We start from the raw sequence: 72,089 nt of genomic DNA, 5'->3' as shown, positions 1-72,089 counted from the left end.
ATCGGATGACACACCTCATCATTGCCCCACAACTTTTGTCTCTTTCGAACTCTGTTCTGATGCTCCCAAATACTCCACGCAATCATGGCGAAGAGCTCCACCAACTTGGATGAGACTTCCCCACACAGAAAGCGAAAAACATATTCAAACGTGGAAAATCTCTTTGAACGCAAAAAGGAAAAATGCTGATCAGACATCCAAATGGACTTAGCCGAATCACATAGCCACATAGCATGGATACTATCTTCATTTGAGTCACGACACTGCTCGTAAATACCTTCATCCACCACTTGCCGCTTGAACAAGTTAAACTTGGTAGGCAGCACCTCTTGGACAGCTCTCCATCGAAAATGTCGAACATTTTGAGGCACCCGAAATTTCCAAAGGCCATTCCATAGCCCTTTACCCACCGCCATAGACGAAGGACTAGGCAAGTTCTATCTACTGATCTCAACAAACAATCTATATGCATTCCGAACCAAAGTATACGCCAGCAGGTGATAAGGACCATATTAGCGTATCCAAGTCCACAAATTGACTAACCGGTATGCCTTTAATTACTTCAACCTCCCAAGGATAGAAGCTCAAATCAGTAAGCTCTTCATTCCATCTCTTAGACCCGGGCAAAGACAGATCGTGGACCACCTGAAGGGACTAATCCCGTTGAGGAGATAAACTACAGCCACCCCTCACTGAAGGCAACCAACGATGCTGCTAAATCGAGATGTCTTTCCAATTGCCCACCCTCCACCTAGCTCCCTTCAAAACCCCCTCTTGGGCTTGTAAAATACTACGCCAAGCAAAGGAATACCTCAGGGACTCCTTAGCATCAAAGATATTATCGGACTGAAAATATTTAGCCCGTAAAACCTTATACACCAAGGAATTTCTGTTGGATCAAACACCAAACTTGCTTTCCCAACATAGCATCATTAAACATCCGAAGATCCCTAAACCCCATGCCTTCAACCGATTTAGAAGAACAAAGAGTCTCCCACCAAACCCAATGAATTTTCCTAGAATTTTCTGAACGACCCCACCAAAACTTCTTGATCATAGCTTCAATATCCTTGAGCAGACCAATAGGTAGACAAAATACACTTATAGAATAAGTAGGGATGGATTGAACCACCTCCTTGATTATTATTTCCTTACCGGCCTGAGAAAGTAATTTTTCCTTCCAACCTTGCATACAAGACCAAATTTGCTCCTTGATGTGATTAAAGCAAGCCTTTTTCTGACACCCAACAAATGATGGAAGCCTTAGATATTTCTCATAACTCTTGATTACCGGAACCCCTAACATAACCTTTAACTCTTCTTGCACCTCCTTAGAAGTATTCCTACTGAAGAAAGCCGTGGTTTTATTAGAGTTGACTTGTTGACCTGAGGCAGCTTTTTACCAAGCTAGAATGCTCTGAATTTTAGTACAATCTGAAGGAGTTGCTCTACAAAATAACAAGCAATCATCTACAAAGAAAATATGAGAAATTCTCGGCCCAGCTCGACAAATAGAATACCTTCTAATATCACCATCACAAGCAGCTTTAGAAAGAAGAGTGTTCAAACCTTCTGCACATAATAAGAATAAAAAGGGAGAAAGAGGATCCCCTTACCTTAAACCCCTAGAAGGATAAATAAGACCCTGAGGCTCACCATTCACTAGAATTGAGTAAGAGACTATAGTCACACATTGCATAATCAAGGCAACCCACGATTCTTTGAAACCCATCTTTAAAAGGATCTTTTCCAGAAAAATCCATTTTACTCTATCATAAGCCTTACTCATATCAAGTTTTAAGGCCATGAAACTTGTCTTGCTTGAACATTGTGTTTTCATATGATGCAAAGTCTCAAAGGCAATCAAGATATTATCAGTTATAATTCTATCAACAATAAAAGCACTCTGGGCTTCCGAAATAATAGAATTTGAAATAGGTTTCAATCTATTTACAAGAACTTTACTCAATATTTTATAAATAACATTGCAAAGACTAATAGGCTTAAATTGAGCAACAGTTTTAGGATTAGTTACCTTAGGAATCAAAGTAATGAAAGTGTGATTTTAATGGACTTAAGAAAAGTACCAGAATTAAGGCAAGAGAGTACTGCATTAGAAATCTCCAATCCAATATCTGGCCAAAAGTTCTGATAAAAAATGGAAGGCATCCCATCCGGTCCTGGGGCCTTTAGGGGGGCCATCTGTTTAATAGCATCATCCACTTCCTCACGTACATAGGGCTTAGTTAAGGTTGCATTCATGGAATCACCAACCACGGATTGAACCCTTGCTAGTACTTTCTCTAAATCTGTTGGGTTGGAAGTAGTAAAGAGCCGAGCATAAAAATCAACAAAGAGATCAGCCACTGCCTTTTCATCCGTAACCCATGCACCATCCCTATCCCGAACCCCCTTAATAAAATTTCTTCTCTTACGTTGTGTTGCCACCCCAATGAAAGAACTTTGTATTTCTATCACCCTCCGCCAACCATAAAGCTCTCGACCTTTGAAACCACATACGATTCTCTTTATCAAGCAAAACATTAAGCTCTCGTCTCAATTGAACCACCATATCATGATTTCCACCCTTGGCCGAAACCTCCTCAGCCTTCCATAGGAGTTCTTTTTTCTTCTTAATCTAATCCTTCACACTACCAAAATGGTTCTTACTCCAAGAATGTAGCATTCTATTACATTTTTTAATCTTGTTCACCACCCTATACATAGGTTGCCCCCTTGGCCAAGCCTCCCAAGCCTTTTAACAATATCACTACAACCTACCACATCTCCTCAAAGCGAAAAGGCTTATGTTTCCACCTAACAGACTCACTATTTAAGTCAAACATGAGTAGGATTGGCTGATGATCGGAAGCAATATAGTGAAGATGCCTAATAGATGCCGCAGGAAATTTTGCCATCCAATCATAATTAACAACACCCCTATCAAATCTCTCCCAAACTACAAGCCCATGTCTATTGCCTTGCCATGTAAATTCAGGACCAGTAAAACCTAGATCGACAAAACCACAAGTATCAAAAACATCCCTAAAAGCCTGCATCTACCCATGGGGGCGCACCCTACCCCCTCACTTTTCTTCAGTAAAGAGAATTTCATTAAAATCTCCCATGCATACCCAGGGTAAGTGTGGCTTTGAATTTAGCATGTGAAACATATTCCAAGCCTCATCCCTTACATTTGTGTCCAGCTCGCCATAAAAACCTGTAAATCTCTAAACATTGTTAGTACCACCATTAACCAAAGCATCAATATGAAATTTAGAAAAACTATCAACCCAAACAGAGACCCCTTATTTCCACAGAAGCGCCAAGCTACCCCCTCTATCTTGACTATGAGCACAAAATACACATGCATACTTAACCTTACACTTCAACCTAGCTAACTGCTCTTTATCAACCCAAGTTTCTGATAAAAAAACAATTAGGGGAGCTTGAGCCTAAATTAAATCTTCAAGCCCTCTTTTTGCATGCGGGTTTCCAAGCTTATGGCAATTCCAGGCTAAGCAACTCATTGCTCTCGGCGGGGTTGATCAACAACCTCCACCGTTTCAATATTTTTTGTACTGACACAACATCTCTTAGTAGGGACTAAATCCTTCTCCATCTCCATACCCTCCTGGAGTCCACGCTTAGCAGAAAATGGACCACCATCTTTCATAGTTTCAGCTAATTCTTGTGCCAATCTCTTCCATCTTCGAATTTGTCCTCCTAATGGAAAACTCCCCTCTGTAGGTGACAACAGCTGAACCTCCGTACTCTTAGTAGCACCTGAAGGAAGTATCAAACCAGTCTCTGTTCTTTGCGGAGAAAAATTCATAGCTGGACCATCATACTTAGATAACCCCATGTCGATCTCATTAACGATTTCCTGGAAGTCCTCATTATTCCTACCAAGCTCAGCATCGAGATGCTCAGAGGTGTCCATTCTATCCTCAGTTACACCCTCACTCCTACCCGAACCTATAGGAACCACATTAGACCGACTCACACCCTGATCGTCTTCCTCGTTGTTGTCCCTATCCTCATTAGTTGGAGCCACAGGAGGTCATGTTACTTCCCTCGCATCCTCCTTATCGTGCCCCCCAACTTTCACCACTGAACACTTCCTAGGTAATGTAGTAGGAGCTCGCAACCATCCACCGAATTGGTGGTCCTGCTTTGTCAGACTGCCACGACTCCGCACCCATAAATCACAACCCTTATCACTATGCGTCAAAAGCCCACACCAATAACAAAGATTGGGTAATCTTTCATACTTAAATCGAACCCAACTGAACTTACCATCCTCCAAGCATATTTTGCGTCCCCGACACAGCGGTTTTGATGTGTCAACTCGCACCCAGATGCGCATGTAACTACTACCATCCTGAGAACCCCACTCAGTCCTCCCAGATTGTACTTCTCCAATAATATTGGCAATCTCACACACTGAACGTGGGTTCATGTCACCCAAAGGAAGATCATGAAGTTGCACCCAAAATAACGTTCGGTTAAATTCTAAATCCTTCACGGGAACATTTGATACCAAGTGTTGGAGCGAAACTAGGTGTTTGTCATAGTTCCTTGGCTCCCCCATGAAAATTGTATCAGCGTCGACTTCATCACCAAAGACAAAAAGGACCGTGTGATTACCAACATCCTTAACTTCGAAACCCAACTTCGTTTGCCAGAGAGGTTTGAAAGTCCTTGCAATAGCCTCCATGTTCAGAGCCCTATGTGTGAAAATTTTTGCTGCAATTACACGTCCAGAGCCCCCCTCCAGAGCTTCAATTTTGTATGAAGACCCTTCCTCCTCAGATAGAGAAAGCCACTCCCACAACCCTGCCAAATTCTCCATGACTCCTCGATAAACCTAAGGGACCCTCTCACTCATGGAAAAGCAGTGAAAAGAACAAAATTGCTTGCCCGAAAGCAAGCACAACGTTCTACTGCACGTCTAGGGTTTGGCCGCCGCCCCCTAGGTCAAAGAAACTCCTAAAAAAATGGCTACTTCTTATCTAGTTATGGTTTTGTTTACATGAGCTTATTTTGACTCTAAAACATAATGTAGAGTTTTCTTAAAGCATCATCACATTTTTTTTTAAGGTACAATTGTAATGTACTTTAGAATAATAAATAAACATTTTTTTAAGGTACAATTGTAATGTACTTTAGAATAATAAACAAGTAAAATGATGAAAATAAATTCATCCAAACGTATAAACGCTCATTATTTATTCTATAGGTGTGATATCGGTGGCATTGGAAGGGTCGGATAAAGATCAGTTGGTAGTGATTGGTGAAGATGTTGACTCAGCCAAGTTGACTTGCTTGTTAGGGAAGAAACTTTGCTATGCATCCATATTGAGCGTGGAGGAAATGAAGCCCGAAGAGAATGAAGAAAAAGAATTGGATGATGAGAAGCCAGAGAGACCGCAATGTACCATTGCACCAAGTTATCCACCATTTCCCAGGCTCTCTGTAGTAGTAATCTATGATCCAAGTCCAAGTTCCTGCTCCATCATGTGACCGACATTTTATTGATTATTGAAACCTAGATGCAATTTTTTTTTTCTCTCTTTTTTTTTGCTAATTGTGTAGTGTATTATGTTCATTCTATTGCGTTAGAAATTGGGGTCGTGTTAGATTACAATTCTTGTTAGGTTGACCTTAATTAATTTTGTCAATTGGCTGAAAATAAATTAGTACTTCATTGGCATCATTCTATTGCGTTAGAAATTGAGGATTTTGATGAAGAATAGATAAACCCACATATTTTATATTTTATGAACTCAAAAGTCCTCACTGTTGCCATCATGATCGTAACCTAGCTCGTTGTATTAAAAAATTCAAAAGGTCTAGCTAATTAATTAATAGCCCATGTACACCATCTTTAAGCTTATTCTTATGGCCAAGGAGGTTCCAAGTCTCCCATTCGAACGAGGTAGTTGAAAGTAAATCAGCTTCCACTACAAGAACATTCTCTCATTACATCCAATATTTTAGCTATGATGCATGGATTGCAAGTCAAGATTAATTTGTTAACCTCCAGTTAACACTTTTATTCATGGCATCAAAGCCATAACCTAAGCTAAAACGTAACCTAAGCCAAACATGTCTTCTAACTCATCATCTCCTTCAACCAATACAACTTCAAATTAAACAAATTCATTGCATCAAACATTATTGCTCATTCTCTCAAACATATCCAACCTTGTATCAATATAGCTAAAGGCATACTCCTTGCTTGGCTCATCAATAACACCTTCAAAAGTCCTAAAATAAATGAGTGGCAAGAGTTGCACAATGGTATGATCAAAATCCCAACCTAAAAGATGTACGCTAAGTAGTTTAAGCACTTATAAAATCAACATCGAACTTTCTTTCCTTAATAGTATTAATATGGCATAAATCCACAAACTACCAAAAATTATACTTCTCGGTGTTTAAATAAAAACGTTTAGAATTCAAATCATCTCTATCTTATTTACCTTGTTGACGTAACTATCAAATTATATATTAAAAAAATGCCTAAAAGATTTTTAAAAGTTTTTCTTTTCATTTGTTAAATAATTTAAATAGATGAGAGGAGTCAATTAATAACTATTTAATATTTTATTTTTCAATAAACAAAATTTCTTTCTAAATTAATTTGGAGAAAAACTTTTCAAATTTTTAACATATCTCTTTTTTAAAAGTAAATTTTAAAAATTTAATTATTAATAAATTTGATTGGAGAGAAACTTTATTCTTTCCTCGACGACATTACATTAGTTATTGAAGAAAAAGTTAGATGGGATGTGCATCTACCAAACAAAATGTCAGACTACTGCCCCCACATTCACCGACTACTGCCTCCACATTCAATACGGCAGACTTCAAGTCAGAACTACTTTACATATAAAGCTTCTTAAAAAAGCATTACCTTTTGTCTTTTCTACCAAATGCTGAAACTTCATTCGATATTCCTCGGTCTTCCTAAATGTGCCAATCATTTTAGAACTTTCGTTCCATGAGATTAGGTGACTGATTAGCTTTCACATATGCAAGAGGTCCACTTTCCAATTAATCTTCCAATTCACGACTCACGAGGTTTAGACTTTAGAAAAAAAAAAAAAAAAAAATCACACCTACTAAATGATACAAAATATTGTCCTGAACCAAACTATGGTTATGCAAGTAATTAATGCTAAGATACAATATTTTTTTCATGTTGACAAGTTGTTATTATTATTTATTTAGATTTATTACAAGCATCTTTAATTATTTATTATTAAAAACTTGTCATCTTATCATTTATTAAAAAATTTTAATTTAATTTTTTAAATAAAAAAAGATTTTTTTTTGACTTTAGAGTTATTGATAGTCAAGAATTATCTTAAAACATAAAAAGATTGTGCTTATTATTTTTTTTAAAAATTACATTTTTTACATGGTTTCTACACACACACATATATATATATATATATTTTTTTTTTCTTTTAAAATTTTAGTTTTAGCCAAGAAGCATGTAGTTCAAGTTGTATCTCTTGATATTTTCCAACAAAAATGTACAAAATTCAAATCCTCCAACCTAGATATCGAATTATCAAAACAAGAAAAAGATTAGTTTTAATTTTCATTAGCTAACCTAGCTTGAAAATTGATAGTGAGTAGTGATGACAAATGTGTCAATCTTATTATTATTATTATTTTTTTTTTTGATGGGAATCTTATTATTATTTTACATAGGTTTTTGCGTACCTTAATTTTTGTGAGGTTATAGTCATCTTAGATTTATTAAAAAAATTGGGTTACGGAAGATGATGCTAGAGCAGCCCTTGTGGTTCAATAGTAAATTTGTGAAAATTACATAGCATAATACCATAAACTCTAGGAAACATCCTATAATTGATTTGACCATGTTCTTAATTTTTACTTGAAAATTATAACAAGAGAATATTAGTATAAATAGCAAATTTGAATTTTAAGCAAAGAAAATTGGATAAAAAAAAAAAACATAGATCACAACCGTATGCTAAGAGCAGTTATCCTCACACGATTATTAGTTCCTTTTTCTTTCCACATTTCTTGCTATTTAACTTATATAATAGTCCCTTAGTTCTAGAAAAGTTGAAGTATCAAATATTTTGACAAGGGCAATAATACTCTCAAATTCGTGTTTTTATTACATTCATTTTTCTTTTTTCATGTTTTAAATATGGACGTTTTTTTTTCATCATTTTTAAAGTGAACATTTCTTCATTAATTATGAATATTTGTATTAGTGGGTATAAACAAGTGTAATATTTTCCCTTTTGACAATATGCTTACTCTTCTGGACAGCAAATAAGTAAAAGAATCCATAATGACAAGTGACAACAATAGGCCTCTACCACTGTCTAAGTTTTCTTCCAATATTTTATTGATGTAATGTAATAGCTCCAAAATGAAAATAATAATAATAATAATAATAATAATAATCAGAGGGATAGAAATCATAGAACTGAACGAGTGAAAAATTAGAGTAATACAAGAGCATAGATACATAAATAATTACAAATAAGAAAAGCATAAATGAATATATAGGATGTGTTTGGATACTGCTTATTTTGTTGAAATTGAAAATTTATTGCTGAAAGTACTGTAAATAAAGGTAAAAGTTAGTTGAAACGTACAGTAAGACTCATAAATAGTAGTAAAAATAAGTTGAATAGTAAAATAATTTTAATTTTTTATCCCAATCCAAATGCACACATAATATAGTACATTTTATATAATTAAATTGCTTAGAGAGGAAATTGTTGACTTCGAAACTGCAATGTAATGCATGCATGGGATTGACTCGGTCTTTGGAAAACGCGGGGTTTGTAATTGGTTTATTGTTTCAATTATTTGATCAAACTTGTTTGAAAAGCCAATCATAAAGCACAAGTGAAGATTTCTTGACCACAGAAAAAACGTGAGGGAGAGAGAGAGAGAGAGAGATAACTATTATAGTGTAAAAAATTTAATTTGACTTCTAGTAGTATAAATATGTGGTTCCGTTTGTCTGACTAAAAGAACACAAGATAATTTCTGTCATCAAATCAACATAGAATAACAGACTCGTTTTCTTTATTCCTGGTATATTCTTCCGTATCAAGATCAGTATTTTGATACTGCTGTGTTTGAGGGTGGTACTAGGTTACATTTTTTAATTCAAATGTATAATCACAAAACAAAAAAAGTCAATTGAATAGTTTCCAGGAAGTAATATATTAAAAGAGGACTAACCCGTCAAGTGTTTCAGATCCTTAACATCAGGAACAAGACCTAGACCATTGGACTCAAACACATAAACTTCATGTTCTGTAATATTCCTTGAATAAAACCTTCTAATTACAAAAATAAACTATATATACATGCACGTCAACTTCCTCGAATGGCATCCCTATTATTTTATTAACATTACCTACCAAGATATCGCATTCATGAAACAATATTGGTGCATAATTAATTTTTGTTTTTGTTCTGTTGTTTAGGACTTTGCAAAAGTTAGAGACCCCATCTTGTTTTGAACAATGAAGCTTCCACATATGGAATAAGAGGTCCACTTCTTCTTTATGATTTTTTAATATTATTTGTCATGTGATCTTTTAGAAATTAGAACTTAGATATGTCCTGTACAGTGATATCTGTCATGATCTATTAATTAATTAGACATATACATGATCACCAAACCAAATCTTGTCTCAATCATATAGCTGAGGATACTATTCAGCAAAAATATATATAGCTAAAGATACTAATTTTTTTCTTTTCTTTGTATTCTTTTTCTTCTGTGAGATGGCCCATCTGTTAACATTTTGTCATATATTTTAAACCCTCGAGCCCAATAAAATCCTTTTGATGAGGGATTTTATTTGAAACAAGCAAACAGAAATTAACGTTAACTCATAAACTATTCTTTTTTCTCTTCAATATTTTCAGTTTACTAGCATATACAAAGACCATTGTTCAAGCCCTTGGGGAATTAGACCTCGAGTCTTTTATTATTATTATTATTATTTAAACTTTTCAGTTTCTCCTCTCCACTCTCTATCATCTTAAAAATGTTCGACCTAGGTGAAAGCAGCCGGACAATTTATGAGTTATTTACTTATTTTCTAATAAATTCCAACTTAAACCTAAATTGAGCAAACTCTAAGTTGTTTCTCAAAATAACGTTGATGTTGCCCAACTCAAATTCTGGGGTGTTTTTTCGATAACATTTGTTGGCTTACATTTATTTTTCTTGAATATATATTAAGTTTTTTTATTTACAAGTTCATCTTGAAATAGTGGTGAACGGCAGTTAGTGGCGGTTTTGACGATGCCAATGTAGATTTTTGGTGATTTGTGGGGTAGAGGGCGGATAAGTGCTAATGTTTGGACTAAAATTATCCTCATATATAGGGATGGAAATTTAAATCCACCTTGTGGGTACACGATCTGCCCCACTTTGCATCTAATTGGGGGGAGGACCAAGGCTATATCCTTTCCCAAAACTGGGTTAGGAGCGGGGACAATTATTGGGGTATCCTAACATGTGCCAAAGTTTGAACTAAAATTACCCTCATATATACTAATGGTTATTTAAGCCTGCCCTCTGGTTATCTAATCCGCCCTAATTTGCATACCAAACGGGGCAAGGAGAAATATTAAATTCTTCCCTTAAAATAGGTTTTGGGTGGTGTGGGTATTGGGAGGGACTCACCCCATTTATATTTAAAAATTAAAAATATTTTTTATCGATTTTTTTTTAATGACATATATGTTCTTTAATTTTCAAATTTTAAATTTATGATGTTTTTTGGTGTTGTATTATTGATTTTATGTTTTTTTGTTTAAGATTTAAATTGTTTATAATCTTAGTTGTTATATATGTTTGAATTGTTTTAATGGTTTTTAAGACTTAAATTGTTGTATTATTAGATAGTTTTGTAGTGTTAGAACTTGGTTCTTAAATAAATTAGATAGTTTTGTAGTGTTAGAACTTAATTCTTTAATAAATTATTAAACGAAGGAGAAGAATAATGAGTGGGGTAGGGCGGGTGTCTGTGGGTGCCAACTAGGATGGGTGGGAAAAAAAGAAAAAGAAAAAACTGCCCCAAAGTGAGGATGGGGCAGGGGCAAAAGATAAGGATGGCAAACAGAGTAGAGACAGAAAATAGGAAACCCACCATATTCCTACTCATATGATATTATATTAAAAGAAAGTTGCCAATTACCTTCTTGCTGTTGTTAAAAAGAATAAATATGTCCACTAGCAAAATCTATTAAGAATGATAGAATACATCAAATGTTAAGATTTCTCTATTAACTTCATACTAGTAAAAGTTATAAATAAAAGAAATTAATATACTGTCATAAATATATCCTCTCAAAAGATTAATCTAAATATAAGAAATTTAAACTTGTTATTTGGTAATAGTAAGAAAAATAAATAAATTCATTTGAAATTAATTAAATTATAATAATAATAACGTCTAATTATTATTTTTTAAATGTTCTATACATACGCTAATTTTTGCTTTAAAAAATTGTACAGTGTCCAACATTTTCTTCTGCTGCCGTACTTTCACTTCCAATGGTTCAAAAGGTAACTTTATCCTAAAAACCTAAAATAGAATGTCATAGCATTATTGAAAATGAATTTAAAAAATAAATAATATTTGGAAGTTGGTTAGGAGATATTTGATAGTGTAACTTCTAAAAAATAGACTTATATAGGAATTAGAAAACATTTTTATTTCTTGATAATATATACTAGAGAATATTTGTAGTGGATTGGATGATTAAACCTGGGAGGGGCTGAGACTTGAGAGGAAGTTGTGGATATATTTTTTTCTATGGAAGGGGTGGACCTTTTGGGGCGTACGTAGAGATAGTCTTTCCTTTGAGGGGAAGGAGGTTCGCCATTGACCTCACGAGTCACGACAACATAGTTCCGCGTTTTTTGACAAGTAAGCTTGTATTCATAACAACATATTGGAATCAATAAGTATGTATATTTGCTGACATAACTTTCTCACAATTTTTTTCACGATTGTCAGTGTGACAAGTTATGAATGATAAACAAAAAAGTGGTGTTATTAGTGATGGTATGGGTTTTATTGCACTTTGATATTTTGAAATATTTTGTTTAGAATCTCAAGTTTTGGGTTTAATCCCTAAACCAAATTTCAATTTGATTGGTTAACAAATATAAGAGAAATATGAAACCATATATGAAGCTAGATGGGAGAAAGATCAGGTGGGCGGGGGGGTTGGGGGGTGGGGGGTCACAGAGCTAGTTGTTTGTGCAGGAGAGAAATTAAAAAAAAAAAAAAAAAAAAAAAAAAAAAAAAAAAAAAAAAAATTCACGCAGGAAAGAGAAAAGAAAGAGTGTGTTATCTTATCAGTGGTCCCATAATCTTCAAAATATTTACAACAATGTCATTGAATAATGCTATTCAAAAGCTAAAATATGTTCTAGTGTGTTTTCAAAATACAATGTTTAAACAACCTAAATTGAGAATTGTAACTCAGACGCTCTTAATCAAACACTCTTACCAAACATATATATATATATATATATATATATTTTTTTTTTTTTGCAACAATTTTTCAGTGTCTAAACACTGAAAACTGTTGTTTAAAATTGCATACCAAATAGGCTCTTGGTGAATGTTTTTGTATTGAACCTAATGAAGAAACTATGCTTCATGGTTTCATATTGACCATCATATGGTTCCCACACAACACCCAAAACAACTATTCATATTTAGGTAGTATTTGTTATACACATCCTATATATTATATACATTCTTATACATATGCTTAAAGTGCAAAAAAATTGTGACTTGAAGTCTAAGAAATCATGAATTTCATGTCACGCTTTCTGTGGACTTTAAGCTTATGTGAAAGAATGTGTATAATAAAAATATAGAATCTGTACTAGTATTTTTCCAAATATTTTCTTTTGAGAGGGTTTGATTAATTTGTTCCCAAATGACACGTACGGTAGGTCCAGTCCCGTGGCTTTTCAGCCCAGCAGCATCTCAGCATGTAACATAATTAAGCTTAGTTTGGGTTTTAATCTGAGTACGTATTTCCTCCTAGTTAGAAATACTGGAAGATTGTATTGTATTTCATAATGAGAGAATATACATCAGAGCCTTATATAGGAGGCATAAGTGTGCGGTACAAGTAAAGTGTAGTACAAGTACAAGTGTGCTATACAAGAAAGGTAATTGGGCCTAAAGCCCATAATATAATATAATATACATTAACAGCCCCCCTCAAACTCAAGGTGGATGTGAGACCAGCTTGAGGTTGTCAACCAAATCACGAGTGCGTCCCTTAGGAAGTGACTTAGTGAAGATATCTGTAAGTTGATCTTTGGAGGAGACGGAGAAGAGCTTGAGAGCACCATGGACAAGATGATAACGGATAAAATGACAATCAATCTCAATGTGTTTAGTCCGTTCATGAAAGACATCATTGTGAGCAATATGAATGGCACTCTGGTTGTCACAATAAAGGGGAGTAGCAGAGGATGTGGACACACCTAAATCCTTAAGAAGCCATCGTAGCCAAAGGAGCTCAGATGTGGTATCAGCAAGGACACAATATTCTGCTTCAGTACTGGAGCGGGCCACAAAGGTTTGTTTCTTACTTCACCAAGAAATTAAAGAAGAACCAAGGAGAAAGCAATAACCTGTAGTGGACCTGCGATCAGTGGGATCCCCTGCCCAATCAGCATTAGAAAATGCACGAAGTACAAGAGGAGACTGAGCTGAGTAGAAAAGGCCATGGAAGAGAGTGCCCTTCAGGTATCGAAGAATGCGCAGAACAGCAGCATAGTGAGTAGATTGTGGAGCAGACAGATACTCGCTCACCTGATGAACAGCATAGGAGATGTTTGGACGAGTAACTGTGAGATAAACTAGGCTGCCAACCAATCGTCTGTAAAGAGAAGGATTAGACAATGGTTTCCCCCCCCCCTCGAGGGTGTCAAATGCGCATTAAGTTCAACTGGAGTGTCAACAGTCTTGCTGTTAGTGAGTCCAACTCGAGATAAAAGGTCAGAAGCATACTTGGCTTGAGTAATATAAAGACCATCTGTGGAATGAGTAATTTCAAGACCCAAGAAATAACTGAGATGTCCAAGATCTTTCATCTCAAATTGCTGACTGAGAAAATCCTTGAGTTCTTGAATGCCACTGAGGTCATCACCAGTTATGATCATATCATCCACATATAGAAGAAGCAAAATGGTGCCTTTATCAGTACGACGAAGAAATAAGGCAGACTCATACGGACTGGCAGTGTAACCCAAGCGAAAGATAGTGGAGCTAAACTTGGCAAACCAAGCTCGTGGAGCTTGTTTAAGACCATAAAGTGCACGTCAAAGATGACAAACCTTGTTTGAGTCAACAGAGAGACTAGGAGGAGGTTGCATATAGACTGCTTCACTCAAATCCCCATTAAGGAAAGCATTTTTAACATCCATCTAAAAAAGATCCCATTTACTAGCAGCAGCAACAGCTAAGAGGGCAAGAACAGATGAGATACGAGCAACTGGAGTAAAGGTCTCTTCATAATCAATCCCATACTCCTATGTAAAACCTTTTGCAACAAGACGAGCCTTGTAGCGCACAATGGACCCATCAGAGCGAGTCTTGATCTTATAGATCCACTTACAACCAACCATAGACTGTCCAGGAGGGAGAGTGACCAGATCCCAAGTATGGTTTTTGGTTAATGCATCAAGTTCCTCTTTCATTGCAATCTGCCATAAAGAGTCAATGGAGGCCTCACGATAGGTTTGAGGCTCGTGAAGTGTAGCAAGGGCAGTGTAACAATGATAGTCAAGTAAATGTGTAGGAATGGATCTTACCCGGGTTGAGTGGCGATGTGGAATGTCTTGTGGAGGATCTTCAGGCGGAGCAGGAGCAGGGGACCCAGGCTCTAGGTGGGGTAGCTCGTCATCAACCTGTTCATCTTCAACCTGTCTAGGAGTAGCATCAAAAATATCTGGAGAAGGGTCTAAAGGAGGATCAAAAGTATTTGTAGAAGGAACAAGAGACTCATCTGGAAAAATTTCTAAAACAGAGGAGGTAGTTAGGGAAGAACGAAAGTGAGAGAGTTCAACAAACAATCGATGTTCCCAAAAGACAACATTACGAGAAACACGAAGACGATGAGAGACAGGATCATAACACCTATACCCTTATTGAGTTTCGCCATAACCAAGGAAACAACAAAGTCTAGATCGAGGCTAAGTTTATTGTGTTCATGAGGCTGAAGAAGAACGAAACAAGCAGATCCAAAGGATCGAAGGTGATGATAATCAGGAGGTGACCCAAAGAGACGCTCATACGGAGTCTGATTATGGATGACAACACTTGGAATGCGATTAATCGCATGAACAACATTAAGAGCAGCTTCACCCCAAAATGGGGCAGGAACTTTGGCAGAAAGAAGAAGAGCACGAACAGTGTCAAGAATATGACGAAGTTTTCTTTCGGCTCGACTATTTTGCTGAGAGGTACCTGGACAAGTTAGATGATGCACAGTGCCATAGGAATGTAACAAAGCTTGAAACGCATATTGAGTATATTCAAGAGCATTATCAGAACGAAAAGTTTTGATACGTTTGGAGAATTGGGTTTCAACCATTTTGGCAAAGTTGTTGTATATTGGTAAAATTTCAGAACGAGATTTCATAGGAAATATCCAACTATAACGAGAATAATCAACAATAAAGACAACAAAATATCGAGATCCACCAATACTAGCAACAGGAGAAGGTCCCCAAACATCAGAATGAATTAACTCAAAAATACTATTAGAAATAGATTCACTGTTATTAAAAGACAAAGCTGGTTGTTTTCCTAACTGACATGAAGTACAATTAAAATTGTCTTTGGACACAGAACCCAACAGACCCCTAGAAGCTAACTGTGGTACCCGAGAAGATGATGCATGACCAAGACGAGAATGCCAAAGTGCAAGAGATGGTAAGGAAGAAGCTGTAGCAGCAACAGAAACAGAAGCAACAGGTGGAAGATGAAGATTGTTCACGGGAAACATACGCCCAACTCTAGGGCCGGTCCCAAGCTCTTGTCTCGTCTTCGGATCCTGCACAATACACCCAGAATAGTAAAAAATAAGGCGATAATCTAGTTCAGCTAATTGTCCCACAGAGCACAAATTATAGGATAGGTCAGGTACATGGAAGACTCCAGGAACAGAGAGGTTAGAGGTCGAAACAAAATCTAGACTATTCCCATGCATGGTGGAACCATCAGCTATATGAATATTTAGAGGGTGTGGTGCAGGGTCAAGTTTGGAGAATAAGGAGGAGTGAGGTGTCATGTGATTGCAACAGGCAGAGTCAAAGAGCCAAGTTTGAGACTTACCGGGCAGAACTGAGAGAGCAGTGGAAAGAGATGCATTACCAGCCATACGAACTGCCTAAGCTATGATCTCCTGTAGTTCAGTGAGAGAGAGGTTGATAGTGGATCCAGAAGACTGGGACTCAGCTGAAATGGAAGCCATCGGCGGAGTAGGCTCAGTATTAGCAACGGCGGCAGTAGATTTGTTGCAACGATAACAAGTCTCAATGGTGTGGCTAGGACGCTTGCAATAGTTGCAGAACTTTTTGTTGGTCTGCTTGCGACGATTGCTAGAGCCAGAGGAATCACCTGATTGTTGAGGTTGCTCTATGGGTGGAGCAGAAGGTGTAATAGCCAAAACATTGAGCTTATTCTGAGCTTGAAGGGTTGCAAGACGAGCTTCTTCTCTAACCAACTTATTCACAGCAGTATCAAGAGAGGGAGTAGGACTGCGATTTAGCAGCTGGCCTCGAATGGGCTCAAAGTCCTTGTGAAGGGACATCAGGAATTCATAGAGGCGAAATTCATCTCTAATGGAAGCATATTGTTGAGCATCCTTTGAGCATGCCCAAGTTGGATCAGAAAGGTCAATTTTGTCCCAAATGAAGCGAAGCCAATCATAGTAGTCATTGATGGATTGCCCTGGTGCTTGTCTGAGTTGATGCAATTCAACCACTAACTAATATTTCATGGAGCCATGAGTAGTGGAGTACCTTTTGGCCAACATATCCTACACTGACTTGGCATCATCATAGTTGCCCAACAGGTTGGAAATGGAGGGAATGAAAGTGTTCCGAATCCATGTGAGGATCATATGGTTGTGACTATCCCATTCAATCATACGATCAAGAAAGGCAGTATCTTCTTCACTTGCTCCTTTGACAGGAATGGCGACTGCACCAGTACAGTAATGCCAGAGCATACGACCCTTAAGAAAACTGCGCATAGCTTGAGACCAAGATAAGTAATTCTTGTTCCCCTCCAATACAGTATTGATGGGGCGAGGAAGAAAAACATCCTTTTTATCCACTTAGAGACACAATATGCAAAAACAGAATGCAAAAATGAAATCTACGCGAAAAACCGGGTAAGGAGAACCTGAACTGCAAAAGTCAACCCTGGAGAAAAGTCAACGGGCGGTCAAAATCAACGGTCAACAGTCAACGGTCAGTCAACGGTCAACGATCAGCAGATGACGTCACAGGATGATGTGGCACTGACGTCAACAGATGAGTGGATGCTGACGCAGCTAGAGCTGACGTGGAACTGATGACGTCACAGGTGATGTCAGTTGGAACTGATGACGGCGCGTGTGGCGCGTGGGTCTCTGACGCAGAAAAATCAAGCCGCGCATGACGGCGCGTGCAGTATCTAATTACTGCAAGGCTTTCACCGCCGGGTAGATCGGTTCAAGACGAACACAGTGATATCTCCAGAAATTTGATCGGAGCAATATTCGTGGCGGCGCTGACACGTGCAGTGTTCTGTGCAGTGTTGGACTACTCAACGACAGCGGCTGCAGGTCCGGAACCCAAGGACGACGGCTGGAAGACGTCGGAGTTTCAACGGCGAGAGGCTGCAGCGACTGTTGTGATAGCGGAAGCGATGTTGAGAGTGGAGTAACACCAACACAGAAAAGACTGCTAAGAAAAAGTCAGAGCAGTGGCTCTGATACCATGTTAGAAATACTGGAAGATTGTATTGTATTTCATAATGAGAGAATATACATCAGAGCCTTATATAGGAGGCGTAAGTGTGCGGTACAAGTAAAGTGTAGTAAGTGTGCGGTACAAGTAAGTGTGCGGTACAAGTACAAGTGTGCTATACAAGAAAGGTAATTGGGCCTAAAGCCCATAATATAATATACATTAACACTCCTAATATATATTTTATTTGCAAATATCTAATGCTATATTATTAGAAGGCATAATAGGATCTTTTATATAATGTTCTTATTGAATTTAATTTCTAATCACGATACGAAAGTATAATCTGATTTAATTTGAACCTTGTATTCACTTGATAAAGTGGTATGATTTAGTTGTAATGCAAAAAAGAGATGTTACGTCTACAATATTTTTACAATAAATCATAGGTGGTTAGTTGTTATTGGTTCAAATTTGAAACTAACACTAAGATTACTTTTTTGCCTGAACAATAACAATCAATAATAACCTGCCACTTAGGATTTGTTGTAAAAATGTTGTAGACATATCATTTCTCAATACAAAAATAGTGGCCATATTGAAAAGAACCGGAGCACCCACATACTTAAAAGAAGTTTTTTTCTTGGAGCACTTCATGTATTATTGCAGCTTACGTATTGCATGTGTATTTTCCACTAAGCTATATAAATATATAGTTCTACAATTTCTCTCTCCGTTAACACAGCTTAAGCCCATCGGAGTTCTCTCATTGAGTGCGCTACGTTGCTTTTTCCTCCTCCAAAACATGAAGGTAAACCCCCGTAAATTTCACGGACATTGCACCAAAAGCAAATTTTCTGAAGCTTTATTTAACTTTTAGCTCTGTAAAACAAGAAAAGCTTTGGTATATTTTAGAAATTAATTACTTACTCTGTCTTTTATTTTATGGTGCATGTAGCAAAAAATTATTATCCGGGTGCAAATGACCTGTGAAAAATGCAGAATCAAGGCCATGAAGATTGCTAGCAACACTACTGGTTAGCATCAAACACTCAATTTTTATTTTGGCTTTTGAGAAACCATTGCTAAGGAACTTGTATATAACGTGCATTGATTCTACAGGTGTGATCTCAGTAGCAGTAGAAGGGTCTGATAAAGATCATTTGGTGGTGATTGGCCAAGATGTGGACTCCGCTAATTTGACCGGCTCGTTGAGGAAGAAGCTTTCCTATGGTGCCGCCATTTTGAGCGTTGAAGAAGTGAAGGAGAAAGAAAAGCCGGCGGAAGAGAAAGAAAAGCCAAAGGAGGATAAGAAACCAAATAATCCTGAAGAACATGCGCTAGTGTTCCATCAATATCCACCAGTTCCCATATTCTGTGAAGTAGTCTATGATCCTGATCCAAGTTTCTGCTCCATCATGTGATCTATGAGCTGAGAATTTTGCTCTCTTTGTTTTTTGTTTTCTGTTCGAACAATCATGTATGTTGAGGAATTTGATGCTTCAGTGCAAAAGGAATAGACAATTTCCCCATCTTTTTGTTTCATGAATGTAATGCCCTGATTGTTGCAATATGGACTTTGCTAGTAATCTAAGTATTGGTTAAACCACTAATATGAAAAATCTTCTTTCATATCATAATCATAGAGTTATAATATGCATGTATTGCACACATCGATAAGGGAAGAACAGGGATAATTATATGATCAACCCTACTAAAGTTTGAGCTTAATTTTTTAAATCAAACTAAAAGTTGTATCTTATCATACATAGTCTTGTTTCTTTTTTTTTCCTTTTTTTTTTTTTTTTTTTTGTTATACAAGATTAAATTTTTACTTTAACCTAATCTTAGTGTACATGTATGTAAAACTCCTTCCTGGAGACTTGAATTTAGGTTATTGCTTCCCACACCCTACAAGCATTTATACTTGTAAAGTAACCACTGCACCAAAGATGTGTGGTAGTATATATAGTATTATTTCAAATGATTGCAATTTGTGCTTTTGTTGAATCTCTATTAAGATGAACTAACATAAAGCTATATAATAATCTACACTTGAGACTTAATTAAGAACTAATTGAGAACCCTCAAAAAAAAAAAAAAAAAGTCAACAAAGTATTGATTAGGGAAAAATAGGGATAATTATACTATAAGCCCTAGTAAAGTTTGAGTTTAATTTTAAATTAAACTAAATAAATTATACATCATCTCATTTCAAATTATTGCAATCTGTACTTCATTAAATCTCTAAGTTTTTTTTATAGGAATTAAATCTCTAAATTGAACTAACATAAAGCTATATAATAAACTATACTTCAGACTTATTCAAGTATTAATTTAAAACCCATGAAATGTTTTCCAAAAATAAACCCTCAAACTATCCTTTGAACTAACATAAAGCTATAATAAACTATCATTTTTCTCTCCTCTCCTCCCATCTCATTCCATCTAAACATGGCATTAAAATGTTAAAAAAAGAGAGTTAAATATTAATACTTTAATTAGAGTCACTCACAAAAATAAAAATATGAAAAGAATATGACTTTAGTCCAACTTTGACGAACGATTATCACGTTGGTCTTTGCTCCCACATTCACGAAAAATTGTTTTGTCCATTCCCTCAAATGAGAATGTCCCACAATCGTTTCAGAGAGACAGATAGATCCCAATCCAACTGGCTTAATAATTTTTTCCCTTTTGTCCTAAGCCCTACGTACACGGCCAAGCCAAAAAAATAGACTTGAACAATCAAAGTCCAACGTGACATTTCAACTCACAATTTTTACATACAAAATTGAACTTTACTATAAAGTTTCACAAAAACTACAAGTCATCCTTAGCTATACTCTTGAATCTCACCTACCAAATCCTACAATCTTAACCGTTCATCTGAATTCCTCAATCATCCTCTAAAAGTGTATAAACTTTTTAAACTCCAGTGCTTTCAGATTAAGGTGCTGATTGGCCATTTGAGAAAGTATCTCCAATTATCAAGTATTCACATATTCGTTGAAGAGGTTCACTTTCAGATCTTCCTGGTCAAGATCGTGTCTGCATATTGTGTATTAAAAAAAAATCATGCATGACATGGAGAATTATTAACCACTCATCACACTCAGCTTCAAGCTTAGGTCTAGACTCAAAACCATAACATTCCAGGTCTTTCAAAGCCCAAAAAGCTAGTCCAAGAATAAAGTTTCAAACTCTCTGATGTGAAAGATCTCAACCTAGCAAACAATTCCTGAATAAAGGTACTTTCATCCTTTAATAAAGAAAAAATAACGGGCTCAAGTAAAAAATTAAGATGGTCCTCTGGAGTGAAGATAATTAATATTCTCAAAGTTTTTACAGATTCTAAACAGGTCCATCAGCTTTCAAATAAAATTTTCATCATTCACAATGAGTTCCTTTAATTTGGCTGCAACTGATCAGCAATGCCACACTCACATACAGTCTTAGGTATAAGAGGAAGTCCATGATAATATATACAGCAGATCTGTTGAAATTAAAAGAGAAATAGAAAATTGTAGTGAGCAGAAGTATAAAAGAGAAAGAATACGTACATAGTTCGTCAGAACGTCGACCTCCATGGAGAGAGTCTTTGACAACCACTTCTTTGATATTATCAGTGTATTGTACAATGAACACTATTAAACTTAGTAGAGTATATATACTTCTACTGAGTTTAGATGCCATAGGATTACGTGTATATGGCTTATTACATAATTGGGCCTTCTATACCAATACATAAAATAATACGAAGTTATATTATAAACCCACTAATACTACAAACAACATGACCTGATTCGACTCTTTTTTTTTTCAAGGGTTACTAAAATTTGTCCAAATAAACACTAAAATATGACTATTACTAGATTTATTAAGGACCTTCAAAATAATAAACACAATCCTTGAAAAATAATTAACACAACCCTTGAAATAAATATATAAAAATTGGTTAATTTTGTCACTAAAATGTAAATCCTCTTAAATTCACAACCCCTAATAAACATACCCTAAAAAATTTTCAACTCTTGAAAAAAAATTCAAAAAAATATTTCAAAAAACAAAAGAATATGCTATACGATAGCCTGAAGCTAAAAAACTAAGCTCGGCAATCATGGAAATTACATAGCATTCAAGCTCAAGTTCGTGTCTCTTTGTCTCTCTCAATCTAAGCTCGGTGTTCTCTTTGTGACTTCGTCTCTCTCGGTCACGGTGTGTTTTATTCTGAAGTAATTATTTAATTTGCTTCTTCAAGCTTCATTTTCTTTGATTTTTGGAAGATTTTGTTGTGTTTGTTTATCGATTTGATTTTTCAGGAATTTACCGCGCTTTTGGATGATTACCTATAACTTCAGCTCCATTTTTTTTTAATTAAATACGAAATTGAAATAATTATTTAATTAGATCCCAAACTTTGTTTAAATCTAGGAGATTTTGCTGTATTTGTTTATATGATTTAACATTTCATAAATTTCCTACGTTTTTTAAAGCACTACCTATAAGTACTTATACCGCTGCGATCGCGATTGCAATTGCGATCGCGATCACAATTGTGGTTTTTTTTGTTAATTACAACCATAATTAACAAAAATAGAAAGAAGTTCTGTAACTTCTTGTGGTTTAGCAAAAAAGTACTTCAAGGCTTCTTGAGTTACCTATCAGCAGATAGGAATGAGTTTCAGCTAAGGCAATTGCAGGCATGTTAAAGATTGCTTGGCAATGCAGCCTTTGAGGCAAACCATTTGTGGTGCACACAAAAGGAAAACATCATAAAATCCTCTGCAATACCTGTCATCCAATTTTTTATATTTAAATTGTGAAAGACACTGATGGAGAATCCAAATATTTTAATTGTGAAATGGGCAATGAGTATACAGGGCCACGATTGTTCTGTTCTATGTTGTGAAATAGTGAGATCATACTGCATATATGCTATGAAGTTAGTTACACACGTTATAAAGACAAAAATCAAAGCAAAAATACGTAACAAGAGCAAAGTTAAAAAGGAAATTACATGATTAGTACAACGACCAAGCATATGCGCTTCAGTATTCAAACTAGGCATACAAAGACAAGCAGAGCCATTCTTTACAGTTAGAAGCCACCTGAGCATGCAATGATATCAATTTAATAAGTAGTCCAATCTGCTTTTGCAGCAATAAACAATCACCATCAGAGGTAACTTCTATGTATAATAACAATTTTATAGCTATTTGTAAGCAAGTGGGATACCTTTGTACCATGTACAATCCACTCCAGCTACTATTAGAAAAGTTACAAAATTGCATAGCATCCATTAGAAAACAATGAGATCAATTATCTTCATTTCTTTTTTTGCATAGTGTATGCATCTAGTGATGTTGGTAGTAAATTCATGAGCTTGCTTGCACACATGCATTCACAGCTGTATTTTTTTTTTTTGCTCTGTCTTCACAAGTATTTCAATTTTAAATTGATCTTTGTCAACGGCATTTTCCCCATAAAAGTAGTACCCTGCATCATTCAACCTTTTCAAGTTGTTTGTGTCATGTCCAAGGTTAATCACTTAATCCCAGCTCAAATAAACCTTAATCAATGAGATATCTATACCTTGTTAAACTACATCTTTATTCTATTTTGCGTATTTTATCTCATTATGGTTTTATTTTCTATCCATATAAGATGTAATTTACTTTGAGTGAATATATATATACTATATTGCTTTGGCATGGCCATAATAGGATAAGATTATAGGCATCTTGTGTTATTTGTGTCCTGCATATATCAAAATGCGTTTATATTGTTAACAGCATCTTCTATACCTGTACCCTTTTGAGGAAGTGCTAGTAACCTAAGACAAGTCAAACAAGCAGTAGCATTTGAGGTGATCATTGATACTCTTTGCCTTACAATATTGGGTAAACTATGAGATGGCTTAAACTCTTGACGAGAAGATTTTAATTGCCAATGTTGGTGACTCAAAGACCCTTTTATGCACAAAGAAAATCCAGCCTGGTCAGGGTACTGGTTCTCAGATATCTCCCTTTTTTTTGGTTAATTAGTGATATTGATTATTGACTCTTTAACCAGTTGCATCCAGAAGATAATTGATCCTAATTAATGGGAATAAAGGTTTAGCTGATTTGAGTTGAAATTAGTTGTGTCTCTAGATATGTGCTAAGATGATAAAGAATTCCTTTCTCTTAATGCTTTTACCTGAAATAGGACTTTCCTAAGCATTAGTTGTACATCAAGTAAAGGAGTATAAAACTTCACCTTATTTTAACCTAATAATTGAATATTTGTATGTTTACATGAAAATGACAGGTGACTTGACAGCCAGTCTTTCAGCTACTGAACTAACAGAAGATCATAGTCCAGGTAGAGATGATGAAAGAGCTCGAATTGAAGTAGCTGGTGGTGACCATGGTGGATGGATTAATGTCATGGTGCAGGTCATGGTGAATGGACTTCTCTTCCAATTATCTTTTCCACTGAATTATCTTGGCAGTGTTTATTGTGAGACCATATAGAGTCTTGTTGATATGAAGTTCATGTTTCAGTTGCTGGAGGTATTTCTCAAGGAACTTCCTACAATGCTCTTGCAGTTTAATTATCCTCGGTTTTATAGTTTGTTTATTGTTGCATAATATGTCTGGTAGTTTGGATTTTCTTTCATCTCCGTATGTGTTTTTTCCTTAAGAAAGTGACTTGTAATTTCTTCATAGGAGATCAAGATTCATTTCTTCATATGGACTTCATTGTATGACAAATTTTCAATCAAACACCTCAACCATTTAACAAGTGCATGATTAATTGGTTTGTTTATTTCCTTGCAGTTCTTAATGCAAGGGAAAGTTGGTGGCTATGCATCATTCTTTGAGAAGTACCACGAGAAGGCAAAATCCTTTATTTGAGACCCTTTAAACATTAGTACGTTAGGTTGTTTTGCATTGAAATAGAATAATATTAAGATTAGAATTTTGATCATGCATGGTTCTTGTACTGATTCATTTCTCTTCTTCTTCTTCCTTTTTTTTTTTTTTTTTTTTTAGTTAAAATACTAAATTCCTTTATGTTAATACGAAAATGTCTACATAAACTTCAAGAATGTAGTAACTTGGAAAGCTAATTGAATTTTGTTTTGATATTTGTGCTTTGGTATAATATAGATTTTTTAATATGTGGTTCTTCAAAGTCTATGTGCATGGCTGTGGGTTTTCATTTTTTTTTTTTTTTAAAAAAAAAAAAAAGAGAAAAACCTTATTTTGAGGGTTGGGAGACCCTCAAAAAAAGGTTATGGTTCTTTTATCCCTTTTAAATTTTTCAAAGGTTGTCAAACCTTGATAAAGATAAAACATTTGTTTCAAGGGTCATGTAGGATGTTGAAATTTCGGTTTCAAGGGTCACGAAGGCCGTAAAAATTTCCATTTTGAGGGAATTTGTTTCAAAGGTCATTAAGGATCAGTTAAACCCTCAAAATAATATTTTTTGAGGGCTTTTAATACGTTTTTCAAGCATTTTAACCAATAAAAAAAAAAAAAATCAACTTTGTTGTAGTGAACTATCTTTAACAATCAATGATTCAAAAATACAAATTCAATGCACATTATCTACTATGTCCCGTCATCCCATCAAGTTGAAGGTTCATGTGATGCAATGAGAGTTTCAACATGTCAGGGAAAAACACAAAACAATAGGACAAAATTGGCCTCTATCCTTTTCGGGCAAAATAAATAGCATTCTACCCCCTTTTCCAAACTAATTAGGGAAATTTCCCTCTTTTGAAACTCGACTTTCTCAAAATCGAGTTTAAAAAAAAAAATCTGGAGCCCTATAGTGGGGTTTTAAGGAGCCTATAGTGACGTTTTAATGACTTATAATGACGTTTTGTAATTGGATCTCCATGAAGTCGAGTTACATGCAATTTTTTTTACCTATAACTCGATTTCATGGAGCTTGAGTTAAAAAACGCCACTATAGGTCCTTAAAAACGTCACTATAGATCCTTAAAAACGTTACTATAAGACTTAACTCAATTTTGAAAAAGTTGAGTTTCAAAAGATGAACATTTTCCTAATTAGTTTGGGAAAGGAGGTAGAATGCTATTTATTTTGCTCGGAAAGGGCAGAAGCCAATTTTGTCCCAAAACGATAAGAGGAAAAACCTTTTGATCATGATGTTGACAAGTTGTTTGATAGAAATAAACACACTTGAAGATCCTTACCAGTAACGTTGCCACTTACAAAATGAATACCTAATGTTTCGCAATAAGATTAGTGAGTGACACTAATATTTTCACATCAAAGTGTAGGCACAATGGGAAATAAGACACCAATGGTTCTTGGAGGACCACAATATGAGATTGTAGCCAAGAAAAATAACAAACCCACCAGAGTATTGTAGATTATCAACACTTTCAGCCCAATCTACATTTGAAAACAATGAAAAGCTTGAAGATTATACAAACACCATTTCAAAATAATGGAAGAGTCCTAATTTTCTAATTTTAAATGTCCAAAGGGAAAAGTGGTAATTTTACACATCTAGAGTTAAAATAATTATTTTACGTTTCCTATATTATTATCTAAAAGCTAAATTGTAGCATTTAATATTGCTACGTTCCTGTAAAACCACATTAGCCTAGCATTTCGGTTTATTCAATCCATTTTGGTAAACTTTGGTCTATGTTGGTCCGGTTCGATTCATGTCAATCCAGTTTGGTCTACTAATTAGGTCCATTCAGTCCATTTCGATCCACTTTAGTTCATTCAGTCCATTTAGTCTACTTCGGTCTATTTTGTCTAATTTGGTCTATGCTTCTCATTTCGGTCCACTTCAATCCATTTAGTCTATTCATTCCACTTCAGTCCACTCGGTCTAATTTGGTCTATTATGATTATTTCAGTCTACTTTGGTTTATTTCGGTCCATTTTAGTCCATTTCGGTCCACTTCTATCTGCTTCAATTCATTTGGTCCACTTCATTGATGCTTGGGGAGGTTAGGTTTGTTCAGAAAGAAGAGATGTGCTTCATTAACAATTATGTCACCTTTTCAACGTAATGTTTGTAAGTTCTTGACAATGGCGACTCTAGAAATTTTATCTAGGGTGTTCCTATTTTACTTTGAAAAAATTTTGAGTCATTTCGGTCTATTTCGGGACGTTCCGATAAATATTGGCTAAAATTCAAGATCTGACCGGCATGAAGTTTGTGCTAAAAAAAAAAAAAAAAAAAGTACTTAAAACCAAAACAAATTTACATTCTGTACACCAAAAAATCTCAAAAGGAAAAAAGAAAAAGAAAAAAAAGAAATGAACAATGTGGTTTATATACCATTAATTGGGTGTCTTTTTTAAAAATGTGTTTTTTTTAAAAAAAAAAAAAAAAACAAGTGGTACTCCTATTTTTAATTGTCAGCTGATATTAGATTTTTGCCTAAAGGACACTATTTGCTAGAAAAGAAAAAACGTGTCAATATTTGCTTGGGTGCGCATTTAATATTTCACCTGCCCCCACCTAATCCCACCATGTTTACCCGGATAGAGCCCCTAGTTTTCAAATTCTCTATCTCTGTGTTTTATACTTCTATCTTACAAGGCACCACAGTCTCTTTGCCACCCATTCTCTCTGTGCTGCAAATATGTGAACATTGTGAAGGTCGAAGTTTCATGTGTAATCCACCTCAAGCTCAAAGAATTATCAAAGGTCACCTTCAGTTTTTTACCCGTCTCACTCTTTCACACTCTCTCTCTTACATTTTTTTTTTTTTTAGATTTTAGTTCAAAATTTGTTTGACATAAAAATTTTGAGGGTGTTCCTGATTCTGCTTGAGGGTGTTCCTATTTTTTTTTTTAAGGTGAACAAATAAAAAAATTTTAACTATTATATATAATTTTTTTTTTTCAGGGTAGGGTGTTCCCAAGAACACCCTGCCCTCAACGTGGCGTCGCCACTCACTTCTTGATAACATTTTTCTTATGGATGATGGAATATATTTTCTAACAGAGGGTGCAAATGGCCATGAAGATTGCAGCAATAGCAGATGGTTAGTACCAAATCAATCCTAGCTTTTTGGCATTTCGAAACAATATATTGTCAAGATGGTACGTAATTATATATTCCTAGTTACTGCTCCATCATGAGATCTACATTTTTTTCTGATTCTTGCAAATTCCGTCTATGAGATCAGAATTTTCTTTTCTTTTTCTTTTTCTTTTATTTTTTTATTTTTTTATTTTTTTAAGTTCAATGCATTATGTTGATTCGAGTGTTACCTTGAGATGGGTTAGATTATAGTTCTTGTTTGGTTATTATTTTGGCCAATGCCTGAAATATATTACCGTTTGATTTGATTTTTATATAGACTTTTCTAAAGAATTTATTCTTGAGATTGGAAAAAAAAAAGTTTTAGTTGTTTTCTAAATAATAAATATACTATTGGAAACATGTAAATATAAAAAGTGTTTTCAAAACCAAAAGAAATTGAAAACTTATTTGAAAAAAAAACAAAAACAAAAACAAAACAATTTGTCTCAATTGAAAGAGATTGCCTAAAGTCACTCAACCCATGGGTCAAACCATCAAACATGAACAAGTTAAACCAATAGCCTCAATCAATAATGCCTTCCTTTAGATAGGTTAAGCATGTTGTTTGAACGGGCTTTTGTTGAATAAGTTAGTAAGAATTGCGCTCGACCTCTGAACCTGACCCATCTACCTTCCCCAAACTGTGTACTATATCCAACCTATATTAATTGCCAACCTAATCATAATCCCGTGAAGCGCAAGCTTGGGGGTGCCTAGCAGCTCTTCATATATATATGATGATCACTAGCTATTTCATTTCTTCTTACATTTGTATTTATTACACTCACCTACTGTCACTCATATTAAATATTATTTAAATGAGTCGTATGTCTACAAGGGATAATATCTCATCCCCGTGTCATTTCAACCAATTTAGGGTACAATGAGATGTTAGACCTATTTTTTTATTTTACAAAAAGCTCCCCTCAAACCAAGGGTTTTATTTATTTATTTAAAAAATCAGTTATTTACCTTCTCCAAAATCCTTTTTATTGACTTATCATGGGAGCTGTTTTGTCCAATCGCACTAGTTGGTCTCTAAGGTGGTGAGTACATTTCATATTGGCTTAGGCATCTGTACTCTAGTTTGCTTCCCTGTCGCATGTAGGTATGGAGGATTTGGCAGTTAAGGATTCTCTGCATTAGTGACCTGCAATCATTCATACATGCATCAAAATCCTTATTATAGTTCCATAAAATCAAATTTCTATAAGGTGGTTTTGAACTAGAGTTTATTTTATATACAATTTTGCCAACATGAAAAAAATGTTCTTTTTTTTAAATATAGAAAAACAGTACTAAGGAAACTTCATTAAAAAAAAAGAAAAAAGAAAAAAAAAGTGAAAAGACTTCTTAATTAGATTAATACACCTTAAAACATCATTGTAATGCCTCCATTGTCACAATTATGAAAAGTAAGGGGCTGTTTGGTAACATTGTTCTAATAATGTTATTTATATATTTTTTTAAAAATACGTGTAGATGAAAAAGTGTGTAGAAATACGTGTAATGTCGTTTAAAAACTAAAAAGTGTTGCTTAAACTATTATACCAAACGGCCCCTAAGTTTCGTTGTGTTTAAAGATTTCAGAGTTACTTCCTCCGTCCCAATTTGTTTGTCCTATTTGAAAAATCAAACTTTTTAAGAGAACATCATTTATTATTTTGTCTACCTTATAAAAATGTATAAGTTTACAAAACTACCCTTAAATAAATTTATTAGTTTTTTTTTTTTTTTTAAAGAGTTATTCTTAATGAGACAACTAAAAAGGTGCCACAATTAGATTGATTTTTCACGATTGTCAGTGTGACAAGTTATTAATGATAGAGAATAAAGTGGTGTTATTAGTGGTGGTATGGGTTTTATTGCACTTTGATATTTTGAAATATTTTGTTTAGAATCTCAAGTTTTGGGTTTAATCCCTAAACCAAATTTCAATTTGATTGGTTAACAAATATAAGAGAAATATGAAACCATATACTCCCTCAGTCCCACTTTGTTTGTCCTTTTTAAAAAGTCAATTTTTTTAAGGGAACATCATTTATTATCTTGTCTACCTTTTAAAAATGTATAAGTTTCCAAAACTACCCTTAAATAAATTTATAAAAAAATTGAATTATTAATAGGAACATTAGTAAATAGGGGTATAATAGGAACATTAGTAAATTAATGACTCTTATTTTTAGAAACAGGACAATATTTTGGGACATCCAAAAATGGAATAGAGGACAAACAAAGTGGGACGGAAGGAGTATGAAGCTAGATGGGAGAAAGATCAGGTGGGCGGGGGGGGGGGGGGGGGGGGTGGGGGGTCACAGAGCTAGTTGTTTGTGCAGGAGAGAAATTAAAAAAAATAAAATAAAATAAAAAATATTCACGCAGGAGAGAGAAAAGAAAGAGTGTGTTGTCTTATTAGTGGTCCCATAATCTTCAAAATATTTACAACAATGTCATTGCATAATGCTATTCAAAAACTAAAATATGTTCTAGTGTTTTCAAAATATAGAGTTTAAACAACTTACATTGAGAACTGTAACTCGAACGCTCTTAATTAAACACTCTTACTAAACATGTTTTTTTTTTTGGCAATAGTTTTTTAGTGTCTAAACACTGAAAACTGTTGTTTAAAATTGCATACCAAATAGGCCCTTGGTGAATGTTTTTGTATTGAACCTAATGAAGAAACTATGCTTCATGGTTTCATATTGACCATCATATGGTTCCCACACAACACGCAAAACAACTATTCATATTTAGGTAGTATTTGTTATACACATCCTATATATTATATACATTCTTATACATATGCTTAAAGTGCACAGAAACTGTGACTTGAAGTCTAAGAAATCATGAATTTCAAGTCACGCTTTCTGTGGACTTTAAGCTTATGTGAAAGAATGTGTATAATAGGAATATAGAATCTGTACTAGTATTTTTCCAAATATTTTTCTTTTGAGAGGGTTTGATTCATTTGTTCCCAAATGACACGGACGGTAGGTCCAGTGCCGTGGCTTTTCAGCCCAGCAGCATCTCAGCATGTAACATAATTAAGCTTAGTTTGGGTTTTAATCTTCGATTATAAGAGGTAGTAGAGTTTTAATGGGATGTGATTATGTGTATTACCTTCTAATATTTTATTTGCAAAAATCTAATGCGATATTATTAAAAGGCATAATAGGATCTTTCATATAATGTTCTTATTGAATTTAATTTCTAATCACAATACCGAAGTATAATCTGATTTAATTTGAACCCTGTATTCACTTGATAAAGTGATACGATTTAGTTGTAATGCAAAATAGTGGGGGAAAATGGGCATTTGTCCCTAATTTACAAACTATACAGTAAAATGTTTCTGTTTTGAAATTATTTAGCAAAATACCCCTCTTTTTGAAACTCGATTTTAACAAAATCGAGTTACAGGTGAAACTCAACATTAGCAATCATATTTTACCACTTGATTTTTAAAAAAAAAAATTAAGTGAAACTTGATATTGCTAATATCAAGTTACACTTAAAAATATACACAGAACTCGATTTTGATAGTATCGAGTTTTACAAATTGAGTTAAAAAAATAGGGGCATTTTATTGCATAGTTTTAAAATTAGGGGCAAAAGCAGATTCCGACACCCCCCCCCCCCCTCCAAAAAAATAGTGGCCATATTGAAAGAACTATAGCACCCACATACTTGGAAGAAGTTTTTTTCTTGGAGCACTTCGTATATGTTTGGATTCAGCTGATTGCGTCTGTGCATTCACATTTGGCGTTTCTTCTTTTTTTATTTTATTTATGCATGCGTTTCAATAGACATAGAGCATTGTTTAGTAGGTTTCATGCCCTGTTCACGTGACACACAAACACTTTATTAAAAAAAACATTAAAATGGGTCCCATGTCACTATTCACACATTTAAAAATTATTTTATTATATTGTTTTCAGTTTTCAGCAAAATAAATTATATCCAAACGGATCCTTCATTTATTATTGGAGCTTATGTATTGCATGTGCATTTTCCACTAAGCTATATATTTATAGTTCTACAATTTCTCTCTCCGTTAACACAGTTTAAGCCCATCAGAGTTCTCTCATAGAGTGCGCTACGTTGCTTTTTCCTCCTCCAAAACATGAAGGTAAACCCTCGTAAATTTCACGAAGATTGCACCAAAAGCAAATTTTCTGAAGCTTTATTTGCCTTTTAGCTTTATAAAACAAGAAAAGCTTTGGTATATTTTAGAAATTAATTACTTACTGTGCCTTTTATTTTATGGTGCATGTAGCAAAAAATTATTATCCGAGTGCAAATGACCTGTGAAAAATGCAGAATCAAGGCCATGAAGATTGCTAGCAACACTAATGGTTAGCATCAAACGCTCAATTTTTATTTGAGCTTTTGAGAAACCATTGCTAAGGAACTTGTGTATAATGTGCGTTGATTCTACAGGTGTGATCTCAGTGGCAGTAGAAGGGTCTGATAAAGATCAATTGGTGGTGATTGGCGAAGGTGTGGACTCCGCTAACTTGACCAGCTCGTTGAGGAAGAAGCTTTCCAAAGGTGCCGCCATTTTGAGCGTTGAAGAAGTGAAGGAGAAAGAAAAGCCGGCGGAAGAGAAGGAAAAGCCAAAGGAGGATAAGAATCCAAATAATCCTGAAGAACATGCGCTAGTGTTCCATCAATATCCACCAGTTCCCATGTTCTGTGAAGTAGTCTATGATCCTGATCCAAGTTTCTGCTCCATCATGTGATCTATGAGCTGAGAATTTTACTCTCTCTCTCTCTTTTTTTTTTTTTTTTTTTTTTTAAACAATCATGTATGTTGAGGAATTTGATGCTTCAGTGCAAAAGGAATAGACAATTTCCCCATCTTTTTGTTTCATGAATGTAATGCCCTGATTGTTGCAATATGGACTTTGCTAGTATTCTAAGTATTTGTTAAACCACTAATGTGAAAAAACTTTTTTCATATCATAATCGTAGAGTTATAAGCTATGTAATTATAAATGCATGTACTGCATCCATTGATTAGGGAAGAACAGGGATAAGTATATGATCAACCCTACTAAAGTTTGAATTTAATTTTAAATCAAACCAAAAGTTGTATCTTATCATACATAGTCTTGTTTCAAATGATTGCAGTTTTTACTTTTATTGAATCTCTAGTAAGATGAACATAAAGCTATATAATAAACTACACTTGAGACTTAATTAAAAACTAATTGAGAACCCTAAAAAAAAAAAGCCAACAAAGTATTGATTAGGGAAAAATAGGGATAATTATACTATAAGCCTAGTAAAGTTTGAGTTTAATTTTAAATTAAACTAAATAAATTATATATCATCTCATTTCAAATTATTTCAATTTGTACTTCATTAAATCTCTAAGTTTTTTTATTTTTTATTTTTTATTATTTTTTTATTTTTATAGGAATTAAATCTCTAAATTGAACTCACATAAAGCTATATAATTAACTAATACTTCAGACATATTCAAGCACTAATTTAAAACCCATGAAATGTTTTCCAAAAAAACCCTCTTTGAACTAACATAAAGCTATAATAAACTATCATTTTTCTTTCCTCTCCTCCCATCTCATTCCATCTAAACATGGCATTAAAATGTTTTTTTAAAAAAAAAAAAAAAGGAGTTAAATATTAATACTTTAATTAGAGTCACTCACAAAAAGAAAAATATGAAAAGAATATGACTTTTGTCCAACTTTGACAAACGAGTATCACGTTGGTCTTTGCTCCCTCATTTACGAAAAATTGTTTTGTCCATTAATTCTCTCAAATGAGAATGTCCCACAATCGATCGTTTCAGAGAGACAAATATACACCGTCTAACGGGCCTAATAATTTTTTCCCTTTTGTCGCAACTCCTACGTACACGGCCAAGCCAAAAAAATAGACTTGAACAATCAAAGACCAATGTGGCATTTCAAATCACAATTTTTACATACAAAATTGAACTTTACTATAAAGTTTCACAAAAACTACTAGTCATCCTTAGCTATACTCTTGAATCTCACCTACCAAGTCCTACAATCTTAACCGTTCATCTGAATTCCTCAATCATCCTCTAAAAGTGTATAAACTTTTTGAACTACAGTGCTTTCAGATTAAGGTGCTGATTGGCCATTTGAGAAAGTATCTCCAATTATCAAGTATTCACATATTCGTTGAAGAGGTTCACTTTCAGATCTTCCTGGTCAAGATCGTGTCTGCATATTGTGTATTAAAAAAAAATCATGCATGACATGGAGAATTATTAACCACTCATCACACTCAGCTTCAAGCTTAGGTCTAGACTCAAAACCATAACATTCCAGGTCTTTCAAAGCCAAAAGAGCAAGTCCAAGAATAAAGTTTCAAACTCTCTGATGTGAAAGATCTCAACCTAGCAAACAATTCCTGAATAAAGGTACTTTCATCCTTTAACAAAGAAAAAACAACGGGCTCAAGTAAAAAATTAAGATGGTGTTAGACAGGAGGGACCTCTGGAAGACTGGAGTGAAGATAATTAATATTCTCAAAGTTTTTACAGATTCTAAACAGGTCCATCAGCGTTCAAATAAAATTTTGATCATTCACAATGAGTTCCTTTAATTTGGCTGCAACTGATCGGCAATGCCACACTCACATACAGTCTTAGGTATAAGAGAAAGTCCATGATAATTATACAGCAAATCTGTTGAAATTAAAAGAGAAATAGAAAATTATAGTGAGCAGACGTATAAAAGAGAAAGAATACATACATAGTTCGTCTGACCGTCGACCTCCATGGAGAGAGTCTTTGACAACTACTTCTTTGATATTATCAGTGTATTGTACAATGAACACTATTAAACTTAGTAGAGTATATATAACTCTACTGAGTTCAGATGCCATAGGATTACGTGTATATGGCTTATTACATAATTGGGCCTTCTATACCAATACATAAAATAATACGAAGTTATATTATAAACCCACTAATACTACAAACAACATGACCTGATTCGACTCTTTTTTTTTCAAGGGTTACTAAAATTTGTCCAAATAAACACTAAAATATGACTATTACTAGATTTATTAAGGACCTTCAAAATAATAAACACAATCCTTGAAAAATAATTAACACAACCCTTGAAATAAATATATAAAAATTGGTTAATTTTGTCACTAAAATGTAAATCCTCTTAAATTCACAACCCCTAATAAAAATACCCTAAAAAATTTTCAACTCTTGAAAAATAATTAAAAAAAATATTTAAAAAAACAAAAGAATATGCTATACGATAGCCTGAAGCTAAAAAACTAAGCTCGGCAATCATGGAAATTACATAGCATTCAAGCTCAAGTTTGTGATTTCTTCGTCTGTGTCTCTTTGTCTCTCTCAATCTAAGCTCGGTGTTCTCTTTGTGACTTCGTCTCTCTCGGTCACGGTGTGTTTTCTTCGTCTTTCAATCGCATTGATAAGAATTGGTATTGCCTAATCACAAACCCTAATTTCTTCTTTGAATTTTTGCGTTTATTTTTTTTTCTCTCACTTTCTCGTCGATTTTCACCGCATTTCTTTGATTTTCCTTTCGCACATTTCTCAAAAAACTCAAAAATCGGTGGTCTCCTCTCATCTCAACTCCAACACCGCTGATTCCAATAGTTTGATTATAGGTTCTACTCTTTCTTATGAAATGTTCATTGTTGATTGTTGATTGTTGATTGTTGATTTTGAAATTGGAAAATTCTCTGTACCTATTGATTGTTGATTTGTAAGGTTGAATTTGTGCTCTATTCTGAAGTAATTATTTAATTTGCTCCTTCAAGCTTCATTTTCTTTGATTTTTGGAAGATTTTGTTGTGTTTGTTTATCGATTTGATTTTCAGGAATTTCCCGCGCTTTTGGATGATTACCTATAACTTCTGCTCCATTTTTTTTTAATTAAGTACGAAATTGAAATAATTATTTAATTAGATCCCAAACTTTGTTTAAATCTAGGAGATTGATTGCGATTGCAATCGCAATCACAGCGGTATAAGTACTTATAGGTAGTGCTTTAAAAAACGTAGGACATTTATGAAATGTTAAATCGTATAAACAAATACAGCAAAATCTCGTGCGATCGCGATCGCGATTGTGGTTTTTTTTGTTAATTACAACCATAATTAACAAAAATAGAAAGAAGTTCTGTAACTTCTTGTGGTTTAGCAAAAAAGTACTTCAAGGCTTCTTGAGTTACCTATCAGCAGATAGGAATGAGTTTCAGCTAAGGCAATCTTTACATCACATGTTAAAGATTGCTTGGCAATGCAGCCTTTGAGGCAAACCATTTGTGGTGCACACAAAAGGAAAACATCATAAAATCCTCTGCAATACCTGTCATCCAATTTTTTATATTTAAATTGTGAAAGACACTGATGGAGAATCCAAATATTTTAATTGTGAAATGGGCAATGAGTATACAGGGCCACGATTGTTCTGTTCTATGTTGTGAAATAGTGAGATCATACTGCATATATGCTATGAAGTTAATTACACACGGTATAAAGACAAAAATCAAAGCAAAAATACGTAACAAGAGCAAAGTTATAAAGGAAATTACATGATTAGTACAACGACCAAGCATATGCGCTTCAGTATTCAAACTAGGCATACAAAGACAAGCAGAGCCATTCTTTACAGTTAGAAGCCACCTGAGCATGCAATGATATCAATTTAATAAGTAGTCCAATCTGCTTTTGCAGCAATAAACAATCACCATTAGAGGTAACTTCTATGTATAATAACAATTTTATAGCTATTTGTAAGCAAGTGGGATACCTTTGTACCATGTACAATCCACTCCAGCTACTATTAGAAAAGTTACAAATTGCATAGCATCCATTAGAAAACAATGAGATCAATTATCTTCATTTCTTTTTTTGCATAGTGTATGCATCTAGTGATGTTGGTAGTAAATTCATGAGCTTGCTTGCATACATGCATTCACAGCTGTATTTTTTTTTTTTTTTTGCTCTGTCTTCACAAGTATTTCAATTTTAAATCGATCTTTGTCAACGGCATTTTCCCCATAAAAGTAGTACCCTGCATCATTCAACCTTTTCAAGTTGTTTGTGTCATGTCCAAGGTTAATCACTTAATCCCAGCTCAAATAAACCTTAATCAATGAGATATCTATACCTTGTTAAACTACATCTTTATTCTATTTTGCGTATTTTATCTCATTATGGTTTTATTTTCTATCCATATAAGATGTAATTTACTTTGAGTGAATATATATATACTATATTGCTTTGGCATGGCCATAATAGGATAAGATTATAGGCATCCTGTGTTATTTGTGTCCTGCATATATCAAAATGCGTTTATATTGTTAACAGCATCTTCTATACCTGTACCCTTTTGAGGAAGTGCTAGTAACCTAAGACAAGTCAAACAAGCAGTAGCATTTGAGGTGATCATTGACACTCTTTGCCTTACAATATTGGGTAAACTATGAGATGGCTTAAACTCTTGACGAGAAGATTTTAATTGCCAATGTTGGTGACTCAAAGGCCCTTTTATGCACAAAGAAAATCCAGTCTGGTCAGGGTACTGGTTCTCAGATATCTCCCTTTTTTTTGGTTATTTAGTGATATTGATTATTGACTCTTTAACCAGTTGCATCCAGAAGATAATTGATCCTAATTAATGGGAATAAAGGTTTAGCTGATTTGAGTTGAAATTAGTTGTGTCTCTAGATATGTGCTAAGATGATAAAGAATTCCTTTCTCTTAATGCTTTTACCTGAAATAGGACTTTCCTAAGCATTAGTTGTACATCAAGTAAAGGAGTATAAAACTTCACCTTATTTTAACCTAATAATTGAATATTTGTATGTTTACATGAAAATGACAGGTGACTTGACAGCCAGTCTTTCAGCTACTGAACTAACAGAAGATCATAGTCCAGGTAGAGATGATGAAAGAGCTCGAATTGAAGTAGCTGGTGGTGACCATGGTGGATGGATTAATATCATGGTGCAGGTCATGGTGAATGGACTTCTCTTCCAATTATCTTTTCCACTGAATTATCTTGGCAGTGTTTATCGTGAGACCATATAGAGTCTTGTTGATATGAAGTCCATGTTTCAGTTGCTGGAGGTATTTCTCAAGGAACTTCCTACAATGCTCTTGCAGTTTAATTATCCTCGGTTTTATAGTTTGTTTATTGTTGCATAATATGTCTGTTAGTTTGGATTTTCTTTCATCTCCGTATGTGTTTTTTCCTTAAGAAAGTGACTTGTAATTTCTTCATAGGAGATCAAGATTCATTTCTTCATATGGACTTCATTGTATGACAATTTTTCAATCAAACACCTCAACCATTTAACAAGTGCATGATTAATTGGTTTGTCTATTTCCTTGCAGTTCTTAATGCAAGGGAAAGTTGGTGGCTATGCATCATTCTTTGAGAAGTACCACAAGAAGGCAAAATCCTTTATTTGAGACCCTTTAAACATTAGTACGTTAGGTTGTTTTGCATTGAAATAGAATAATATTAAAATTAGAATTTTGATCATGCATGGTTCTTGTACTGATTCATTTCTCTTCTTCTTCTTCCTTTTGTTTTTTTAGTTAAAATACTAAATTCCTTTATGTTAATATGAATATGTCTACATAAACTTCAAGAATGAAAAATGTAGTAACTTGGAAAGCTAATTGAATTTTGTTTTGATATTTGTGCTTTGGTATAATATAGATTTTTTAATATGTGGTTCTTCAAAGTCTATGTGCATGGCTGTGGGTTTTCATTTTTTTTTTTTTTAAAAAAAAGAGAAAAACCTTATTTTGAGGGTTGGGAGACCCTGAAAAAAAGGTTATGGATCTTTTATCCCTTTTAAATTTTTCAAAGGTTGTCAAACCTTGATAAAGATAAAACATTTGTTTCAAGGGTCATGTAGGATGTTGAAATTTCGGTTTCAAGGGTCACGAAGGCCGTAAAAATTTCCATTTTGAGGGAATTTGTTTCAAAGGTCATTAAGGATCAGTTAAAACCTCAAAATAATATCTTTTTAGGGCTTTTAATACTTTTTTCAAGCATTTTGACCCTCGAAAAAAATCAACTTTGTTGTAGTGAAATATCTTTAACAATCAACGATTCAAAAATACAAATTCAATGCACATTATCTAATACGTCCCGTCATCCCCTCAAGTTGAAGGTTCATGTGATGCAATGAGAGTTTCAACTTGTCACGGAAAAACACAAAACGATAGGACAAAATTGGCCTCTGCCCTTTTTGGGCAAAATAAATAGCATTCTACCCCCTTTTTTAAACTAATTAGGGAAATGCCCCTCTTTTGAAACTCGACTTTCTCAAAAACAAGCTTTAGAAAAAAAAAATTCTAGAGCCCTATAGTGGGGTTTTAAGGAGCCTATAGTGACGTTTTAATGACTTATAATGACGTTTTGTAACTGAATCTCCATGAAGTCGAGTTACATGCAATTTTTTTACCTATAACTCGATTTCATGGAGCTTGAGTTAAAAAACGCCACTATAGGTCCTTAAAAACGTCACTATAGATCCTTAAAAACGTCACTATAAGACTTAACTCAATTTTGAGAAAGTTGAGTTTCAAAAGATGAGCATTTCCCTAATTAGTTTGTGAAAGAGGGTAGAATGCTATTTATTTTGCCCGAAAAGGGCAGAAGCCAATTTTGTCCCAAAACGATAAGAGGAAAGACCTTTTGATCATGATGTTGACAAGTTGTTTGATAGAAACAAACACACTTGAAGATCCTTACGAGTAACGTTACCACTTACAAAATGAACACCTAATGCTTCGCAATAAGATTAGTGAGTGACACTAATATTTTCACATCAAAGTGTAGGCACAATGGGAAATAAGACACCAATGGTTCTTGGAGGACCACAATATGAGATTGTAGCCAAGAAAAATAACAAACCCACCAGAGTATGGTAGATTATCAACACTTTCAGCCCAATCTACATTTGAAAACAATAAAAAGCTTGAAGATTATACAAACACCATTTCAAAATAATGGAAGAGTCCTAATTTTCTAATTTTAAATGTCCAAAGGGAAAAATGGTAATTTTACACATCTAGAGTTAAAATAATTATTTTACGTTTCCTATATTATTATCTAAAAGCTAAATTGTAGCATTTAATATTGCTACATTCCTGTAAAACCACATCAGCCTGGCTTTTCGGTTTATTCAATCCATTTTGGTAAACTTTGGTCTATGTTGGTCCGGTTCGATTCATGTCAATCCAGTTTGGTCTATTAATTAGGTCCATTCAGTCCATTTCAATCCACTTTAGTTCATTCAGTCCATTTAGTCTACTTCAGTCTATTTTGTCTAATTTGGTCTATGCTTCTCATTTCGGTCCACTTCAATCCATTCAGCCTATTCAGTCCACTTCAGTCCACTCAGTCTAATTTGGTCTATTATGATTATTTCAGTCTACTTTGGTCCATTTCGGTCCATTTTAGTCCATTTCGGTCCACTTCTATCTGCTTCAGTTCATTTGGTCCACTTCATTGATGCTTGGGGAGGTTAGGTTTGTTTAGAAAGAAGAGATGTGCTTCATTAAAAATTATGTCACCTTTTCAACGTAATGTTGGTAAGTTCTTGACAATGGCAACTCTAGAAATTTTGTCGGGTGTTCCTATTTTACTTTGAAAAAATTTTGAGTCATTTCAGTCTACTTCGGGACGTTTCGATAAATACTGGCTAAAATTCAAGATCTGACCAACATGAAGTTTGTGCTAAAAAAAAAAAAAAAATAGTTCTTAAAACCAAAACAAATTTACATTTTGTAAACCAAAAAATCTCAGAAGGAAAAAAGAAAAAGAAAAAAAAAAAGAAATGAACAATGTGGTTTAAATACCATTAATTGGGTGTGTTTTTTAAAAATGTGTTTAAAAAAAAAAAAAAAAAACAAGTGGTACTCCTTTTTTTAACTGTCAGCTGATGTTAGATTTTTGCCTAAAGGACACTATTTGCCAGAAAAGAAAAAACGTGTCAATATTTGCTTGGGTGCCCATTTAATATTTCACCTACCCCCACCTAATCCCACCAGTTTCACCCGAATAGAGCCCTTAGTTTTCAAATTCTCTATCTCTGTGTTTTATACTTCTATCTTACAAGGCACCACAGTCTCTTTGCCACCCATTCTCTTTGTGCTGCAAATATGTGAACATTGTGAAGGTCGAAGTTTCATGTGTAATCCACCCCAAGCTCAAAGAATTATTAAAGGTCACCTTCAGTTTTTTCTTTCACACTCTCTTTCTTACATTTTTTTTTTTTTTTAATTTAGATTTTAGTTCAAAATTTGTTTGGCATAAAAATTTTGAGGGTGTTCCTGATTTTGCTTGAGGGTGTTCCTAATTTTTTTTTAAGGTAAACAAATAAAAAAAAAATTAACTATTATATATAATTTTTTTTTTTTTTTTCAGGGCAGGGTGTTCCTCAACATGGCGTCGCCACTCACTTCTTGATAACATTTTTCTTATGGATGATGGAATATATTTTCTAACAGAGGGTGCAAATGGCCATGCAGATTGCAGCAATAGCAGATGGTTAGTACCAAATCAATCCTAGCTTTTTGGCTTTTCGAAACAATATATTATCAAGATGGTACGTAATTATATATTCCTAGTTACTGCTCCATCATGAGATCTACATTTTTTTCTGATTCTTGCAAATTCCGTTTATGAGATCAGAATTTTCTTTTCTTTTCTTTCCTTTTTCTTTTTCTTTTTTTTTTTATTATTATTTTTTTAAGTTCAATGCATTATGTTGATTCGAGTGTTACCTTGAGATGGGTTAGATTATAGTTCTTGTTTGGTTATTATTTTGGCCAATACCTAAAATATATTACGCGTTTGATTTGTTTTTTATATATATTTTTCTAAAGAATTTATTCTTCAGATTGGAAAAAAAAAAAGTTTTAAGTTGTTTTCTAAATAATAAAATATACTATTGGAAACATGTAAATATAAAAAGTGTTTTCAAAACCAAAAGAAATTGAAAACTTATTTGAAAAAAACAAAAAAAAACAAAAACAAAACAATTTGTCTCAATTGAAAGAGATTGCCTAAAGTCACTCAACCCATGGGTCAAACCATCAAACATGAACAAGTTAAACCAATAGCCTCAATCAATAATGCCTTCCTTTAGATAGGTTAAGCATGTTGTTTGAACGGGCTTTTGTTGAATAAGTTAGTAAGAATTGCGCTCGACCTCTGAACCTGACCCATCTACCTTCCCCAAACTGTGTACTATATCCAACCTATATTAATTGCCAACCTAATCATAATCCCGTGAAGCGCCAGCTTGGGGCTGCCTAGCAGCACTTCATATATATATATATATATGATGATCATTAGCTATTTCATTTCTTCTTACATTCGTATTTATTACACTCACCTACTGTCACTCATATTAAATATTATTTAAATGAGTCGTATGTCTACAAGAGATAATATCTCATCCCCGTGTCATTTCAACCAATTTAGGGTACAATGAGATGTTAGACCTATTTTTTTATTTTGCAAAAAGCTCCCCTCAAACCAAGGGTTTTTTATTATTATTTTATTTTATTTTATTTTATATTTAAAAAATCAGTTATTTGCCTTCTCCAAAATCCTTTTTATTGGTTAGTACCAAATCAATCCTAGCTTTTTGGCTTTTCGAAACAATATATTATCAAGATGGTACGTAATTATATATTCCTAGTTACTGCTCCATCATGAGATCTACATTTTTTTCTGATTCTTGCAAATTCCGTCTATGAGATCAGAATTTTCTTTTCTTTTTCTTTTTCTTTTATTTTTTTATTTTTTTATTTTTTTAAGTTCAATGCATTATGTTGATTCGAGTGTTACCTTGAGATGGGTTAGATTATAGTTCTTGTTTGGTTATTATTTTGGCCAATGCCTGAAATATATTACCGTTTGATTTGATTTTTATATAGACTTTTCTAAAGAATTTATTCTTGAGATTGGAAAAAAAAAAGTTTTAGTTGTTTTCTAAATAATAAATATACTATTGGAAACATGTAAATATAAAAAGTGTTTTCAAAACCAAAAGAAATTGAAAACTTATTTGAAAAAAAAACAAAAACAAAAACAAAACAATTTGTCTCAATTGAAAGAGATTGCCTAAAGTCACTCAACCCATGGGTCAAACCATCAAACATGAACAAGTTAAACCAATAGCCTCAATCAATAATGCCTTCCTTTAGATAGGTTAAGCATGTTGTTTGAACGGGCTTTTGTTGAATAAGTTAGTAAGAATTGCGCTCGACCTCTGAACCTGACCCATCTACCTTCCCCAAACTGTGTACTATATCCAACCTATATTAATTGCCAACCTAATCATAATCCCGTGAAGCGCAAGCTTGGGGGTGCCTAGCAGCTCTTCATATATATATGATGATCACTAGCTATTTCATTTCTTCTTACATTTGTATTTATTACACTCACCTACTGTCACTCATATTAAATATTATTTAAATGAGTCGTATGTCTACAAGGGATAATATCTCATCCCCGTGTCATTTCAACCAATTTAGGGTACAATGAGATGTTAGACCTATTTTTTTATTTTGCAAAAAGCTCCCCTCAAACCAAGGGTTTTTTATTATTATTTTATTTTATTTTATTTTATATTTAAAAAATCAGTTATTTGCCTTCTCCAAAATCCTTTTTATTGACTTATCATGGAAGCTGTTTTGTCCAATCGCACTAGTTGGTCTCTAAGGTGGTGAGTACATTTCGTATTGGCTTAGGCATCTGTACTCTAGTTTGCTTCCCTGTCGCATGTAGGTATGGAGGATTTGGCAGTTAAGGATTCTCTGCATTAGTGACCTGCAATCATTCATATATGCATCAAAATCCTTATTATAGTTCCATAAAATCAAATTTCTATAAGGTGGTTTTGAACTAGAGTTTATTTTATATACAATTTTGCCAACATGAAAAAAATGTTCTTTTTTTAAATATAGAAAAACAGTACTAAGGAAACTTCATTAAAAAAAAAAAAAAAAAAAAGTGAAAAGACTTCTTAATTAGATTAATACACCTTAAAACGTCATTGTAATGTCCCCATTGTCACAATTATGAAAAGTAAGGGGTTGTTTGGTAACATTGTTATAATAATGTTATTTATATATATTTTTTAAATACGTGTAGATAAAAAAATGTGTGAAAATATGTGTAATGTCGTTTAAAAACTAAAAAATGTTGCTTAAACTACTATACCAAACGGCCCCTAAGTTTCGTTATGTTTAAAGATTTCAGAGTTACTTCCTCTGTCCCAATTTGTTTGTCCTGTTTGAAAAATCAAACTTTTTAAGAGAACATCATTTATTGTTTTGTCTACCTTATAAAAATGTATAAGTTTACAAAACTACCCTTAAATAAATTTATTAGTTTTATTTTAAAGAGTTATTCTTAATGAGACAACTAAAAAGGTGCCACAATTAGATTGATTTTTTAAATATTTGTTAGTTTTCTTTTCAAATAGTTTTGAAAATAAAGTAGGGATATAATAGGAACATTAGTAAATTAATAACTTTACTTTTAGAAACAGAATAATATTTTGAGACATCACAAAATAGAATACAGGACAAACAAACTGGGATAGAGGGAGTAGTATTTACTAGTTGCATAGTTAAGCCTGTCTCTTCTGACTAATTAAGGATGTTCCAGCTGTCCAAGTAACCAAGCTAGACACCTAATTAATTAATAACTACCATTTGAATCAGTTCGATGGCCTTCGCTTGTATCTGCTAAGCAACTAATATGAATAAAATCACTTTCTAATAGCACAATGTAACGCTTCAATCACTACAAGAAAATGTATTTTTAGTGACGAAAAAATTCGTCACTAAAAGTCCTGTTTTTCGTCACTAAGAACCTTTAGTGACGAAATTGGACTTTTAGTGACGAAATTCGTTTCGTCGCTGTAGCCCCGTCGCTAAAAGTCCTAGCGACGAAATTTTTCGTCACTAAAAGTCTGATTTGTTTTTAAAAAAAAAAACTTTTAGCAACGAAAACGTTTCGTCACTAAATGTTTTCCTCGCTAAAAACAGTATTTAGTGACGAAATATTTTCGTCACTAAAACTATTTCAGTTTATTAAATCATATTTAGTGACGAAATATTTCGTCACTAAAACTATTTTCGGGTACATTTAGTGACGAAAAAATTCGTCACTAAAACTATTTTTAAGAAAATTCAGACACATATAGTGACGAAAATTTTCGTCACTAAAACCATTTCTTACAAAATTCCGCTGCATTTAGTGACGAAATATTTCGTCACTAAAACAATTTTTTGTTGCCATATTTGTGACGAAAAAATTCGTCACTAAAACTTATTTTCTATTTTTATTATTTTCATAGCGTTGATATTAACCTATAACCTGTCATTATATTATTAAAACCTCACATTTGATTAACATATTTATTTTAACAACACATTTATAAAAAATCGATCCATACATTCTACAAGTTAAAATTAAAGTAAGTATCCAATTCAAACTCCTTCCATACAATAAGTGTTTGCAACACATACAATAATTGTTTGCAACACATACAATAACTTAAGATGTTTTATAACAATACAAAAAATGTGGCACAATATACTTAGAACTAACGGAAGATGTCCTCATATGTCTTCAAATAATGCCTAAAGGAAATCCCCTAAATCCACCAATAAGAAATCTGCACAAATATAAATCTTCAGTTAAATATAAATCTTTAGTCAAATATAATTCTACATAGTGCCAACAGAAAATTCACTTCTATATCTTCAGTATCATAAACTAAAGATTAAATAACCTATCACGTGACAAATATTAGTTTCAAATGATACATAAAAAATGAAGTGTTTTAATTTAAAGATAAAGTACTAACCAATAAGTGATTTAGCTTGAAGATGAACCACCTCCATAAGTAAAAGCATCATCATAACCCTTGCTCCTCAAAAAATTAAGAATATTGTTTTGGACCTCATCTTGCTTAGCTCGTGCCTCTTGCTCCTTAGCTCGCTCCTCTTCGTCCCTGGCTCTTGCCTCTTTGAGCTCAATTATCTCACTTTCTAACCGATGAATATACTCCACCGAGGAATTAGATGAGGCAGTGGTTACTAGAGAAGAGGAAGGTCTCATGCCAAGTCCTTTTACAATACCGGATTTCTTCTTAAAAACCAAATTTGAGATCTCCTCTTGTGTAAGGGGAATTGCATTAGGATCTTGACAATGATCCTCTTGCACTTTAAGAATAGTTTCCTACCATTTGAAAGAGAAAAAAACAAGCAATCGCAACATTAATAATACATATGCTATAACTTTACAAACATGATAAAGATGAAATAATAGGGATGGAATGATATACATACATATGTCGCTTCATCCTCAGGCTGTATCCACCTATTTGTATTTGGATTGAAATGAACATCTTTGTAGATTTTTGCCAATTCAGGAACTTGACCGTCATTATTATTTGTCTAATTAAGTAACATTCGAGTATTAGTTATTTATACTTAATTAATCACAACATATAATACACTTAAGGTTTAAGAAAATGAAAAAACACACCTCCTCATCAACCCTAACAGCAAGTGCCTTTGTCCCGCATCTATGTTTGCCTGAAGTTTTGCTCCTATTTTCAGAGTTAATTCTTGATTTTTCCTAATAAAGAACATTCAAGATATTTATTAGATCATGACTAAAACAATATACATTTACTTCATCTAAGTATTAATCTAATCATTTGACAACATAATATAGTAAATATTAGATAATAATAATATACGCAGAAATAATTTACCAGCCAATCCTTATTGGTCCATCTCCCTTCAATGAGTCCAGTCCACTGCGCAAGTGTGGCATTATTTGGCGGATGGGTTTTTGCATAGTCAGCACCATGATATTGTACGAGCTTTTTATAAGTCTGATACAACTTGTTAGAGCCGCTACTCAATAATCTTCCACATTTTGTATTTATTGCTTTCGTTACTAAGTTGGAATCACCTTCTAGCTCAAACTGATCCTGTAAATTAAAGTATATATGTATTATAAAATTATTATTATATTAATTTAATATGCTTAGTGACAACAAAGACGAGTTAGACGTTATCAATATAAATTTACCTCGATACTTTGAAGCACCACATCTTTAGTAGCAGCATCAACACTTTTCCAATTTTTTACGTTATAACTTGACAAATTACTTCGTACTTGTACACCAATTTGATTGACAAGCTTGCACGCATTCTTCCCAACAGGAGCATCATACTCTGCAGCTATACGTACTGGCAGTTTACCACTTTTTTCAACAAGTGCCCGTACTGCTACACCACGTGTTGTTCCACGGGTATTTCTGCTAGTAGATCCTATTTAAAAATTATCAATGTTATAAAATAATAAATTCTATGTACATTAAGTATAATTTCAATAGTAAAGACAAAGTGCAGTTGTAATTAAGTATGTTTTATGTAATTACCAGTCGTGCTAGTTAATGCGTCGGTAGCCTCTCCACTAGAAGAACTTTGGACGGGAGGATTTGCTTCAAGAGGTGTTTCCGTAGATTGAACCGTAGATTGGACCACCGGGATAGATGCCTCACCTCGTGAGCGTGTAAGTCGTCCTGGTGCCATCTGTAACTAACAAACATACATATAATGGAACAACAAAGTCATTATAAATAATAGAACGACAAAGTTATTATCTATTGTATCCTATGGAACATCTATTGTACCTTATGGATTAAAGAGTTAGATGACTCAACATCATTCTCATCGTCACCAATAGGTGGTACATAATCATCATCTACCACAACACTAGCTCTACTTCTTTTCCTTTTTGCACAATTGGACTGAGCGGAATCCTTTAGAGAAGTTGAGATGTGCTTCAATCCCAAAGCATCAATTATCTCTTGATTTTGCCTCATTCTATCCAATCTTGCCATCTCATACCTCGGTATATTATGAGTGTATTTGGCCTTTTTGGGCATTTTTTGAAACTATGTATTGACATGAAAGATAAGTATAATTGCTACTAACTTAACATTATAGTTCACATCATTATCCATATCAACCAATTCACAAGTGCAAAATTTGACCACAATTGCTACTAACTCAACACAACAAATGACCACATTAATATCCATATCAAGTTTAAGATAAGCACAAAATATCTCAATAACAATTGCAACGTAGACAAGCATAAAACTTTAAAACAAGTATAAAACTTTAAGACAAGCACATAACATTTAAGATAATTGTTATAACTCTACATATCATAATCCATATCAAGATCAACATCAGGTATGTCATGCTCTTCATTTTCATTAGCATCTCTTGAAGTTCCACCTTCAGGAACAACCTCAGTTTCAACATCACCCATACAATACTCAATAATATTGTCTTCAACATTGATAGGGACAACATCAACAATTGCTTCTTGTTGGAATGCGTCACTATCTTCTGTATTATCATTGGATTCTCCGCCCCCGACTTCTGGGACATCAAACACTCCCCTATGTTGGATGTATTGCACAATTTTCCAAGGGTCACGCAATTTCGTATCTTGAAGGTAGAAAACCTGTTTCGCTTGACTAGGAAGTATAAAAGGGTCATTTTGATACCATCGACTTGTAACATCAATGCTTGTGCAGTGTGCATCGATTCGTATCGTTCTCCTTCGACCATTAGTACCAGTATTGTACCATTCACACTGAAACAAAACAACTTTATGGCGAAACATATACTCTAATTCCCAAATTTTGCACACATGACCATAGAAGTCGTGCATTTCTCCCTCATGGTCTCCTTCAGCACATACACCACTGTTTTGGGTTACACGACGATTGTCTAAGTCTCTTGTATGGAACTTTACACCATTGACCATACAAACTGTGTACTCCACATACGGTTTAGGACCATTTGCTAATGACCATAACTGTTTAGTAGTTTCTGATGAATCGTTAACTTTCAATCTATTCATCTATAATGACATACAACAAGTGATATTAATTAGTAATAAGCAATGACGAATACAATTAAATGTTTAAATTTACTAGTGCGTGATTAAATTTCAAATGTCTTACACGTTCTCTAAACCACTTAGGAAACTCTTGTCGTTGGATTTGAGTTATGGCTTCTCTAGTAGGATTATGCAATGTGCTTTTGTGTTCGCTGTTAAAAATAAGATGATTTATTTTCAGCTAAGCATTATACATAATATTCAAAACTTGATTAAACAATATATGCATATGAAATCACATACTTTAAATAAGGCTCTAGTTCAGGACTATTGTACAACAAGTACCAATGAGCAGTATCAAGCAATGCACGAGAGAAGTCGCCATCATTTCGCCTACCACCTGTAGGTCGGGCAGTCTGTGAAAAAACTATCAATCCTTCGCTAGATTCACCAAAATCTTCATTTCTTTCTCTTCGATTATGAATAGTTTCGATCCCATCAATATACAAAGACCAGTTGTTAATACATTCTTTAAGAATGTAAGCCTCTGCAATCGAACCTTCTGGTCGAGCTCGGTTGGAAACGTATCTTTTCAATTTTCCAAGATACCTACGAGGAAAAAATACGCACAGAATGTGATTTTATACCACGTGGGAAATATGCAATTGATGAATGCATCAAAAGATCTAATTACCTTTCAATTGGATACATCCACCGATATTGTACCGGGCCTCCTAGAATTGCTTCTCGAGGCAAGTGAACAGCAAGGTGGACCATAACATCAAAGAATGCTGGAGGCAAGAACCTCTCAAGCTTGCATAGTATAAGAACTATACGTTCTTCTAGTTTCTCTAATTCACTCCGCTTTAGGGTCCTTGAGCATAAGTCTTGGAAGAAATTGCCTAACTCAAACAATACAATACTAATGTCTTTATCTGCAAACCCTCGCAACCCAATTGGAAGAATTCGTTGTAGTAACACATGACAGTCGTGGCTTTTCAAACCAGATAATCTACCATTTTTTGCATTCACTGACCTTGATATGTTGGCTGCATAGCCATCCGGATACTTGACTGATTTCAAAAAGTCATAAAAACCATCTCTTTCATTGGGGCTTAATGAAAAGAAAGCCCGAGGTTTATCATATGATCCATCAGGACGTTGTTTCAAATGCAACGTGTGCCTGAAGTTCATATTTTGCAAGTCTATCCGTGCCTTATCAGTGTCCTTATTTTTCCCCTCAATGCCCAACAAAGTACCATAAGTACTCTCACTAATGTTCTTCTCCACATGCATGACATCAATGTTGTGCTTAAGCTTCTTATTTTTCCAGTATGGAAGCTTGTACAAAATACTTACCTTTGACCAATTTGGCTCCCCAATGAGTTGTCTCTTCTTGTTACTTGGATGTTTTCCTAAAATTATATTTGGCATTCTATCTAGTTGCTCTTGTATCTTTCCCACTTGTAACTCTAAAGATCTCTTCCGTTTCTCCGGTAAACCATTATGCAACCGACTATGTCTCCAACGATGTTCCATAGGTAAATAAGCTCGATGATTAATGAATCCAATTTTACTTTCCAAAGCTTCTGAATATGGTTGATCGTTGCAAGTGTAACAAGAATGATAACCCTTTGTCCTCCACCCGGATACGTTACCAAATCCAGGATAGTCATGTATTGTCCACAACAAAGTTGCACGCATCTGAAAATGCTCTTTACTATAAGCATCATAAGTTTCTACACCTTCTTCCCACAACTCCTTCAACTCATCAACCAATGGTTTCAAGTAAATATCAATATCATTCCCCGGTTGATGGGGACCGGGAATAAGCAAGGACAACATAAAATATGGCTCCTTCATAACCAACCAAGGTGGTAAATTATAGGGGATAAGTATGACAGGCCACATACTATAATTATTGTTCATATTCCCAAAAGGATTAAATCCATCTGTAGCCAACCCTAACCTTACATTGCGAGGTTCGAGGGCAAAATCAGGATGTTGCAAATCAAATTCCTTCCACTCCTCACTATCAGCCGGATGCCTCATTATCCCATCGTCCACACGTTTGTCTATATACCATCTCATGTCCTTAGCTCTTTGGCTTGACATGTACAATCTCCTCAATCTCGGTGTCAACGGAAAGTAACGCAATACTTTATGAGGAATCTTCTTACCTTGGGTACGTGTATCTTTGTACCTAGGCACCTCACACACCGGACATTTATCAAGATTTTCATTTTCCTTCCAAAATAATGCACAATCATTTTTGCATGCATCTATATGCTCATATGACATACCCAAGTCACGTAATATCTTCTTTGCTTCATAAGTTGACCTTGGAACCAAGTTACCTTTCGGTAAAACCTTTGTCAACAATTCTAGCATCATATCAAGTCCCTTATTACTCAAGTTGGTCATTACTTTTACATTCAACATCTCAATAACAAACTTCAAGATACTATAATCAGTGCAACCCGGATACAACTCACGTTTTGCATCTTCCTCAAGTTTGTCAAAATGACGCACCTCCTCATCTTCGGTTGCATTTCTTGGTTCCCCTCTAATTCGGTCATCTACCAAGGCATCGATACCATCCATATGATCACCATCCGACATTTCATTATCATGAATGTTCTCGTTCAATACACGAGGTTCTCCATGATTATACCAATTAATATAAGATTGCATAATTCCACGATGAAGCAAATGGATACGCACAATTTGAGGAGATTGTCGATAGCAATTCACACAGTGAATACACAGACACGGAATATTACCACTCAAGTCCACAACCGCTCTTGCAGAATTAATAAATGCATTCACCCCTTCAATATATGGGTGACTTAATCTGCCATCGGGTGTCTTACCCATTGTCATCCAACTTTTATCCATGTTTGACTACAATTATAAAATGAATCCTACTTTAGTATTAAAGATTTACCCATTGTCTTACCCATTGTCATCCAACTTTTATCCATGTTTGACTACAAGTCTCTACTCTCTAACAACTGTTAATAGCCAAAGGTAACTATTTATATTTATTATTTAAAATTAGTCATCCATATTCAGTTATTTACAGATTTTATTTTATTTAAAAAGCTTGTAAATTTTTTTTAGCACACTATTAAAGAGAAAGTCTCAGGCTTCTCTAGGATTAAAATCCAAACTTAGGTGATTTGCCCAGAACCCATTAGCAAAGCTCTAGTAAGTATACTTCGATTTCTTATTTTCTATTGATTCCCAAAAAAAATTCACCGCTAGCTTTTTATATTTTAAAATCTCACCAGCAACTTATACAAGCTTCATCCAAAAGCACTAAAAGTTTCAATATTTCACAGAAATTAAAATTATCATGTTTTAGATTATTAGATAAACAAAGTTTTAAACTTTTCTTGCAAAAATTACAACAAAAACCTGGTCTCTGAAAATTCAACCTGAACTCCAATTTTGTTTCCATAAAATCATTTTTGTTTCCATAGAATCCAAGGGTGTTGTTGGGAAAGAGCATACCTTGAGAGACCTGAGCCTAAGGGAATGAAAGAAAAAAAAAATAAATAAAAAATAAAAAATCAGAAAAACCTTACCGGTCGTCGCGAATGGCAACGGCAACGGCAACGGCAACGACGACGGCGACGGCTTCAACAGCAACAGCGACGGCGATGGCTTCAATGGCAACGGCTTCAACTGCGACGGCTTCAACGGCAACGGCTTCAACGGCGACGGCTTCAACGTCGTCGTAATAGACCTCGACGGCGACGGCTTCAACGTCGTCGTAATAGGCCTCGACGGCGACGGCTTCAACGTCGTCGTAATAGGCCTCGACGGCGACGGCTTCAACGTCGTCGTAATAGGCCTCGATGGCGACGGCTTCAACGTCGTCGGAGATGGCGTCGACGAAGATGGGTTTCTCTCTTTTTTTTTTTTTTCTAGCGTGGGTTTCTCTCTTTTTTTTTTGAGCGTGAGACCTCGACGGCGACGGCTTCAAGGTCGTCGTAATAGGCCTCGACGGCGACGGCTTCAACGTCGTCTAATAGGCCTCGACAGCGACAGCTTCAATGTCGTCGGAGATGGCGTCGACGAAGATGGGTTTCTCTCTTTTTTTTTTTTTTTTTTTTTTTTTTTTTTTTTTTTTTTTTTTTTTTTTCTGCGTGGGTTTCTCTCTTTTTTTTTTTGAGCGTGAGTTCTCAGTTCTTTGTTTTGCTGAGTGTGAGCGTCTCTTTTTTTTGGGAGTATTTATAGTGGTATTTTAGCGACGAAATTTTTTCGTCGCTAAAGACCACTTTTTGTGACGAAAAATAAATTCGTCACTAGAAGTGGGCAATAGCGACGAAATTATTTCGTCGCTAAAGACCACTTTATAGCGACGAAATTCTTTCGTCGCTGTTTCCTACTTCTAGTGACGAATTTCTTTTTCGTCACTAAAGAAACCATTTTTTTTGTTAAGATTTTTAGCGACGAAATTTAAATTTCGTCGCTGTAGCATATTTTTAGTGACGAATTTCTGTTTCGTCACAAACGGACCCAGAATTTCTTAAACTTTTAGCGACGAATTTTATTTTCGTCACTAAAGAAACTATATTTTGTTAACATTTTTAGCGACGAAATTTAACTTTCGTCGCTGTAGTATACTTTTAGTGATGAATTTAGATTTCGTCACTAAAAATATACCACAGCAATTCCTACAGTGACGAAATATTTCGTCACTAAAAATTTCAACTTTTAGTGACGAAATATTTCGTCACTATAGATTAATTACACTCCCGCCAAAATTTCCCTCCGCAAGCGCCCATTTTTTAGATCTCAATAGTGACGAAATTTATTTTTCGTCACTAAATGTTATAATTTTTTTTAACTATTAGTGACGAAATTCATATTTCGTCACTAAAGTTGTATTTTTAGCGACGAAAAATATTTCCTCACTAATTTTCGTCACTAAAAATACATTTTGTTGTAGTGAATATGTAGTATAGAGCAGTGCTACCAACACAAAAAGTTTATAATTCTTGTCACTATTTGTTACATGGCAAGTTGTAGCAAAAATTATTGACATTTTTTTTATGTTCTTAGAATTTTCCATAATTATATACTAGTGTGTAACCATGTACATATGCACGAGTACATTTAAAAACAATTGCAATTATATATATATATATATATATATATACATGATTTAGAATCTAGTTAGATTTAGACTTTTCAATTTTTGCATCAAATAATTCACTTGTCACAAAAATTAAAAAATTAAATAGGATACATGATGCAAATTGAACTCAAATTAAAATTTAATTTAGAATCTAATTGAATTTAGAATCTTTGATTTTGCACCTAATAATTCACTTGACACACAAATTTAAAAATTAGATAAGACATGTAGAGTAAAATTGGACTCCAATTTAGAATTTAATTAGATTTTTTTCTCAGTTTTAGCTATTAATATATATATATATATATATGACACGTATTGACTTCCAAAACTTTCGGCCCATTTGGTAATGTTATTTTAATAATGTTGTTTAAGTGTTATGAAAATATGTGTGGATAAAAAAGTGTTATGTAAACACGTGTTGTATTGTTTAAATAATAAAAACTGTTATTTAAACAATATTACCAAACAGCCCATTTATTTCGCAACATTATAAAATGTTTACTAAAATAAAAAATCATATATTTTTAATATATATAAATTTGCCAACATTACGTCACCGATACACGTCATTTATATACGTAAAGCATCACACAGTCACAACTAGCTTTTCCATTGCAGGCCGTATCTATCTCTTATCACATGTTAGACAATTGGTTAAACTTTACAATCGTAAAAGCCTAGAGAATAAGGGCAAGTACGATGCTCATCCAGCCACAGGAGAGAAGGCAAACTATTGGTACTAATTAAAATGCAATACAAAAAGTGCACTGCCGGACAGAACTGTAGGAGGCTAAGCAGTAATCAACTTTACAATTAAATACCATTCCCCACTGCTATTAAACTGCACATGTAGATGTAGGTGCAACTCTTTGCGTCGGTTTCAGTAATCTCAAGTCTCAACTGGAAAAACATTTTATTATCTAATAAAAACAATTAATTAATCTCTTATTTTGATGATAAAAAATAATTATCAAGGAGTATATGTAAACTCTATAAAATAAATAAACCGATTAATATCTTAATCTGATAATAAAAAAACAATCATCATGGATCAAATATAATAGATTTAAAATTTTATCATATATATTTTTTTCAATGATGATAAGGATTCTATATTTTCATAAACTTTTTGCGTCATTGTTGACATCATTTCTTCAATAATGTTAAGGACACTATTTTTCATAAACTTTTTTATAGAAGAGCAATACTAGTGTCACAACTTGTGGCACAGCTTGTGTCACAACTTGTGGCACAGCTTGTGTCACAACTCGTCCATGTGGCAAGTTGTGGTTTGTAGAGGGGTGATGGTGGGTCCATATGAGGACACTCTTCCACCAACTACAACTCGCCACATGAGTGAATTGTGGCACCAGCAATATTAGTCTTTGCATAATAGTTAACATTATTTTAGCATCATGATATCACTCTTATTATATATCAATTATAATAAACAATGTTGACTCATTACAAACAATATATATGTCAACTCAAACAATATAGATTAACAATTATGAAAAATGCTATCCATAAACTTATTAATACATTTTTTTGAGAATGAGATTTAAACACGTACGTACGCACACGATATGAGTATATATTGGGGGATCAACAGGTGTCATTTGGATTAACAAGTATATTGTATACCAAGCTATATAAATATAGACCTACAATTTCTTCCTCCATTAACACAGATCGATTAATCCCACCAAAGTTCTCTACACAGAGGTTGCTTGTTGTCCCCTCTTATAAAATATGAAGGTAGGTAAACCTCGTTAATTACAAAAAGCTCTAGAAAACAACAAAAGCTTTAGTTTATATTTTAGAATTATTAATTACATTGTTTTTTTTGTTTTTTTTATTTTTTATTTTTATCTTAATGTGTAGCAAAAAATAGTTATCAAGGTGCTAATGACTTGCGACAAATGGAGAACCAAGGGCATGAAGATTGCCGCAAAAACTCACGGCTAGCATCAAACACTCCAAAGTTATTTTTGGCTTTTGTGAAACTATAGTTATGGTTTTGTTTAGATGAACTTATTTTCACTTTAAAACAGAATGTACAGATTTTTTAAGCATCACATTTTTTTAAGGTGCAATTGTAATGTACTTTAGAATAATAAATAAATAAATTGATGAAAATAAACTCATCCAAATGCATAAACGCATAAACATTCATTTATTCTATAGGTGTGATATCTGTGGCATTAGAGGGGTCAGATAAAGATCAGTTGGTTGTAGTTGGTGAAGATGTTGACTCGGCCATGTTGACCTGCTTGTTAGGGAAGAAGCTTTGTGATGCATCCATATTAAGCGTTGAAGAAATGAAGCCCAATGAAGAAGAAGAATCGAATGATGAGAAGCCAGAGATTACAAATTGTACCATTACAACAAGTTATCCACCATTTCCCAGGCTCTGCGAAGTAGTAGTCTATGATCTGAGTCCAAGTTCCTGCTCCATCATGTGACCAACGTTTTATTGATTATTGCAACCTAGGTCCAATTTTTTTTGTGTTTTTGTATTATGTTCATTCTATTGCGTTAGAAAATGGGGTCGTGTTAGATTACAATTCTTGTTAGGTTGACCTTAATTAATTTTGTCAATTGGCTGAAATAAATTAGTAGTTCATGGGTATATGTCATGTCTGTTGAAGATTTTGATGCTTTATGTGCAAAGATAATAGATAAACTCACTTATTTTATATTTTATGAACTCAAAGCCCTCACTTTTGCCATCATGATTGTAACCTAGCTCGTTGTATTAAAAGATGTTAGGTTCTAAGACTTTAGGAACTAATGTATTAGAACTTCAATATGTATCATGTTGGTAAACCATGATCAAAACATAGAGTCTAGATTTAGGCGTGCTCAAAGTGTGATTTAATGTAAAATTGGAATCAAGTGATTGCAGGATTTATTGGACAAAATCTGCAAGGCTCGATAGATCGAAAATTAGACTCGATCGATCAAAACTCATGTAGATTTGATTTTTTGCAGAAATTCCAATTCAGCCTAAGTCCATATGACGTGTAGGGTTAAGTGTTTTACTTCAAGTATAAAAGGAAAAACTCTAACTACATTTTAGAAGTCTTTTGAAGAGTTATGTGTTGAATCTTCTGTGAGATCTGAGAGGTGTTTACCTTCATACACACACATAGAGTTATCATGATCAAGATTCATGTCAAGAACTTGATGATTGCTTCAGTTGTTGCATAAAGAACTTTAAAGAAGATCTGAAACCTTTGAGAGGTGTCTCAAAGTCACAAGTAGGAGAACTTGTGGTTGCTATAGATCAAAGAAAGAAGTAGTCTGTGGATTCGGAGTTGTCACGTGGTCGTGGTAGTAAGTTTTCTACTTGAGTTAGTAATAAGATGTTAGTGTTCTAAGTTCTATTGTAAAAATTTCAATTTTTTTTTTTTTTATAGTGAATTTGTTTTTACCTTGAGGATAGCTAGATTAAATCTTCCTCAGGTTTTTACTGGTTAGGTTTTCCTGAGTCATCATATCGTGGTGTTCTTTATATTTCCGCATTATTTTCATAATATGATATTATTGTGTTACCTAGAACTGAATAATTTATCTAAGTAATTACTTTGCTAAATAACTAGGTTAAAAAACTTGTGTTAAGGGGTCTAAAAATGTTCAAAAGATTGAAAAGGTCTAGAGCGCTAATTAATTAATAGCCCATTTGCACCATCTTTAAGCTTATTCTTATTGCCAAGGTGCTTCCACTACAAGATCATTCTCTCAATTACATCCAATATTTTAGCCATGATGGATTGCAAGTCAAGAATAATCTCTTAGCCTCCAATTAACACTTTTATTCATGGCATCAAAGCCATAATCTAAGCTAAAACGTAACCTAAGCCAAACATGTCTTCTAACTCATCATCTCCTATACCCCAACACAGCTTCAAATTAAAAAAATTCATTGCATCAAACATTATATATTGCTCATTCTTTCAAACATATCTGACCTCGTATCAATATAGCTAAAGGCATACTCCTTGCTTGGCTCATCAATAACACCTTCAAAAGTCCTAAAATAAATGAGTGACAAGAGTTACACAATGGAATAATCCCCAAGCCCACCCCAAAAATCAACATCTAACTTTCTTTCCTTAATAATATGGCATAAAATCCACAAACTACCAAAAATTTTATAACTCAAGTGATACTTCTCGGTGTTTTAGTAAAAACGTTCAGAATTCAAATTACTTCTACCGTATCTACTTTATTGTTAAAACTTTCAAATTACATATTTAAAAAAATGCAATTTAAAAAAAAAAAAAAAGGTTTTCTTTTTAATTTGTAAAGTAATTTAAATAGATGAGAGGAGTCAATTAATGACTATTTAGTATTCTATCCTTTGTCTCCCCACTCGTCCATACCATTAGTTATTGAAGAAAAAGTTGGATGGGATGTAGAAGCTACCAAACAAAAACATAGCCTTAGACAACTGCCCCCACATGCATTCACCTACGCAGCCAGGAAAGTAACATTGAACAATTGAAGGCCAACATGGCAGACTTCAAGTCAGAACTACTTTTTACTTAAGAAAAATGAACTTTACATATAAAGCTTCTTTAAAAGGCATTAACTTTTATCTTTTACATATAGATACGATTTTTTTTTCCATGTTGACAAATGGTTATTAATTCTCATTTAGATTTATTACAAGCATCTTTAATTATATTTTATTAAAAACTTGTCATCTCATCATTTATTAAAAACAATTTAATTATTTTTTATCATTTTTTAAATAAATAAAAAAAATAGTTTTGACTCTAGAGTTATTAATAGTCAAGCATTATCTTAAAACGCAAAAAGATTGTGCTTACTATTTTTTTTAAATTACTTTTTTACATGCTTTCTATATATATTATTAAATTTAGTTTTAGCCAAGAAGCATGTAGTTCAACTCGTACTTCTTGATATTTTTCCAAAAAATATATTCAAAATTCAAATCTCCCAACCTAACAATTGAATTATCAAAATAAAAATAGCTTTAATTTTTATTAGCTAACCCAACTTGAAGATTGATAGTGAATAGTTATGACAAATGTGTCAATCTCATTATTATTTTATGTAGGTTTTTGTGTACCTTAATTTCTTGTGAGGTTTTAGTCATCTTAGATCTATTACAAAAATTGGGTTACGGGAGATAATGCCAAAGCAGCCCTTGTGGATTAATAGTAAATTTGTGAAAATTACATAAATTAATACCATAAACTCTAGGAAACATCCTATAATTGATTTGACCTTTTTCTAAATTTTTATTTGAAAATTATAACAAGAGAATATTAGTCTAAACAGCAAATTTGAATAAATGGAGGTCTAAGCAAAGAAAATTGGATGAAAAACGACATAGATCACAACCTTGAATTTTTTTTTTTTTTTTTTTTTTTTTACATTCATTTTTCATGTTTTAAATATAGACATTTTTTTCATCATTTTAAAGTGGACATTTCTTCATTAATTGTGAATATTTGTATTAGTGGATATAAACGAGTCTAATTGTGAATATGGACATTTTTTTCATCATTTTACCTTTTGACAATATGCTTACACTTCTGGACAGCTAATAAGTAAGAGAATCTATCAGCATTCTGTGTATAATGGTAACAATAGGCCTCTACCACTGTCTAAGTTTTCTTCCAATATGTTATTGATGTAATGTAATAGCTCCAAAATGAAAATAATAATAAAAAAAAAAATGAGAGGGATAGAACTGAACCAGTGAAAAACTAGAGTAACACAAGAGCATAGATACATAAATAATTAAAAATAAGAATAGGATAAATGAATATATAATATGGTACATTTTATATATAATTAAGTTGCTTAGACAGGAAATTACTGACTTCGAAACTGCACTGTAATGCATGGGATTGACTCAGTCTCTGGAAAACGCGAGGTTGTAGTTGGTTTACTTCTTCAATTATTTGTTTAAGTAGGAATCGTGTGCAGAAGTCCATAGATTTTTTATTATTATTATTACTAAGCACTCTTATACTATAAATAGACACACTGTGATCTCTTTTTCCATAACTAGGTTGAGCTGTCACTCAAAAAACAAAAATTACGCTTTTTCTTTTTCTTTTCTTTTTTAGATACTTTAGAGTTTTGCTATGCTTCATTTAAATTTTAAACTTTTAAAATGTTTTATTTAAACTTCAAAGTTTCTTAAAACATATTGTTAACCACCATGACTATTGGGTTTGTGCTTCAGGAAAAAAGAATAAAGAATAAAGAACAAATATAAATATAATGGTTTTACTTTTACACTATATGTTGGAATATTTTTACAAAAATCATAATTTTGATTAAATGGTCATTCAAGTCAAACGATGAAATCGGTTTTATACATATAAAATTCAATCAATATAATTGAAAGTTCCATTAGTGTATAAAACACCTTGAACGTTAGACCCCCAATTTACAAATTACCAATTCAAGCTTAATATCAAACAATTAATGTGCGGAATATGAACATAAGCTTAATATAGAATTGATACACAATCTAAACCATATAAAATCACATCCACAACATAAATTAAATGGCAAAGATTAAGGAAAGAAAGATGCAAATACAAGGACAGCACAACGATGTGTTATCGAAGAGGAAACCGAAACCCTAGACATAAAACCTCTCCGCCGCCTTCCAAGCGGTAAATAATTCACTAAAGAATGTAGTTGGGATACATGAACAGCAGAAGATCCTCCAAACCTAATCTACCCAGTATACCTAAGCCTTCCAAGCTCCTACTCCAACGAGGTTACGCCGAACCTATTTCTTCTTTAGCTTACCGAATTCCGCTATAAACCATAGCATCAACCAATATGAAATTGGTCCTTTCTTAACTGCTTCCCAAAGTACCAAACAGCCTTCTCACAGATATGGGTATGGTGAGAAAAAGTTTTGGTGATGTACCTCTCAAAGATGTAACAATGGAGAAGAAGAGAGTAGAGGAATTTGAAAAGTCTCTATGTGAAGATTATGGATAAGTCAATCTTGTTTTTCTCTAGGGTTTTTTTCTCAAGATTCTCTTTGGAAACTCTCTACATTTCATGGGTATAAGGGTCTATATATAGTGGGGTAAGAAAGGAATGCGAAAGTCAGTTTTTCCCAAACAGGGTGGTCTGGCGACTTGGCCTCACGACTGGACTAAGTCGCGAGTTCAAGTCACGAGCTAACAGCCTGGCTAACCTAGGACTTTTGTCTTGTAGTGCAACAGCTGGTATGACGCTTCAACTTCTGGCATGCTTGGCACGTGTGCAACTTCTGGTGGCTTGCAAGCTGTGAGCCACCTGTGAGATCCAGTCACAAGTCTTTGCTTCTTTGCACAATCTTGAGCATTTCTTCACACTCTCTCACACACTACCCTTACATGATTCTCATCTAAATACAGGGTTACTAATTGCTAAAATACAAGCAAATTTGGTACGAAATAAAGTCAACAAGATGGTTGACAAAATTTCAACCTTACAATAATAATGTCTCTAATAATAGCTTTGGTTTTCTTTTACCGTTTTTAAATCTTTTTAATTTTCTCCAACGCATAGCTTAAAATTGTTTTTGACCACACATAATACCATTAAATTCACATCATATCTAGGGATTCTCTTATTACTTGCAATTTGTTTCAAACTATCAAACATGAAGGTAATCACATTTTCGATTTTCCTCCTAAAACAAGCTACATGTATCAATGAAATGAAAGTATGTTTTGAGTATTTAACACTAAAGAAAACTGTTTTTCTTTTCTCTGTTTATATTTTATTCCAATTAAAAGATTCTAATGCATTATATGTTATGTATATCCAATGGTGCAGCAAAAGATAGTAATGAAGGTGCAAATGAATTGCAAGAAATGTAAAACCAAGACCATGCATGAAGATTGCTACTGTAGCAGAAGGTGTGTAACGGCGTACCAAACTTGGAATCTCTTTTGCTTTTGAAAACTGCATTCTAGGCTATATGTCAACAGTTAGAAATGTGTGAATTTAATCATTTAACTATTATTTTAACAATTTTCAAACAGGTGTGACCTTAGTAGCAATCGAAGGAGCAGATAAAAGTCAAGTTGTAGTGATTGGAGATGGAGTTGATTCAGCTAGTTTGACCCACTCATAGAGGAAGAAGCTTGGCTACGCCACCATAGAGAGTGTGCAAAAACTGGAAGTAAGTAGTGCTGAGAAGAAACCTGAGGAAAAAGAAGGCAACCCAACTCCAATTCTATGGTCTTCAGGTTATAGCTAATATCCTCAGGTGCCCTTGTACACTAGCAATTGCTTCACAATGTGATAGGCATTTGATGAATATTGCTAACTCATCCATGAGAATTGAGATGTAAACCTTTTGTCTGTGTTTTGTTCTTGCTCTCCTGGTTTCTTGTTCTTCCAGTTTATGACGTCTGCATGAGTTGATAATTAAAAATATGTATTTTCCTCGCGTAAGCCTTCCAAATAGATTGTCATCTTTTGAACATGGAACAAAAAAATAAATAAATAAATAAATAAATAAAATTAAAATTTTATTTATTATGTTGTTAATATAATACCTGTAGGGACACGAATCTTTAACGGCCCAACAACAATGATGGGCTTGCACGTAGAAAATCCCTCACAATAAGATTTGTAGAGAGTGGGCTTGAAAGGCTAGCGTTTGGTCACAGGGCGTTGGTCTAGACCGGATTTTAATGAAACCCAGATAAGAAAAGGCTTCAGCCTGGATATCCAAGCCCTACAGCTTTGTAACTTGAGGGATTGGACTCCTCGGATCGTGTCCGAGGAGCACTAAGGTCTTTCTCCGGTTACCCGGCGGTGGGTTTTTCATGGTGTTGTACATATATTGTCCGGGCATTCTCATTCCTGGAGTTTTTTCCCGGAAGTGAGAGGGGGGCCTCCCCCTTTTGATTAGTTTTTCTTCTTTTATACTAGCCTACGTTCGTTGTCCCTCGTCCACGTGTAGGGTCAATTTTATTAGAACTGTTATCTGTCCTGTCAGTCTAATCCCGGAATTGTTGGGGATGGTCTGATAAAGCCTGAGAATATGGTTCTGTTAGGTACAGAGTCTTATCTGGGGGGGTAATAAAGGTAACTTACCCAAGATATTTTAGATCTTCTTCCCAAATTTCCTTTACCTCTTTTTTCTCTCTTCTTAAGGGGGCTTTGGGTCGGCCGAGGACTAAACTGTCCTCGGCTGCATCTTTGGGCCATCTTTGGCCTTATATTTTTGAGTTTTGGGCCATAACCTTTTTCGGTTTGGATCTGTAGACTCTCTATGAGCAAGTGGACCTGGCCCATAAATTATTGGGCCCCACAATACCAATTGCATATTTTTCAACCAAAAAAAAAAAAAAAAAAACAATCGCATTAATTCATTATCATATTAGTTTGTAAATTTTTTTTGTAAAATTGATAGTAATTTTAATATTTTTTTTCTTCTATAAAATGCTCTGACTTACTATAATTCAATTATAATATTATTAAAACTCAGACTTACTATAATTCAATTATAATATTATTAAAACTATCTTAATAATTTAATTATATGTTATTGTAAATTTATTGAATTTTTTTAATAGAAATCTAGCAAACATGTAATACCAATTGCATATCTTGAAACATAAAGGTTTACTTAAAAGTAAAATTTCTTATCAAGCCACAATATATTGGTAATAGAGTTTCTTCTAATAATAGTGTATAAATTCATTACATAAAAAAGATAGCTAGTTGATGGAACCATAGCTTCTAGAACTCAACATTTATTATATAATATATAATTTATTAATCCTTTTATAAATATAATTAGAATTTACTTTTTGTGCTTCACCCTCCAAAAAGTATGAGCTCTCCCATAAAACTAAAAGCAAAAAAATTTAGATCTCGTAATTTCTAACCTTCATATTGGTAGATTTTAAAGATGTAAAAAATATTTATAAAATTAAAATGAAAATAAAAATATATTTGATGAAATGATATATTCTATTCAAAATTCTAAAAGAGAAATTGGACCAAGAACCTCTCCTCTGTCTCTCTGCAATCACATACTCTTATATGTATGCATCTGTAATATTCCTTGAATTCAACCTTCTAATTACAAAAATAAACTATATATACATGCATGTCAACTTCCTCGAGTGGCATCCCTATTTTTTTATTAACATTACCTACCAAGATATCGCATTCATGAAACAATATTGGGAATTTTTTTTTTTTTTTTATTTTTTTTTTTGGTTTAGGACTTTGCAAAAGTTAGAGACCCCATCTTGTTTTGAACAATGAAGCTTTCACATATGGAATAAGAGGTCCACTTTCTTCTTTATGATTTTTAAATATTATTTGTCATGTGATCTTTTAGAAATTAGAACTTAGATATGTCCTGTGTACAGTGATATATGTCATGATCAATTAATTAGACAAGGTCCAAGTTTCTCGATGATGGACTAATTAAAACAATAGACATATACATGATCACCAAACCACATCTTGTCTGCATCATTCATTTTTTATGTTTTTTTATTGATATTATTATTTTTTGAAACGGTCCAAGTTTCTGTTAATATTTTGTCATATATTTTCAACTCTAGAGTCTTTTCTTTAAAACCTTCTCCCATCTCTTCTTGTGTGTGTATGTGTTAAAATACTTAGTATTCTCAAAAGAAAAAATAGTGGGTTAATCCCACATTGGAAAATAAGTGTGAGTTATAGAGGTTTAAAGCATGTGTTGTGTATCTAAGAGTTAGGTCATTTTGGATATACACCACTATTATTTTCTTTAAAACATTCTCTCCTCTCCCCTTGTATGTGTATGTGTTAAAATACTTAGTTTTCTCAAAAAAAAAAAACTCTCGAGTCTTTTATTATTATTATTATTACTATTATTATTATTATTATCTTTTCAGTTTCTCCTCTCCACTCTCTACCATTGTAAAAATGTTTGACCTTGGTGAAAACATCTGGACAAGTTATGAGTTAATTACTTATTTCCTAATAAATTCCAACGTAAACTTAAATTGAGCAAACTCTAAGTTGTCTCTCAAAATAATGTTGATGTTGCGCAACTCAAATTCTGGGGTGTTTTTCGATAACATTTGTTGGCTTACATTTATTTTTCTTGAATGTATATTAAGTTTTTTTTTTTTTTTTTTTTTGTTTTTTTTTTATTATTATTTTTTTTTTATTGACAAGTTCATCTTGAAATAGTGGTGAGTGGCAGTTAGTGGCGGTTTTGACCATGCCAATGTAGATTTTTGGTGATTTGTGGGGCAAAGAGTGGTTAAGTGCCAATATTTGGACTAAAATTATCCTCATAGTGATGGAAATTTAAATCTACCTTGTGGGTACCCAATCTACCCCACTTTGCATAACAACTGGGGTGAGGACCAAGGCTAAATCCTTTCCCCAAACTGAGGAATCCTACCATTTGCCAAAGTTTCACTATATATGAGGGTAATTTTATAAAATTACCCTCATATATAGTGATGGTTATTTAAGTTTGCCCCCGTGGTTATCCAATCTGTCATAATTTGCATACCAAATGGGGCAAGGAGAAAGATTAAATCCTTCCTTATAATAGGTTTTGGGTGGTACGAGTGTTGTTCGGACCCACCCCATTTATATTTAAAAATTAAAAAGATTTTTTATTGATTTGTTTTTTATACATGACATATATATTCTTTAATTTTCAAACTTTAAATTTATGATTTTTTTTGGTGTTGTATTATTGCTTTTATGTTTTTATGTTTAAGATTTAAATTGCTTAAAATATTAGTTGTTATATTGTTATATATGTTTGAATTGTTTTAATGATTTTTAAGACTTAAATTGTTGTGTTATTGGATAGTTTTGTAGTGTTAAAATTTGATTCTTTAATAAATTATTAAATGAAGGAGAAGAATAATGGGTGGGGTAGGACAGGTGTATGTGGGTGCCAACTAGGGTGGGGTGGGGGAAAAAAAAAAGGAAAAAGAAAAAACTGCCCCAAAGTGAGAGGGGGGGGGGGGGGGGGGGGCGCAAAAGATAAGGACGGCAAACAGAGTAGAGACAAAAAATAGGAAACCCACCATATTCCTACGCAGTGGTCATTCCTACTCATATGATATTATATTAAAAGGAAAGTTACCAATTACCTTCTTGTTGTTGAAAAGAATAAATATGTACACTAGCAAAATCTTTTAAGAATGATAGAATACATCAAATGTTATGATTTCTCTATTAACTTCATACTAGTAAAAGTTATAAATAAAAGAAATTAATATACAGTCATAAATATATCATCTCAAAAGATTAATCTAAATATAAGAAATTTAAACTTGTTATTTGATAATAGTAAGAAAAATAAATAAATTCATTTGAAATTAATTAAATTATAATAACAATAATAATGTCTAATTTTTGTTTTAAATGTTCAATACATAACGCTAATTTTTTCTTTAAAAAATTGTGCAATGTCCAACATTTTCTTCTGCTGCCGTACTTTCACTTCCAATGGTTCAAAAATGGAATGTTGTAGCATTATTTCTTGATAATATATACTAGAGAATATTTGTAGCGGACTGTGATTAAACGTGGGAGGGACTGAGACTTGAGAGGAAGTTGTGGATATATTTTTTTCTATGGAAGGGGTGGGCCTTTTGGGGCCTACGCAGAGATGGTCTTTCCTTTGATAGTTCCACTTTTGTTGACAAGTGAGCTTGTATTCGTAAGTCGTAACAACATATTAGAATCAATAAGTTTGTATATATGCGACTCAATTTTTTCTCAAAAAAAAAAAATTCACAATTATTGGTATAATAAGTTATTAATGATAGATAATAAAGTGGTGTTATTAGTGGCGGTATGGAATTTTTTTTTAAAATAACAATAAATATTAAACAATTTAGTTAATTGTCATATTTCAAAACAATTTTGAAAAATAACATCTCGAGTATCTAAAACTCGAGTTCCAGATAGAACTCGAGTTTTTAAGTCGCGATTTGGAGAAAAAAAATTACGCTGAAAATCGAGTTTTAGAGACTCGATTTTCATAAATTGCAAAAAACGCCGCTATAGGTCTATAAAACGTCACTATAGGGCTTAAAAACGCCACTATAGGACTCCTTAAGCCTGTACTTATAAAAAATTTTTTTTGCAGGAAAACGTCGCTATAGGGTTTTAAAACGTCACTGTAAGTATTAAAAACGCCACTATAGGTTAAATTTTTTTTGCATGAAACTCGAGTTTTAAAGACTTGAGATATAAAGCGAGTCTTTCAGACTCGAGTTCTAATATGGATCTCGAGTTTCAAAAACTCGAGATGTTAGTTTTCTAAATTGTTTGAAAACGTGCCTAACTAACTAATTTGAATGGTTGAAGGAAGCTGATTTGCACAATACCTCTGGCGGTATGGGTTTTATTGCACTTTGATATTTCGAAATATTTTGTTTAGAATCTCAAGTTTTGGGTTCAATCCCTAAACCAATTTCAATTTGATTGGATAACAAATATAAGAGAAATATGAAACCATATATGAAGCTAGATGGAAGAAAGATCAGGTTTTGAAACTCTTCAAGTCAGGAGGGCCGGGGGGTGGGTTCACAGAGCGCTAGTTGTTGTTTTTGATTTGACGGTTCACCGTCCTCATTGAAACAGAAGTTTAGTGGCAGAAATGTAGGTCCCAGGCGTCCAGCAATGTGGGTTTGTGCAGGAGAGAAATAAAAAAATAATAATTAAAATAAAAGTCACGCAGGAGAGAGAAAAAAAGGGGTATGTATTGTCTTATCAATGGGTTCTAAAATCTGCTCCAGTGTGTTTTTAAAATACAATGATTAAAAAATTTAAATTGAAAATTATGACTCAAATACTCTTAATCAAACATTCTTATCAAATATGCATTTATTTTATTTTATTTGGCATCAATCTATTTGGCATCAATTTTTAGTATTTAAAAACTGAAAATTTGTTATTTAAAATTGCATACTAAATAGGCTCTTGGTGATTGTTTCATATTTACCATCATATGGTTCCCTCACATCTAAGAAATCATGAATTTCAAGTCACGCCTTTAGTGCACTTTAAGCTTATGTGAAAGAATGTGTATAATAGGAATAATATAGAATGTGTACTGGTATTTTTCCAAATATTTCTCTTTTGAGAGGGTTTGATTCATTTGTTCCCAAATGACACGTACGGTAGGTCCAGTCCAGTGGCTTTTCAGCTCAGCAGCATCTCAGCATGTAACAAAATTAGGCTTAGTTTGGGTTTTAATCTTCGATTATAAGAGGTAGTAGAGTTTTAATGGGATGTGATTATGTGTACGTATTTCCTTCTAATATATATTTTATTTGCAAAAATCTAATGCGATATTATTAGAAGGCATAATAGGATCTTTTATATAATGTTCTTATTGAATTTAATTTCTAATCACGATACGAAAGTATAATCTGATTTAATTTAAACCCTGTATTCACTTGATAAAGTGGAACGATTTAGTTGTAATGCAAAAATAGTGGCCATATTGAAAAGAACCGGAGCACCCCATACTTAAAAGAAGTTTTTTTTCTTGGAGCACTTCATGTATTATTGGAGCTTACGTAATGCATGTGTATTTTCCACTAAGCTATATAAATATATAGTTCTACAATTTCTCCCTCCGTTAACACAGCTTAAGCCCATCAGAGTTCCCTCATAGAGTGCGCTACGTTGCTTTTTCCTCCTCCAAAACATGAAGGTAAACCTCGTAAATTTCACGAAGATTTCACCAAAAGAAAATTTTCTGAAGCTTTATTTAACTTTTAGCTCCATAAAACAAGAAAAGCTTTGATATATTTTAGAGTTTAATTACTTACTGTGTCTTTCATTTTATGGTGCATGTATAGCAAAAAATTATTATCCGGGTGCAAATGACCTGTGAAAAATGCAGAATCAAGGCCATGAAGATTGCTAGCAACACTGATGGTTAGCATCAAACAATCAATTTTTATTTTGGCTTTTGAGAAACCATTGCTGAGGAGGAACTTGTATATAATGTGCATTGATTCTACAGGTGTGATCTCAGTGGCAGTAGAAGGGTCTGATAAAGATCATTTGGTGGTGATTGGCGAAGGTGTGGACTCCGCTAACTTGACCGGCTCGTTGAGGAAGAAGCTTTCCTATGGTGCCGCCATTTTGAGCGTTGAAGAAGTGAAGGAGAAAGAAAAGCCAAAGGAGGATAAGAATCCAAATAATCCTGAAGAACATGCGCTAGTGTTCCATCAATATCCACCAGTTCCCATGTTCTGTGAAGTAGTCTATGATCCTGATCCAAGTTCCTGCTCCATCATGTGATCTATGAGCTGAGAATTTCGCTCTCTTTGTTTTTTGTTTAAACAATTATGTATGTTGAGGAATTTGATGCTTCAGTGCGAAGGGAATAGATAATTTCCCCATCTTTTTGTTTCATGTATGTAATGTCCTGATTGTTGCAATATGGACTTTCCTAGTATTCTAAGTATTGGTTAAACCACTAATGTGAAAAAACTTCTTTCATGTCATAATCGTAGAGTTATAAGCTATGTAATTATGTATGCATGTACTGCACACATTGATTAGGGAAGAACAGGGATAATTATATGATCAACCCTACTAATGTTTGAATTTAATTTTAAATCAAACTAAAGTTTTATCTTATCATACATAGTCTTGTTTCAAATGATTGCAGTCTGTACTTTTATTGAATCTCTATTAAGATGAACTAACATAAAGCTATATAATAAACTACACTTTGAGATTTAATTAAGCACTAATTAAGAACCCAAAAAAAAACCCCACAAAGTATTGATTAGAAGAGTTAAATCTCTTAAGTTGAACAAACATAAAGCTATATAATAAACCATACTTCAGACTTATTCATGCACTAATTTAAAACCCATGAAATTTTGCCCAAAAATAAACCCTCAAATTATCCTTTGAACTAACATAAAGCTATATAATAAACTATCATTTTTCTCTCCTTTCCTCCCATCTCATTCCATCCAAACACGGGATTAAAATGTTATTAAAAAAAAAAAAAAGAGTTAAAAAAGACTTGAATTAGAGTCACAAACAGAAAATAAACTCAAACAAAAATATAAGAAGTATATGACTTTAGTCCAACATATACGAACAATGATCACGTTGGTCTTTGCTCCCACATTCACGAAAAAATTATTGTCCATGGTCTCTCAAATGAGAATGGCCCACCATCTTATGAGAGAGACAGACAAACACCATCCAACGGGCCTAACAATTTTTTTTTTCCCTTTTGCCCCAACTCCTACGTACACGGCCAAGCCAAGAAAATAGTCTTGAACAATCAAAGACCAATGTGGCATACTTTTCAAAATCACAATTTTTTACATAAAAAATTGAACTTTACTATAAAGTTTCACTAAAACTAATCATCCTTAGCTATACTCTTTAATCTCACCTACCAAATCCTACAATCTTAACCGTTATCTGAATTCCTCAATCATCCTCTAAAATTGTAGAAACTTTTTGAACCTTAGTGTTTTCAGATTAAGGTGCTGATTGGTCATTTGCGAAAGTATCTCCAATTATCAAGCATTCACTTATTCGTTGAAAAGGTTCGCTTTCAGATCTTAATTCCTAGTCAAGATCGTGTCTGCTTATTGTGTATTTAAAAAATAATAATAATAATAATAATGCATGACAAGGAGAATTACTAACCACTCATAATCACAGTCAGCTTCAAGCTTTTGAAACAAGGTCTAGACTCAACCATAACATTCCAGGTCTTTCAAGCCCAAAAAGCTAGTCCAAGAATAAAGTTTCAAACTATGTGAAAGATCTCAACCTAGCAAACAATTCCTAGAATACAGCCACTTTCATCCTTTCACAAAGAAAAAACAACATGCTCAAGTAAAAAATTAAGATCGTGTTGGACAGGAGAGACCAGTACTAGAAGACTGGAGTGAAGATTATCAATATTCTCCAAGTTTTTGCAGATTCTAAACAGGTCCATCAGCCTTCGAATAAATTCTTGAACATTCACAATGACTTCCTTCGGCTGCAACTGATCAGCAATGCCACTCACATCCAGTCTTAGGTATTAGAGGAAGTCCATGATAATATATACAGCATATCTATTGGAATTAGAGGAGAAATAGAAAATTGTTGGGAGGGGAAACATAAAAGAGAAAGAATACATACATGGTTCGGCCTGACGGCCAACCTCCATGAAGAGAGTCTTTGACAACTACATCTTTGATATTTTCAGTGTATTTTACACTAAATACTAGAAAACTTGGTATATATTGTTGTAAAATAGCGGAAGTTCAAATTAGCGATATTGATTGTGAAAATATTTTAGACTTGTGAAAGATCTTCAAACTAACAATAAGAATGAAGAAAATTAATCCAAAACAAAATAAATACAAAACACTAAGAATTTATGTGGTTCGGCAATAGCCTACATCCACGGGTGACGATGAACAAATTTCACTATATCAAATTTGAGATAATATAAATTGGTGTAGAAGCACTCTCACAAACCTAAATCCCAAATTCACCCAAATAGCTCTCTCTCACAAATACAAAACCAAATAACCAAATACAAAATTTGAAAATAAACAAACACACAAACAAATGAACCAAAGGTTCACAAATACCAAATACAAATACCAACCAATTGCGCACAAACCAAAGAAAGAGCCACAAACCAAATCCAAAAGTTGCAATGTACCAAGAGAGAGCAAATCACCAAGCCACAGAACCGCAAAACCAAGCGGTAACAAACCTCTCTCACTATTCTAAATTGCAATTCACAAATATCAAATAACCAAACAAAGAGAGAGCCTTTTTCTCACACACTCTCTAAAATTGCCATAGCAGCACTC

The 72,089-nt window shown here is 33.7% G+C and overlaps 4 protein-coding genes and 1 long non-coding RNA gene across 6 annotated transcripts; 4 read left to right on the top strand and 1 right to left on the bottom strand.

The window, feature by feature from the left end:
- The first annotated feature begins 18,758 nt into the window (after window positions 1-18,758).
- LOC126694187 (heavy metal-associated isoprenylated plant protein 47-like) lies at window positions 18,759-19,650 on the top strand. The gene is made up of 3 exons (XM_050390266.1): window positions 18,759-18,839; window positions 18,987-19,065; window positions 19,151-19,650. Exons 1-3 carry the CDS (start codon window positions 18,834-18,836, stop codon window positions 19,450-19,452), a joined length of 387 nt encoding a protein of 128 aa, XP_050246223.1. The 5' UTR covers window positions 18,759-18,833; the 3' UTR covers window positions 19,453-19,650.
- Window positions 19,651-32,163: 12,513 nt separating this feature from the next.
- On the top strand, window positions 32,164-32,893 carry LOC126694188 (heavy metal-associated isoprenylated plant protein 47-like). The gene is made up of 3 exons (XM_050390267.1): window positions 32,164-32,234; window positions 32,382-32,460; window positions 32,546-32,893. The coding sequence occupies exons 1-3, from the start codon at window positions 32,229-32,231 to the stop codon at window positions 32,845-32,847; spliced, it is 387 nt and encodes a 128-aa protein (XP_050246224.1). The 5' UTR covers window positions 32,164-32,228; the 3' UTR covers window positions 32,848-32,893.
- Window positions 32,894-37,138: 4,245 nt separating this feature from the next.
- LOC126697928 (uncharacterized) lies at window positions 37,139-38,596 on the top strand. Its single transcript, XR_007646308.1, has 3 exons — window positions 37,139-37,673; window positions 37,980-38,224; window positions 38,492-38,596. It is a non-coding gene; the product is annotated as an uncharacterized LOC126697928 (long non-coding RNA).
- A 7,008-nt stretch (window positions 38,597-45,604) lies between these two features.
- Window positions 45,605-51,840, bottom strand: LOC126694186 (uncharacterized). Of its 2 annotated transcripts, none has more exons than XM_050390264.1 (10): window positions 49,774-51,840; window positions 49,383-49,688; window positions 49,204-49,291; window positions 47,599-47,758; window positions 47,247-47,488; window positions 46,924-47,145; window positions 46,692-46,784; window positions 46,493-46,600; window positions 46,009-46,382; window positions 45,605-45,816 (listed from the first exon to the last, which is right to left on the bottom strand). In XM_050390264.1, the coding sequence occupies exons 1-9, from the start codon at window positions 51,771-51,773 to the stop codon at window positions 46,020-46,022; spliced, it is 3,582 nt and encodes a 1,193-aa protein (XP_050246221.1). In that variant the 5' UTR covers window positions 51,774-51,840; the 3' UTR covers window positions 45,605-45,816; window positions 46,009-46,019. The 2 variants fall into 2 exon arrangements, with proteins under 2 accessions (XP_050246221.1, XP_050246222.1); XM_050390265.1 differs by having other exon boundaries at window positions 47,599-47,752.
- A 17,032-nt stretch (window positions 51,841-68,872) lies between these two features.
- On the top strand, window positions 68,873-69,749 carry LOC126697927 (heavy metal-associated isoprenylated plant protein 47-like). Its single transcript, XM_050395065.1, has 3 exons — window positions 68,873-68,944; window positions 69,093-69,171; window positions 69,260-69,749. Exons 1-3 carry the CDS (start codon window positions 68,939-68,941, stop codon window positions 69,538-69,540), a joined length of 366 nt encoding a protein of 121 aa, XP_050251022.1. The 5' UTR covers window positions 68,873-68,938; the 3' UTR covers window positions 69,541-69,749.
- Window positions 69,750-72,089: the final 2,340 nt, after the last annotated feature.

This window comes from Quercus robur, chromosome 8, assembly GCF_932294415.1.
Source record: "Quercus robur chromosome 8, dhQueRobu3.1, whole genome shotgun sequence".
Classification (NCBI taxonomy): Eukaryota; Viridiplantae; Streptophyta; class Magnoliopsida; order Fagales; family Fagaceae; genus Quercus; species Quercus robur.
This window is presented reverse-complemented; position numbering and strand designations above follow the sequence as displayed.

What these genes read in the sequence shown, in the direction of transcription:
- LOC126694187 (XM_050390266.1), top strand. An exon ending in GATTGCTAGCAACACTACTG is followed by an intron (nt 19,066 to 19,150) that starts GTTAGCATCAAA and finishes TTGATTCTACAG; the next exon opens with GTGTGATCTCAGTAGCAGTA.
- LOC126694188 (XM_050390267.1), top strand. An exon ending in GATTGCTAGCAACACTAATG is followed by an intron (nt 32,461 to 32,545) that starts GTTAGCATCAAA and finishes TTGATTCTACAG; the next exon opens with GTGTGATCTCAGTGGCAGTA.
- LOC126694186 (XM_050390264.1), bottom strand. Translation starts at nt 51,773, where the DNA reads ATGCAATCTTATATTAATTGGTATAATCATGGAGAACCTCGTGTATTG. An exon ending in GAACTAGAGCCTTATTTAAA is followed by an intron (nt 49,292 to 49,382) that starts GTATGTGATTTC and finishes TATTTTTAACAG; the next exon opens with CGAACACAAAAGCACATTGC. An exon ending in CTGAGGATGAAGCGACATAT is followed by an intron (nt 46,383 to 46,492) that starts GTATGTATATCA and finishes TTCAAATGGTAG; the next exon opens with GAAACTATTCTTAAAGTGCA.
- LOC126697927 (XM_050395065.1), top strand. An exon ending in GATTGCTAGCAACACTGATG is followed by an intron (nt 69,172 to 69,259) that starts GTTAGCATCAAA and finishes TTGATTCTACAG; the next exon opens with GTGTGATCTCAGTGGCAGTA.